The sequence below is a fragment of the Paramacrobiotus metropolitanus genome, unplaced genomic scaffold (genome assembly GCF_019649055.1).
Source record: "Paramacrobiotus metropolitanus isolate TYO unplaced genomic scaffold, Prichtersi_v1.0 Parri_scaffold0000166, whole genome shotgun sequence".
In the NCBI taxonomy this organism is placed as follows: Eukaryota; Metazoa; Tardigrada; class Eutardigrada; order Parachela; family Macrobiotidae; genus Paramacrobiotus; species Paramacrobiotus metropolitanus.
Genome location: NW_026570386.1, coordinates 1 through 62990, shown reverse-complemented (window position 1 = coordinate 62990; position 62990 = coordinate 1). Strand labels below are relative to the sequence as shown.

The following is a 62990-nucleotide window of genomic DNA, read 5'->3' as shown; positions in this document are numbered from 1 at the left end:
TACACAACAGTTACCAAGTTTGCCCGGGCTGCTAATGATACAAATGGTCCGGGAAACGATACAATATACTGCTGGAATCCCGAATGCGTAATCATTCTGACCATTCGGCGACTAGTCGCCAGATAGCACAAATTCCCTCCCAGCGCAATTCCCCGAATCCATTCATCATCGTTCAGCGGTAGCGTCCACTGTTTCCCGTCTCCAATCATGACCAGTCTAACCATACTGCTCTTGCGGCGCACATCAGTCTCTTCCTGCCTATCAGGTTCTTCCGTAGCCAGGAGATATGCCGTATCATTAAGCGTTCCCAAAGTGAAGTTCTCCATATTGGTCACATGTATTGGACGATGTTGAGATGAATTATGGAAAATAATATCAATGGCTGGAAAAGAATCTGAGTCTTCACCAACATAGGTTTTCATATACCCGATATCATTCCACACTAAAAAGCGATGCCGATGTCCATAGGTCGTTCCCGGCTGAAAATGTTTTTGCATTTTTGTCCGTGGAATGAAGGGAACTGCCGGTTTCGTCTTTTTTGCAGCAAAATCAGAGACTGATACGATATCAATCTGATCATCATCGAACTCGAAATTATCGTTAAAGTGTCCACTTCCCTTGTTGGAATTTTCGTCAATATCCAGTTTGCCAGTAGGTGACTTAGGGGCTTTCGCTTCTGGTGTGACACCATCCGAAAAATTGTTGGTACTGTTCTCTCTGTTCTCCGACGGCAGAAAAGCTTCCTTTACCAAAGAAATATATCCTTCCCGGTCGCAGAAGACAAATTCAGCCACATTTCGAGCCGGATTCCAGGCTATCCTCCACACCGACTTCAATTTTCCGCTGCGGAAGGATTTAACCATCTGGCGGGAACCAGTATTGTACAGCAAAATCGTGCCGTCGTTGTGGCCCACCGCAACATGTGTCCCACAGGGAGAAAATGACGCCACTGACGGCGGAGCGTGACAGGATGAATCGTTTAGAACACCCACAACTTCCCATTTATCGCGAATAAATAATTTCACGTCCCTGACCGAGGGAACAGCGAGAATATTCCCTGTTTTGGGTTCAAATGACATTCGTCCCAGCTGCCTGGCGGCTGCATAATCATTGATCTTGGGAATAAAATTATCCAGAGTTTTCACGCATGCGTTATCGGAAATATTCCACATCTTCACGGTACCGTCGCCACCTGTAAGTTGTAATAAACAAACGATTTAACCCAGCCAGGTTTTCTGACACAGAATACTTCGGCTGAACAATACCACTTACTGGAAGATGCCAAATATTTGCCGACGGGATCCAAAGCGACACTCAAGATAGGCGCCGCATGTCCCACGAAACTCGCTCGAGTGGTTACAATCCCGGTTTCCACGTCGTAATTTGCTACAATGATTTTGAAATCCCCTGCACCAGCGGCTATTAGTGTTGCTGAAACAATAAAAATCTTAGTCAGAAAACTGGTGAAAATTACCGCAACTCTGCGCAAACGATACAAAATATTTTCAAATACCTCTGCATTTGAAAAACGCTTTGTGTCGTTTGCGCTTTAACAAGGCTATGGTAAAATAATATATTTTCTGCAAATAAAAACTTACTCTGAGGAAGCGAAACAGATGCCAGACACGTTACAGCGGCCGTAAACTGCATAATTGACGATTCAAATTCGCCGTTTTCCAGTGTATAGACATCCACAGTGTTCGCATCCGACCCGATGAAATATCGCGAGCCCTAAGACCAACACCATAATTTATTATTATTACATTCCTTATTGTTAATGTTAGCCCAGTTCCCTTAACTCAGCAGTATACGAACCTTGGAGATGATAGCGAAGCCATGATTGCGGCCTCTTTCCAGCAAATGACTGGTGGGGGCCATATCCTCGATCCCCTTGAAAACTCTCGTATCCTGGTCATCTCCACAGGCAATGATCTGACTACAAAATGCGCAAGTTAAACATCAACAGTACTTCGACGAAAATCATCCGTCAGCCGCAACCACCCTTAAACAGCGCATAACTGAGCGTCATGTTGCCTTTGCAACATTTCTAATTCCTTTAAAGAGCTCTCCAACTCTTCTAACAACCTGTACGACCGTAACACACTTAAACTGGCCTAAAAAGAGTTTTCGCTATTCACGGTGAAAGGAAACACTAACCTGCCAGTTTCATCGAAACAAACATCAGCTGGTCCACCAGAAACTGCGATTCTGTCGACTGGTGCCATCCTCGGAAACCTGAAGTGACTACTGTGGCGTGCCCAGACAGCACTTCATGGACTGCCAATAATTGATGAGACAGACTGCAGCTTCAAGCTTTTATTCCCCAAAGTTAACTCAAAATACTTGTCCAAATCGGCACTCCAAAGCACTATCAAAAGTGTAAATGCAGAGATCGCAATTCCGCATTCATCATCGCAGTCTCACGGTCCTTCAGGACTTTTCTGCTAGTGAAGCTGGAAGCAAAACAATAGATCTGAGTAGCGTTTAAAAGGTTCCACGAGAAGCAGATATCAGACGTAAGCTATTTGTACAATCTTTTAACAGCAGCCGACACAGGCTTCGATTTGTTTTTAAATTCTTAAAAAGGAACATTAGTGTAAAAGAGCATTAAAAATGATGAAATAATTTGTAAAAGACTAAAAGTCAAGCTGTTCTTACTGGATTTTGGCTTTTACAGTATTTTTAAAAACGAAGCTCTTGTATATCGTGCCTTTTGGCGGCTAATCGTCACTTAGCTGGCAGCCGCCCTGGTAAGTGCATGACTTATTCATGAAAAACCACCCAAACAGTCGCAGGCTCACAGCTGACAGATCTGTAAGTACATTCTACACACGAACAACACGTATTTCCATCTTTCCCTGATTTTTTTGGTTACTTCGTGGCATCTGTTGTTGTTCTTCTTGTTGTTATGTGCAATTTACACTGAGCTGTTTCTTCTAGTTTTGGCTGCCCGTGGTTGGTTATTAAGAATTCCTCGCAGATCAAATTATCGCAGCATGGGGATGGCAGATCCGTGGGGGACTGGGGAAGGAGCTTCTATCGAAAGCAGCTGCAGTGCTGCGCAGGTGGAAACAAATCAGCTCTCGTTTGACGACAATTTTTCTTCCAAAGCTTTTCAGAAACTTCCAGACTCTTCGGAATATGTTTCCGTTCTTGGTAAGCGTGATGTGTTTGTTCATACCACAGTATGTGTACTGTATAAACTATAAAGGAATGAATTAATAATTATCGAACAGACGAACACGACATCGTAAAGTAACAAAAATTAATAGTACGCTGTACGCATTACGTGTTATAATACGAATTGTATGAGTAGTAACAAGAGTTCTACTGCACTTCAGTTTTACTATTTTTGAGTTTCACTTCCGAGTTTTAAATTTTTATTATGCATTCTAAATTCCTCCATTAACAGTAAAGTGGAAGTCTGCGTGTAAAGATGTATCTAGTATGATGATTGTAGTATCCATTATTCCCCCTTTTTTCAGAGCGCAAATTAGCCCGAATCCAGTGTCGATCGAGCGGAGCAGCATCTAATCCTAACCGGGAGATTGTGCGTGGACTCAGCGCGCTTCGCGCTGACCGAATGAGGGATTTTCTCGGTCCAGCACCAGTGTCCTTGTCACCGATAGTCACCAGCAGTGATGCTATCAGTGGTGGCGAATCGGGCGATAATGAAATACCTGATAATAACGATCCTGTTTATGCCTCTTGGATGATGCAGCGTCTTTTTCCCGATCGGCAGGCCCTATCTGCGGAAGAACTCGCAGAGTTACTGCGTTTCGACACACTAGCCCTGCAGCATGAACGAAGCGTTCAAGAAGTAGAGAATACCACAACTACAGCCGCTGACCAGTCGACGTTGGAGGACACCGATAATCCCCACAATGTTTCCTAGTGGTATCGTAACTCAGTTACGCCTGTTACGGTAACGGCATAACAATCGTAAACGTGTAATGTGGTCGCCTTTGCTGGTCATTATTTCAGAGTTCATCGAATAAACTTTATTTGTACAACTCTCTCAATGTGATTTGTTTCTGTTCTTCGTTCTGATTTCCGCAATATGGTGAAATGTTCTCAGGATGTTAATTTTGCCGCGTGGATAGAAGCAAGTATTTAATTGTTCTTTTTGTGTCAGTTAATGTACTTGTAGAAGTGGCGATAAATAGGGTTGTTCTATGCACTTATTCAATTCTGATGTTTCAAATTTTGATTTAGCGTTTCTTGCGATGTGAGCAAATCATCCAATCGGTTTTTTCTGAAGGACACTGTTCCAGCAAAATTACAGTCTAAAACTGTGCTGTGTAGCGATTCCCATGCCAAGTTATGAACAAAGAACAGAAGCGTTTAAAAAAAATTCAATCTGCCGCCTTTCTGACAGCCATGAATAAGTTACAGTAGCTATGTCAAGACTACCAAGTAATTTCTACTATTTTGCTTTATAGTTTCAAGTTTTCCAACACCATAAAAATAAGCATCCAAAGCAAAATAGTATTGTCAGCTACGCGCCAAAAGGCACAATTCTAAACGCTTCTTACAGCTGCGAAAAATGGACATCACTATCATGGCATGGTCATGTTGATCCATTTACCAAAACCTTTTCTGTTTGGTTCAACTTCGATGCTTCAGCTCCTTTCGCAGACCACAAACATTCGGGATTGACGGTCCAGGACCGAGAGCCATCGATATATACTTCCTGTACAAACCGAGAAACATTACTTGCAAGATCGTCGCGATGCGACACTCCACAGGATTTAAAATAAAAAAATTTAGTACAAAAGCTTACTATTAATATTACTCGCAGTGAAATGCCCTACCTGCTTCCAAACGGGTAACTTTGCTTTTATTTCCGTGATAGCGGCATCCATACACTCAATTGCCGCCTGCCGATGTGGGGCGGATATACCAACAAACAGACCCGCTTCGCCAACAGGAGCATAACTAAAACAAATGCAATCAGTTCTGGATTTCCGGCAAGCGTTAACAAGACGTACCCAATGCGATGCACCAGTACAATGGAGCCAATCGAAATAAACTGTTGTCGTAATTGAGAGCAGATTTCTTTCAGTTTCTTCTCAGCCATAGGAACGTATGCTTGATAATCCAGCGCAATTACCTCTTTATCAGATATCTTGGAAGAACTTCTAGATGTACCTAGTACAAAAGGGCTGTTAATTACGGGGACGAAATAAAGATTCAACAGAGCACGTTTGCATGATACAACTGAATAACAAAAGGGAACTGATTAATTACGGGAGAACTGTTAAATAATATGTCAATATATACGAGTACCAATAAAGATTGCAGTGCCTCCGCATCCGGCACTCGCAGGTGCATTAGTTAATTTGGCGATATATTCATCAATGCACAGAGGATTTTCTGACATAATGAGGACATCGATTCCAGTGATCGGCATGGTGCCAGCGGAATGTGATTCTCCGATACGGTAATTATCCTCCACTAACAGGTGGCAAAAAGGCGATTTCGTCACCTGACCGGATATTAAAAGGGGAAGTGGGATTCAACTCCACAAATTCCAAGTTGTGCGCCAAAATTACTTCGTTGTTTAGTTCACGGAGCCTAAAAAAAAGCACTGCATACAGCATATCGCGCACAAGCAACAGTTTACGTAAAACGTAGAAGTTAACTGTTAGAACAGGAAATTAATTTTCAATGTAGCAGTTGTAGCTGACTACAAATTACTACAAGTCACAATGCTGAATAGCAAAACAACTATCGTTCTTCTTCTACCTCTTTAGAAATTACTGCTCCAGCTCACCTTGGAAATTTTGAGTGCACTTGTTGCAAAAAGGATCCAACAGTAAGGCTATTTGACTGTTTTACGTGGAACTTCGTTTCAGCAGTCCCTGTAAGATCTTTCGCCTTGGCAAAGAATTTCAGAGTGATTTCCATAGGATCAGGATATTCTTGCTGCGGCTCGCATGAACTTAGTTAACGGTTTTAAGGTGGTTGACTGCCTGGAAGCATAAGTACGCAAAACTATTACACTATAGAAATTTATGATAAAAGGGCAATTTGAATGATAGGTATTCTTTTTCCATAATAATTTTTACTTCTAATCGATGAGCTTTAGTTCTGCCTGTTTTTTATTACCCAGGGCCCAGTCTGCCCCGTAAAGCCAGTTGATGCCACTAACAGGCTAGGCTGTCTTTACTTTTTTTGCCGTTGTTACCACCCTCCGAACTGGTGGTCAACTTCAGTCTATTCTGCGCAAATGAAAGCCGCCATGGGGGTTCGATGCTTCTCAGTTGCCGAAGTTTTTTCTCACTCTCAAATTAATGTTAAAAACTTCTTTATTACTTCTAGTTTACCAGTACGAAATTCGTACTACGAATACATTTTCATTTTTTGGTTGTTTTGCTTTGTTTGTGCGTATTTGAACGTTTTAATCTTTTGCAGTCTCAGCTTAACCTTGCCATTTGAAGCTTGCAGTTTGATCAGCAGTTCGCAGTTTTTGCATCCAGGGGCAGGTATTGAGTCGCGGACTACAGAACACTACGCCAGTGACTACGGTACTCTACGTCGGGTCCATACTGTGGAAGTTTTGATTGTCGACTCTCCAGTGGAGAGTCTTCACCTAAATAATCTTTCTTGCCAGTTTCTTTGTACAGAATGGCAAAAGTCAGGCGTTTGAGGCAGCGGTATCATAATCTGACAAAAGGGAGTTCCAGTGGCAGTAAGTGACAAGTCGAGTGGCTTACGTGACGATTAAGTTTTATTTGCTCATGGATCGTGATTGAGAATTGAGATTATTTATGTGTAGATATTATTCATGTTTCGTTTTGTTTGATCGGTTATATTAGATGAGAAACGCGGTACCGGCGCAAAGCTTAACGAAGGAATCGGGAACGTTACTGCATCCAGCTCATGTGAACAGCCGCTGTCAACAGTACGCAGTGCTCAGTTTTTGCCTAAAACTGTAGTCAATAACAAAAACAGTAAAATGTCGACATTGCGAGTGATTGTGTCGCTGAAGTCTAAAAAACTACACACACATTTCTTATAGTCTGTGATCGACCAGCTGTTCCCTACGGATGTTTTGTCAACTGCGAAAGTGACATCTCAGCTCCTAAAAAATCAGTTCGCCGATTTTGAAGAGCGTAACACCATTATGTCCACTCTGTCCGCCAAATCGTCAGTTTATGCCGGAATGAAGAAAAAGACAAAAAAGAACTCCGACATCAGCTCTGGCTAAAAAGTAAGTAAGAGCTAGTGTGTATTCACAAGTTACATCACAACGTAATTTTATACAGCTTTTGTGAACACGTCTGCATTTTGGTGAGATATGTAGTACATGCCGCATGGAAACTGGATCATAAATTACAGGAGGATAAAACAATCAATACTGTATCTTCTCTATCCAACCGTTAACTTTATCGCTGATAAATTGCCTAAAGCAGCCGCCACATTACCCTTGATAATATTTACTCAGTAGGCTGAACCCGTTGTTTCAAAACGGTCGTGGAATTAAGGATTTGGTATCATGACTACGGTGATCTATGTATAAAAGCTTTTTTGTTAATTGCAGAAGTTAATGGATTAGAGCAGGCTGTGGCGGAAGCTAGAGAGCGTAAAAATCGGCAGAAAACCGCCGTGGTGGGAGACGTAAGGACGATGGTGGACGCTCTTCCTGATTTGACGTCTTTCCTAAATGCTACCTCTAGACGGGCAGCTGGAGACTCTAAAAGGTTGGTGTTTTAAGAGCACAACACGCGGACAGACCGTCTATTTTACTCTACTGATTTTATGGTTTACTCCTACTGGATTCCGAAATTAAATTTCTTTTGTTTCCTTAAGGGTCGATTTATTTGGTATTTTTGGTTTTCGTAGAATGTCGGGGAAATACAAACCCATGAAAAAAGAATCCGTGCGAGCGCTGCAAGTGTAAGAAATTAGCTGATATTTACATTGCTTCCAAACTTCATTAAAAATATCCTTGGGTTGACAAAATATCCATTGCATTGTCAGGGCGCAAAATGCTGCTATTATGACGGCTGTCATGAATGATCCTGATTACCAAGCTAATCCTTTCCAAGCCATACAAACGCATCTGAAACTCAAATTCGGCCAGCCGGAACCAGAAGCAGCGCCATCGCTGTAGTCTTTGAAACAGATTTAGTTTAAATGTCATCGCCATAGTTGTAGTCTTTGAAACAGATTTACTGTATTAGATAAAATATCATCTTATGATCTTTTTTGGAATTCGGATGGGAATAAATGCTTATAGCCCTGTTACCTGTATACAGTTTGTTCAACAGTCGGATTCTGAAATCGTACACGAATTTGAAAAAACTGTATTTCAAGGATTCCATGTATTTTGTTTTCCCACAGGTGACGCAATAACTATCAGACCGAACCTGATAGTTACGGAATCATTGGAAATAACTAAAAAGATAAACTCGATACCTGAAAACAACAAAGTGGCTAAACAGTAAACAGTTATCGAGTCGGTAATCTGTAACGCTGTTACTAATAAAATTTTCTTTTTATGTAACGTATAAATATCGTTTTAAAAAAGAGATCTTAGCTTGCGCATTTATCAGCTCACACCAGCGTATTCTGCGTATTCACAGAAAAACCAAAGTTTAAGTAAACACATTTTAACCATCAATCGAATTCATTAAAAAATGGAATCTGTCGAATTTAGACAAAAACCGTGAAAAACGTGCTCAGTCCTGAAACAAAATAAAATACAAGCGGATGTTACGTCAACGAATATCGGGAGAAACGACTAGCGTGTACCGCTATCAAGATATTAATCAAAAGAAAGCAAAGAAAGAGAACACTCAAGCTAACACTCACTAGTGTGGCGACTGGAGCACCCGCTGCAATTCCTCCATATCGTTCAAACTTTTCAGTTCCTCCGCATCGAAAGGATTGGCAGCGTTGGGTTCGAAATCTTCAACACGGAACGAGTGATTAGTTGCTCCGTTAGGTCGCGGAATCTGTGGTTGTGGGCTGACTTTTTGTGGTTGGAGGGGAACCGACTGTTGATACGTGACGGACGCTGACGTGGGACTTAATCTGACCGCGGCCGTTCCTTCAGCAGAAGCGCTACTGTGAGCGTGGGGCTGGGGAGGAGGAGGGCGAGCTGGTTTATTGCTGCTAGGGGACGGCCCTCTGTGCTGCGAAGACGAAGGGGCTAGCGAATTCTCCTGGCTGGCACTGTCCTTCATCTGAGCATCCTCTTCTTTGAACAACGACAACCAGTTTCCATTGGAGTTCTGATTGGATAACACTGATGTTTCTAATCTGAAATTATAATCCAAGTCCAGTATCGCTGCCATGTCCTCCTGGGTGCGGTGGACATAGTCTGGAGCTAGAACGATTCGTTTAGCAGGTCGATATTTATCGCTGAAGCGAATCTGCAGACCATCGAGGAGGGAATGGGCTCCGTGAATATGGTTGCTTGCGGATGCCATCGCCTTTTTGATCAGCTACCGAAACAACTTCGAAACATCAAATAAAAAACAACAATTAATAACAGGATGAGGAAAAATCGAAAAAATTGGAAGTCAATGTGTTGTAGTTAAAGTATAAGCAGGCTGTAGGAGAGTCAGCTGAGCAATATCGAAATTTTCCGATGTCTTAAAGTTGGAGTATACATATCTCATGCTTAATGCGTTTCTTACTTGTATGTGTACAAATCACGCATACATCTATCAAGTAGGCAAAAGTAGGCCGGGCCAGCCAATGGTAATTGCGAAAACGTCTTAGTTGTATGTATATATGCGTGATTTGTACACGTACAAGTTGCAGCGCTAATGCAAGTTGCAGCGCTAATGCATATGAGTTATCAGTTATCGTTCATGGCTTCGTTTTTAGTTCCCACGTGCTTGCCTTTTAGTCCAGTTCCGCTGAACTACTTACTGTAGCTGCAATTTCGTACAGTACGTTAAGGCACCCTATCTCCGGGTTGCTGTCTTGAGTACTGCAAATGACATTGCAGAATTCCAGCCGAAGCCTTCTTTTTCGTCGCCAAAAGTTTGAAGTTTTCGAACTACTCTAGTCTAAAAACCCAGGTTTGTTATCATTTTTCTGTGTTGCAAGTTAGGCTTTGAAGTCGTTACAGGATTTGTTTGCGCTGGATATTGGCCAGAACAACCTTTATCGTGTGGAAGGGTATGCAACTTGTTATGGATTCGAATGACTCTGCGACACAGTCGTCTTCCCGATTCGGAAATACGACTTCCGATGTTCTGCTCTCTGCATTATTCAGCAAAATTTGTGACATTTTCGCAAAGGCCCACACCGCAGCGGATCTGCAGAATCTTCGAAAGCTCTTGAGCGACATCACTTATGAGATAACCAAATACGGGACCTTGTCGTTACTGGCGGACATATGGAAGCCCAAATTGCACAGATTCTCAAACGAAATCCTTCCTCGCGTACAGGTTGCCCCAACTGTTGCCATCCATATTCAGGATGTGGAGAATGATGTTGCTAACTTGATCGATGTGCTGACAGAGTCGTTAACGGATGCTAACGGCGTGAAAGACGTTCAGATCAACCTGCCGTGGCATTTGGAGTTCGCCGTGTTGTGTACCAAAGTGCCAGCACTGCCGCGAGTGCGTGCGTTTGGCTACAGGAAAATAGGACGGCTGCGGAATGGCTTAGAAATTTCTCCGGAAAATTTATCGCTGTTTTTGCCGATTACCAGTACATCAGCGGAAGGGTTTCGGGAAGATGAGTCGTATGTCGCCGTCGCTGCGGAGACGTCCATCTTGCAGATCTGCCAGCATTTTCATATTACGAATATTCTTCGGCCAAATTTTCACTTTGCTGCCAGAATTGTTGATATCGTCGATAAACCTACCCGCGGTGGCAGCAGAGATGTTGTGAATTTTCGAATTTTTGATTTCTTGGACAAACTATTGATACAAAGCGCTGACAATTTGCCATATGTTGTTCAACTCGGTTTGATGGAACATTTATACAAAACATTCCGTAATATGGATTTGTTGGTATTGGCCAACGCATCTGAAATAATGTGCCAGTTTGCTCAGCATTCAACCGGCCTGCAGTTACTGGAAGAATCTGGGGGCATGGACTTAGCGGAAAACACGATAATGTCGAAGAAGAACGAGAGGGAATTTGAGTATTTTGGTCCGTATCTCATGCGCATGTACATTACGTTGGCTCGAAAGTTTCCCGAGTACTGCATTTTGAAATGCGAGAAGGTTATCCTTTTGGCTGGACAATTGGTGTTTGACAGGACTGATCATTCCGCTGCAGCTGCACTTGAATTTTTTGGTCAGCTGGCAAGCTGCAGTGTGGCGGGAAAACGGTATCTGCACAATCTGATACTTTCGACAGGCGAACGCCTGATAGACAAATTGTTAAAACTGTTGGGAAGACGTGTCACAAGTACATCCGGGAAAGATTCTGTGACGGATAACAGTATTCATGTTCTGGAATTATTCGTGAAACGAATCGAGGTGGGTTTAGTACACGTTTTAGAACTTTGGTCAGCAGATACCTACACAAGTACCGAAAACGAATACTTCTTGCCGTAGTAATTGAGTAGGAATTTACAGAGTCACAAGGAGCAAAGTTGTCTTTTTTATTAACCGCGTTTTGACCTTTTGCGGTTGCACCTGGTGCATTTATGCCGCCTTTTTATTTTACAGAGTGTTATGCGCTTAAAGCAACTAAAAAAGCGCTTTTTGCGAAAAAAATAATATGCGAATTTGCATCTTACCATAAGCATTACATTTTTGCGTTTGTTGCAGGGTTTAGAACCACCGACAGATTCGGAGCTCCAGGTTATCAGTTCGCTGTGGTTCGAGTCCATGGGTGACAAAGTTCTGATGGCGCTTTTCCAGAAAGCCTGTAATCCGTTCAAGGATGTAAAATTGCCCGTGTTGATGGTGTTCCGTGCGATGGCTGATCAAAAATGGGCACAAATAAAATTTCGAGAGGAACCTGGTTTAATTGAATACTTACTGAACCGGCAAGCAGAAGTGGACACCGATATCAAACAGTTGAAGTTTGACGTTATTGAGTCGATGGTGAAATCGAACAGTCTGACGGAAGTTTTCGACAGTGTTACTGTAGTTCGTTTGAAAGAATACGTGAGGGATGGACCGTTTTATATGCAAGGGCAGTATCAGGTCGCATTTGAAGGTGGCGCTTGAAGAAGAAATGTCTGTGCTTTTACTGATCCGAATTCCGAACTGTCCCGGGCTTTTGGTTTTGATATTTCGTGCGAGTTACAAGAAACAAGAGTTTTGAAATAAACCGATGCTGTGCTGTTATTTACTGATCTGCTGGTGATATTTTGTTTATAAACCGGCACAGCGATTCTCGAATAGATCCATGGGCGCGTGTACTCGTATAAATACATATAACGTACAGAAAACGCATAAATACGGATAATGTTATGTAAAGGTGTCCCTAGAATATACATAGATATTAGTTTCCGGCTATTGAAAAACGAACAGTGAAAATTTTGAGGAACTTTTAACTTCAGAGCAAACTTCGTCGCTTTCAGAAGCCACATACTCCGTATATGGTGCCCATTTTTGCACATGCCGGTACTATTTGGTTGGAAATTTCATGACTTCCTTTTCACTCATTGTCCCACTGCAAACTGCTTTGTTTATCAGGATGTTAAATCGGCATTTTTTGATATCGTTTGCTAGAATTTTATTACTAGGTATCTACTATCTGCCATAACAAGCGCACATGCCAAAAGCACACTGTAACAAACGTTTCCCAAGAACATATACGTAGCTATAATTATTTCAGTGGGTTACTAGTAGTATCTCCTTTCCGTCGTACGCTAGTTGCAGAAGCAACGAATCAAATGCCTAGAATTTGTTTTCCCACACTGCTTATAATTAAAAAATTTGACTTTCAGCAAAGTTCAGCAAACATGCATAACAATATACGAAATGGCCGGTTCCGGTTAATTAGGTAACAAGGAAAGTGCAGATAAAAATGTTTTCCACTTGCCGAACGTGGCCTATACGGATACCGGTACCTTAATTACAAAGAAATTTAATTTTTACCGGTAACAGTTCGTAAACGTACAATGCAAGTATTAACAGTCCTAAATATTTCTCATATAAATTCCTAAAAACAACAAGCGGGCAATTACTGAAATTTCTAAGGTCACCTTTAGCCCTTAAAGTAATGGAAGCTACATCGTAATACACGACACACCAGAGACCTACGGAAATGTCTGTGTCTATAATTAGACGGATGTACGTTTCTTTGTCAATAGAGTCTCTTCCCAAATAAGCTCCTTCAAACGCTCCTTGGGTAAATCATCCAGCTCCATTTCGTAAGAAAAAGGCTCCTCAGCCAATGGCTAAAGAAAAAAGGTCACACTTATACCATTATTTTACACATCTTTAGTTAAGACTGACTCGGATCGAAGACTGCATACTGTATCTATTTGTCCATCTGCCCAAAACAAAGTCTGAATACTCCTACGGTCGTACCTCATCTGCTGGATCGTAAAACGAACCCACAAAAGGATGCGCCAGAGCTTCTTCCACTGCAATCCGGTTTTCTGGATTAAATGCCAGCATTTTATCCAGGAGATCAAGCGCTAGAAATTATAAACCAACAAGGAAGCAATATGGTTCGCGCCTCATGATAGAATTTACTTTCGCTCCATCTTATTAATTCTGTAAACGGAAACATCATGTTCTGAAATAGTTACCTTGAGCATCGGCGTTAGGATAAAGCTTAGTCCAAGCCTGCCGACTTTTAGTTGGCAGAGATATAAGGTAAGATCTGGCCTACCATAACAATTAAATTTTGATATTATGATTTCAGGCTGGCACACGGTCTATGCAACAATGATAGCAAAACTTGCTTTATCGTTATGGATAGCATCGAGATCTGTTGAGGATGGCGAACCGATCGTACTCAGAATGTGATTGAGTTGGTCGAGATCTAGTATAAAGCCGACAACGTTGTGACGTCCTCCCACAACACATTTGCTCACGTAATATCACTTACAGTGTTTTCCTGGGAAAATTGGTCGATTCGACAGCATTTCCGCTAAAATGCACCCCACTGACCAGATGTCAACTACAAAGTAGGAAACTCACTGCATTATTTGACCAAATCACTTATTCATTCGCCTTTAATACAGATTATGATATGATACCGACAACCAATTAACTGGAATTTACATACTTGCTTTCGTGTAACCTCGAGAATTCAACATGATTTCCGGAGCTCTGTACCACCTGGTTGCAACATATTCTGTCAGAACGCCCTTATGATCCTGTACGGGATCTGCGACTCGTGCCAAGCCAAAGTCACATATCTGAGGAAAACAGTTATATCAGAAATTTACCTTAGTTAATGCATTAAATTAACAGACAAGAACTGCCGAACGGCAAGCATTATTTTAAGATACTTCCCGCACTTAAAATAAGATAATGGTTCTATTACAACAGAAATACGCAGCCACCGGAAACGATAACCTTTGATCTTATACTTCCTAATTAACGGCACTTTTGTTAGTTCAGCGGGCAATTACTCACATAAATCCATTAAGTGCCATAAAATAGAGCTTTTAAAAGGCAATAGGCAATTTTCACCGCTGCTAGAAATTCCTTAAATTATCGATAAACCGCATCGATCTGGACTGTAAGAGCCAAAAACGCTACGCAAACGGTTAGGACAATAACAGCTGGTAAGTCTGTTTAAAAGCCGCTTCCAGTTGTGAAAACACTCGCACGCAAGACCTCCCAGTAATACGGGAATGAAATGCTTAAAAATCAATTCCATCTTTGCCACACTATGCGCAGTTTAAACTGATCTGAAAAGTTGATCATGATCGACCGACACCATCTATCGGGACTCCTATTTGCACAAGTCCTTGTATTCTCAACGAATACAAATGCAAATACATGCAACTGTCTCTGCTAACAATCGACGCAACATCTCTACGCAAACTTTTAAAATTCTCACGCTCAGAAAAAGGTATCATGTAAAATTTTTGCCATCATTGCAACCTAAAACAAAAGCTGCGAATACTTATCAACTAGCAATTTCGTACGAAAATTTGTCGCCCTGGCAAAATAAAATCATACGATAAATGAATTTTGTGCGTGCAGTTACTGTAAGTACGTAATGTGACGCACCTTCAGATCGCAAGTCGTATTTAACAACAGATTGCTCGGCTTTAAATCGCGGTGCAGTACATTCGCCGAATGAATATATTTCAGTCCGCGGAGGATTTGATACAGAAAATAGCAAATATGATCCTGCCCAAGACGTTGTGTTTTCAATAGTTTGTGCAGGTCGGTTTCCATTAGTGTCTGAACAATGTACACATCCCGCATCTGGTCAATCGTGGGAGCGCGTAAAATGTCCTTGATGTCGATGATGTTCTCATGTTTGAGACGGTTGAGAATTTTAATTTCCCGTAATGTACGCTGGCAGTAGGTTTGGTGTTCGAATGGAGAAATCTTTTTGATTGCCACTTTAGCCTTGTCCCGATCGCGGCTTAGGCTGTCGACAGCGGAAACAACCATACCATATGCTCCTTCGCCGATGTAACGTAAATTCGTATAACGCGGTCCCACTGCGGCAGATCGATAACCGACAATTGTAACAATCGCAGTTCGCAACAATGAACACCATATGTCTTTTGCTCGTTAATGATACTGTGACTTACCGTTAAAGATTTGTCCTTTCACCTGCACCATAAAAGATGCAAGTTTAACCATCACAACACCTAACTTCAAAATCTACCTTTGCCGACACAGACATCATGCGAGACTGTGAGTACATATTCCGTAATTCGTACTATTTCATCAGCTTGCTGCAGTATTAAAGTTAAAATAATGATAATTGATATCGAATGCTGATAAATAAACCTGCGATATTTCCAGTAGGTGTTACTTATTAGTTATAAATTGTTTTGGATCATGATCATACAGATTTATATATTATATGCTGCAAAGCCACCAGACTACGAAACTTCGTAACCATTGACCACAGACCATGAAATGAAAAGTAAAGCTGTAATTATAGAATTTTTGTTTTTGCGCATTAGTAGAAAACGTACTGTAGCATGAATGCGAGTCCGCGACTACTACCCTACTATGTGTTGCCCGTCTTACTCTGTCTACGCTACGTACCTGCACTAGCCCTGGTCCTGTCGTGCTTTCGCCAGATACCGAAGGTTTACTTTGGTTTGGCATTACATGATCGGACTTCCCTGGTTTCGTAGATAACGCAGCTTTAGATTCCGGCTGATCCATGATTCTGTTTTCAGGAGCAAATCCACTCTGTTCCTCTGGCGGTTGCACACCTTTCTTAACTCACAATCACCATTAAAAGAAAAACCATAAAAAATGAAACTGACGTAAAATAAACGCACACAGCTGTGGAGGTTGACTACGGTTGAGATGTGTGCGTCTGGCATTCACGGAGTGTATGATCCAATACCAAATCAGCTCCATGCGGTAGCATTCATGCGTGCATGTGCATATCGTATACACTGTGCGCACTTACAGATATACGGAAACGAACTCGGCCAATGTCCAGTTTACTGTTTACAACTGTAGCAACTAACAAGGTACGTGCACTTCTGCATGGCCGTCGAAATTGACTACTTCGTACAGCAATTGTAGCTTTGCAAGTAATCCGCAGTTATCTATACAAGTACTGTAATACTATATCTATATTAGTTGCTGTCAAATATTACCACGTATTGGGACTCTGATGCGAATTGTATCAAGGCAAAACTCTCGAGTGCGCAACAACTCACGCACTGATTTGTGAGTCAGACAGATTCACTGATAACGCCGCGCGCATTGGTCAGATGGAGAATCAGTTGCTGAATTAGAAAACCGAGCTGTTGAGCTCGGTTTTATAATTCGCGCTTACATTCATGACCGCTTGTCAACTCTTTAAAATTATCCTGCGCTGCTAATAAACGTTCGTAATGATCCAGGCTGCATTAAACTGTATGTAATTACGCTGTACTTACTGTACTTCGTCATTAAGTTTTAAGATAATAAGGTTTAATTAATTAACTTAATAATTAGTTATTGAGCGAAAGTTTGATGAACTAACTAGTCAGTCACGCCTAATTAGGACATTTAGCACCTAATTAATTAGCGAATCTGCCACTAATGAGTAATTGCGCACCTGGTTTTTTTAGCACCTAATTAGCAAATTTATTACACATGAAGAAAATATTAATATTACATGTCATTAAGCTATGTCCTGTAAGAAAGCTATGTCATGTCATTAAGCGATGTCATGTCATGTCATTAAGCTATGTCATGTAAGAAATTATTTTTCTTAATAAGTTTGCCCTTGTTATGTTGCGTTGTCCATGGTAGTGAATGGCACTGAAGGCCGATTTATTGCAGAATTCACGGTGCTGTCAGATTTGGTGTTTATTTGTACGAGTGTATCCGTTATCACTGGTGGGAAAATTGTTCAATTTTTTTCTCTTAGTCATAGCGGAAAGATGAGTAGCCGATACGTGCGCAGCAGTCGTGCCGCAGATACAAACGGGCTGCTGATATTTGACAGTCCTAATTGTGTTTTAGAAACATTTTGATGTACGTCCCATCGTTTATGATCGTCCCGTACTGAGTTCGATCTTCCCGCGAGCAAACAATAGGTCATATTAAATTTTATCTCCGGACAACAGGTCAGACGTGCCGTTAAATTCGGTCACATCGACACCAGAGTTGGGGCGTAAATATGGCGATACTGCATGGTAATCGAAAAACACCAACTAGAATCTTTGAAACAGTGAAATATTCACATTTGCACCTTGTGTTAATTGCCTAATAAAGGATGACATTTATGTTTAGTTTGGTTGTCTTCATTGGTATTGGTTCGTCACAATCTCAACAAATGCATGGATGCCGTATTATAAATACTTACTTTATTCTGCCCGCATGTCAAACAGTTGTGAAGCCCTTGAAAAAAGATCAGTATACAAAAAAGAATACAACAACATAAAGAAAGAAGGAATATTTAAAGGTACTGCATGGTTTACGATAGCTGGATTTTTCAGTTATACATTGAATTTCTGAATACACAGTCACCGTATTCATTGTCAGTAACGTCCAAGAAAACCGACCCATAAAACGCAGCATTCTGGACAATAAAATGTAAAAGATACTTACAGGAGTTACAGCCAAATTAAATACAATATTCAAAAATATGTTGACCGTATCAACTAATTTAATATCTACACATCTTTAATCGAAATATTATTTCCCCTGAGTGCCCTCACCCGATAATCACACAAAAATGTGAACCACCTAGAAAACTGAGAAAACCCTGCAGTTCTGCGATTTAAAGAGACTGCAGTCTGAGGATAAATTCCATTACGTTACACCAAACACATTTTTCGTTTCAAGGTGACCATTTCATCCCAAATCATTTCCTTGAGTCGCTCTTTTGGCAGGTCATCCAGTTCCATTTCAATGGTAAATGGTTCTTCCGCCACCGGTTCACCCCTTGGATCACAAATAGTTCCATCAGTTGTAACTTACAACTTGTAAATATGGACTAGGGATGCGTTAGAGGAATTCCAGGATGACACCTTTATCGAGATTTGACAATAAGAATAAGATGGGACGACCAATACAGGTACCTCATCTGGGCTCTCCACGGACCCACAAAGGGATGCGCCAGAGCTTCTTCCGCCGGAATCCTGTTTGCCGGACTGAAAGTCAGCATTTTATCCAACAGGTCAAGCGCTGGAAATTATAAGATAACAGGTAATTGGGTAATCTGTTTCGCGCCAAGATATTACAGTTCCATTGATTCCTTCCTTATTCAGGGAAAGCTGTCAAGTGATGTGCCAAAAAAGGCCTACTCTAGCTCAGAATACCTGTAGAGGCGACGTTAGGATAAAGCTTGGTCCACGCTTGTCGCCTTCTTGGTGGCAGACTCCTGATATACGATCGAGCCTGAAATTTCAGTAAGTACTGATGGTATGGTTCAAGATTCAAGTACCCAGTAGCAAATTACAATAAATTCAATAGTAGTCAATTACAACAGATTCAAGCTTAAATTACGATAGCACTAACTCGATCGTTATGGATAGTCTCCAGATCTTCTGCGGAAGGAGAACCGATTGTGTTCAGTATGTGGTTGAGCTGGTCCAGATCTGTACAAGGCAGTCATGCTTCCAATGTGAAATGAATATGTGTATAATACGAGATAAATACAGATTGTAGATTTTTACTGATACAATCTTAAAGATTTTCTCTACTGAATATCATTTACAATGCTTTCCAGGAAAAATTGGGCGACTGGATATCATTTCCGCAAAAATGCATCCCATTGACCAGATGTCAACTAAAAAGCAAAATGACCGGCGCATTAACTAATGTAACGAAATAAGCCATTCGTATCGGAAACAGAATTGGATGCCGACAAGTTGGGACAACCACATTAATTAATTTACGTACTCGCTTTGGTGTAACCTCGAGAATTCAACATCGTTTCCGGCGCTCTGTACCATCTGGCCCCAACATATTCTGTCAAAACGCCGCCACGCTCGAGTGTGGGATCCACCCGAGCCCAACCAAAATCACAAATCTGGGAAAAACACTCACAGTTAGCTGCAGTTGTTTACTGCGAGTTTGTTGCAGCCTGCAAATGTGTGTTGTAACTTGTAAGTTTTGCAGGAAAAATATATTGGTATTTACGATTAATTCCAGCTACACAGAAGCCAGTCAAACACAATATATATGCATATACTTTTTTAAAAATTAGATGATTACCATATATATATTACAGTTAGTAATTTTGCGCAAGTATTTACCTTCAGATCGCACGCTTCTACATTCAACAGAAGATTGCTCGGCTTCAAATCGCGATGCAATACATTAGCCGAATGAATATATTTCAGTCCGCGCAGGGTTTGATATAAAAGAGCGGAAATGTAATCCTGCCGAAGACGGTCTCTTTTCAGTAATTTTTCCAGATCGGTCTCCATCAGTGTCTGAACAATGTACACTTCCTGCATCTGGTCCATCGTGGGAGGGGGTATAATGTCTTTAATGTCGATGATGTTCTCATGTTTGAGACGGTTAAGAATTTTAATTTCCCGCAGTGTCCGCTGGCACTTGATCGGGTGTTCCAAGGTAGAAATCTTTTTTATTGCCACTCTGGCATTGTCCCGATCACGACTTAGGGTGTCGACAGCGGATACAACCATACCGTATGATCCTTCGCCGATGCACTGCAAATTCGTGTAACGCGGTCCCACTGCGGCAAAGCGATAACCGAGTAAACCGACAAATGTAACAATCGCAGAAGTGGGGCATCATAGTTATAATAAATGCTTATTTTTCGTTTATGATCACTTGACTCACCGTTAAAGGTTTGTCCGGCTGTAACCTGCCCAACAACACACACATTTATGAGGTAACCCACCAACTGATCAACTTAGAACTTCCCGCTGTAGAAGACCAGAGAGCATTTTTGTTTGCTACAGAAACATTGTACAATATCGACAAAGTATTATTCCCTACTCTATACAATAATAAACGTTAATGAACAGCGATAAGATCATGAGTTTACATTTCACAGTGTTTTCATAATTAAACTTCTCGTCGATTCCAGGCTGAAGCATTGCGCGCATGTACAATCGGACATTGCGCACAACTGCCATCACCTACCGCGCAATCGAAAGTAAAAGTGAGTCAGCTTTAAGGTTTTTCCAAGCGAAGTATCAAACTATATGTATATGCAAAAAACTTCAGAAATACTGTGAAAGCGTTTAATAACACGTGATCTTTTGTATATACAGTATATATATAATCAGCATGCGTCTGACTGATCCCTGGTTCCAAAAATCTCGATTTTTCAACACCAGATCGCATGCAAAACGAATACCGCTCATTCGGGTCTGTGCACGGTATCGGATCACAAATTGGAACCCCGCATGCGAATTGTATCAGAATTTGGAACCCTTTTTTGTTGTGAAAACAGCCGCTTTCTAATCGCGACTAACAGCTGCTTTAATATCAGCTCGCTGCAGTTTCAGTAACGACTGAGACGAAAAAATTTTTGGTATCCTTTTCGGGTAATAAATTATCCGGTTTGTATTACAAATGACGCCGGCGCAAATCCGCTTAACTCAGCCCTGAGAATTAAGTAAGAGGCACAGCACAGCCTTATTCAGTTTTGGTCTCAAACGATCATTCTGAAAAAGGCTTTTGGACCCACATCATGATGCCGGTCCATCTGTAATATTAATTTATGTACCTGTCGTAGTGACGATCCTGCCGTTATTTGTGCGTCACAAAGCGGAAGTCCACCTCGGCTTGACATGTACATCGCACCGTAATTAGATTTTCCAGGTTTAGAATATGAAAATGTTTTAGGCTCGAGTGGATCCATGACGGCGCTCCCAATGACCACTCCGTTCTTTCTGTAAAGAGGTGTACATGTTGAATTATTTAGAACTTATTTGTAATCAATGGTTTTAACTTAATCACTATAAACGAAGACGGTTAAGATCGAATTTTCAGTTTACAACACACCTCTCTGCATACAAAAAAACACCAGTAATGAATTTTTTTCATGCATTACCAACCTAAAAATTAGCCAAACATTTTGTTTATCGGGAAGAACACGCTCCTTATTAACTGAAAAGATAGAGGAAGTTGATCACTAAAAAACATCTGATCAGCGTTTACAGACATACAGATATCAGAATGAAGCTTCAGTTCTGCTGTAACGGTACGTATCCCTTGTAACCTTGTTATACGAGTACAGAAAAGATAACAACCCGTTTCCAACTGTCGCCGGCACGTCCAGCTTTCGCCGGACTGCTCAGGTAGTCATCGATGCGAACGGATAACTTGTCCGACGGCCGCTTTTGCCGTTAAATCGTCAAAACTGTCTGTCGTTGGTTTTTTTGCCCGCCCAGCATTTTTCATATTGTGAAATGTGAGGTCCGTGCTCGAATCAGGATTTTTATCTGGACGGTTATACTGCCGCCTACAACCGTTTCAGACATGCCGTACATTGTTGACAGTACGTCGGGTACGAGGACGACCAGTAGTTGTAAGCTACTAATATCTCTTTCATTTTGATATTTCTAGGAAATCAGAATCCATTACTCCAAAACACAGAGCCTTCTTAGCCGATTGTGTCATTTGTGTGTTACAGTCCATTGCGCCGCAGGTGCACACACATACTGTACATTACTTCCTGGAATTTGCATGCAGTTTCAGAAACGATCGATGACAAGACGTTAAATAGATGAGAAAATTCAGAGGCTTTAAGGAGAAGTTTTTCTCAACTGTTCCCCAAGTTAATCAACTAACAATAGGTACTAAGCGCGAGCAACCGTTATTAAAAATAAAAACTATACAAAGTGACAACCGCTCAAAATTGTAAATTCAGTATTAATATTAGTTTTCGTTTGATTCGCCGCAATCATAAAAATGATAGCCATTTGCAAGGCATTAGTACTGAGTGCATCCAGATGAATGTATATGCTGCAGATTTAATTGGACGACTTTCTGTGGATGCGCCTCCTAAGGCTCATAAAGGCGGCTGGAAAATTGCCTTATTATTATACACCGGCCCCGTAGTCCTTGCTTAAACAACCCCGTCGCCTCACAGAAGAAGGGGGGGGGGCGTGAGGGAAGAGCGACTTGTTACATCCAAATCAACTTAACTTTAGCACAACAGCAACTGAAATGTACTAAACACAAACGTGCAATCCCTATGCCACATCGTCAATCAGAGATGTTTTAGTTCTCCAATATCTGGACATATATCCAATAACACACCCTAATGGCATTTCTCGGCTGGACACTGGTCAAACAAAGTCGTCCAGCCGTCTCCAGCCTTTCAACCACCTCCGCTGCGCTAACCGGAATTGCCTTTGCTATTTCTAATTTTGGGCGTAATTCATTAATTTAAGAAGCGACATACATTCGGCCCTCAGGAGAGCAGATCGACGCAACCATGTATACTTTTGTCATCCGTAGCAATGTATGTGGTTGGCTGTACGGGGTGTGCAGAAAAGGGGGACCAGTTATTTCCTTCAACTTTTAGCACTGGCAGAAACTGCAGCCCCTCGACTATGCAAAAGAACGACAGAAAAGTTACCATACCCGAATCTTCCACTTTTACTACAGTAGAAATCGTTGAAACTACCGTAGTTAGCAACGATCTCAGCGCAAAGCAACGTATTTAGCAACACCAAAAAGCCGATCCACAAAAAACAACATTTGGACCACAAAATGTATAAAAGCTTAAAAGTTGAATAAAATAATGATATATTAACGTCAACAGCACGTTCACGTTGATCGTAAAAAATTACCGCGATTAAGCATCGGTATAAAAAATTAAACATATGCCCCTGTAACCGATACTCTTACACAAAACTGATCAAACCAAAAAACTTTTTTTAAAAAACCATGCACTACTCTTCGATGAGAACCTGAATAAAACGAAACACTCCAATCTGTTATAACAACCCCATTCTTCTTTTCAACGTGATCGTTTCATCCCAAATCATTTCCTTGAGCCGTTCTTTTGGCAGGTCATCCAGTTCCATTTCAAAGGTAAACGGCTCTTCCGCCACCGGTTCATCCATTGGATCATAATACAGTTCCAAGTACGGATGCTTCAGTGCGTCTTCCACGGTGACACGCTTGCTGGGATTGAAAGCCAGCATCTGCTCTAAAAGATCCAATGCTTTGGCATCCGCAGCGGGAAACAATCGCGCCCAGGCCTGCTTTGTTTTAATCGGAAGAGACTCCAGGTATCCTCGAGCCTTTACACAAAAAAATGGTATAGACTCAATTATTTTTATGGAATGACTCTATTTTCTACCTTAGCTTTCTACCAGGGAAGGGCACCGCAGCTGAGAGCACTAAAAGGCCGAAGCGGGAAACTCAAGTTCCAAAGTTTCGAGTGTTAAAAGGTTTTCACTAGTTTGTTTTTTATTTATTGTTCTGTTTTGTTTCACTGTTTAGTTTTTTATATATTTTACATTTCTAAAAACTACTTTCATTATTTTTAAACTTCTGAGTGCATGAACGACAAAAGTGTCGTTTTCTTGAACACAGAATAGAGTGCCTTCCCTTCGCTTCGGTCAAAACTATGATGATCTGTTATAACAGCAAAAAATAATTCAAATTTCTTCGCGTCAGAATTCGGTATAATACAGTAATATAACAACAGGCTAATAACACAGCGCTCACAATACTCAAACTATTATTACCATATGATATTATCAACATAAATGAATACGTAGAATACCGTGCAATATTCCAAAAGAAGCATTTCGTACTGGACGCTTGCCATTTTGCCAGTCTCATGTTCAATAACCATACCTTTTCATTGTAAATACTATGCAGGTCATCCTGGGAGGGTGATCCAAGAATATTCAATATGTGATTTAATTGATCCAGATCTGAAAACATAATAAAAATTAATGTGCATTCGTAGATTTAATGGATATTTGATAACCTACTACTTATTAAAAATGTATGCACATGCAATACTCTACCCTAGTACATTCTGACACAGACTCTTGTGGAATTTCTGTTAAATGTATCCGAAAGAAAAATCAACAATCGTGATCTAAATGTCAATTCAGTTACACTTGACTGACTTGAGTGATTTTACTGCAGGCTATGCAGCAGATCTTTAAAGGTAGATATTACACCATTGACACCAGTTGTAAATAGCTGTTGCACCCAAGATTCGTCATAATTCAAACAACTCACAATGTTTGCCAGGAAAAATTGGACGATTTGATAGCATCTCTGCCAAGATACACCCCACAGACCAGACATCGATGGACTTCGTATAACCTCGAGAATTCAACATTATTTCCGGCGCTCTATACCAGCGCGTGGCAACATATTCGGTAAGAAATCCTCGATGATCATGATCCGGATCAGCAACTCTCGCCAGACCAAAATCGCAAATCTGAAAGGATAAAAATTCATTAAATTTAAAAATTCATTTACAACACACACAGAGTGACCGAAAGTATGGAGTGCGCTTAATGTACAATGATCGTTCTTTCAAAAGCCATGGCGTATTGCAATGGGTGAAACCGTCAAACAATAAATTTCCGTATTGCAAAAGACCCATAATAATATTATGGTAAAACTGCAAACGCGGTAAATGTACTAGTATACTATTATTTGCAACTTGTTTGAGGAAACTGACAACACTCGTCTCTCTGATATTCACGGATTTCCTCACCTTGAGATCACAATTGGTGTTAAGCAGCAAATTACTCGGTTTCAAATCACGATGAAGGACATTGGCGGAATGGATATATTTTAACCCTCTTAATATTTGATACAAGAAATAGCAGATGTGATCATTGCTCAGGCGCTGCGTCTTCAGCAACTTATACATGTCGGTTTCCATCAGACACTGTACGATGTAAACATCCTTCATCTGCTCAATGGTGCTAGCTCGTAGCACATCCCGAATGTCAATTATATTTTCATGGCGAAAACGGCTCAAAATTTTTATTTCGCGCAGCGTTCGTTGGCAGTACGTCTGATGTTCAAAGGGGGAAATCTTCTTAATGGCCACCTTAGCATGCGTCTCCTTGTCGAACGCGGATACCACCATTCCATATGCCCCCTCTCCTATGTACTGCAAATTAGAATAACGAGGACCCACATCAAACTTCTGTCCGCGTACTTCTTCCACTTTAGATTCACCCGCTGCATCGGAAACAAGCTGGGGTTCCACATCCATCTTATTATCAACTGGGGCCGACTCTGTGTCCATGTCAGAATAATGCCTTCAAACAGAGCTTATATAGAATTTCCGATTCCGGCAGCGTATAGCCCGAGTGAGAAGCCTAGTGTACGAAATTTCCGATAAACCCAATGACAGTCTGAACGAATTTGCAAATGTTGCAGATAAGGCTGCAGAGCTCATACAAGAAGAACGCTGTCGTACACAGTCGAAGTGCAGTTACGTCCACAATATTATTAAACGGATCGGATAGAAAGAACACTCTGCGTTTCGGTTTATCGCATCAAACTTCCGATAATGCAGCCTGATAAATTCTGTTCATGAACGTACGACGCGGTATACGTATGTTATCAAAGCGGTTCAAATTCGACGCTATGATTCCACAAATATGTATATATAGAGTGGCGACGAGAAAGACCACAACTAAAAACAACTAACTGTTGTCCTCTGATTAATCTTTAAAAATGCATGATCCAGATCCACCATTCCAACGCGCTGTTCCAGGTTTTACGTTGAATAACTTATGATGACATTCACAACAAGCTCTAGATGGCTGCAATTTAGTCTGACCAAATGTCGATTATCGCCAGAGAATCTCGACGAAACAGTTTCTCACTTCTTCCAAGAACAAGTTACAATGGGCAACAGTGTGTCACCTACCAAAGCTACGAACAGCCGCAAGTAGAACGTACATAATACACAACGCAACTGCATGCGACATTGAAAAAACATAAGTCTGCGGTTTGTTGAAAAAACTTATCCAAGAATACTGTATAAATACGATATTAAACCAACTTTACACTTCAAAATTCCATACACAAGTGTTTCCCAACAAGTATTATCAACAAAAATTGCAAAAAATGGATCAATGCAGAGTCCAGGAGGTAGAGTGTGTGCGATCACAGTAAAATGGTAAAAATTTAAAATTGCTTAATTACTTACAAATAAACCATAACAGAATTTACTGTACTGTCACTATGGTACTGAACTACTACCGATATCCGTTTTATCCTTGGACCCTGGATAACCCATCGGAGAAGTGGCAGGTGAGGATTTTGTCGTATGTGTGCGTTCTCGGGAATGGTACGCAGAACTGGACAAAAATAGGCTGAGAAATTCAATTCATTTCATTTTAAGCACATCCATATTTAAACGGACGTAAAACACCTACCTGAATTTACCTACATTTGAATAATTGAATTCAGTTTTAAAAAAATTATACCGTGTCACCTTTATTAATCGCATACTTGAGCAAATTAATTAAAATATTTCTTGTGGAGTGCAGAAGCGAAATTGGGGTAGAGAATGAGCGCAGTGCGACGCACACATTATTACGACTAATGGCTACGAAGTTACGAAGTAGTACGTACGAACTATATATAACGTCGTATTATATGCATAAAATACGTAACAAAATGCCAATTAAAAATTAAATTAATTGTAACTGCAAGTGCCGGTACTTACTGTACTTGTTAATTACAGAATTTTTAGATAAGCCTGCTCTGTACCTGAGGTACTGCTTACTTGTTAGTGCTTATGGTTAGTAACTTACAATAATATAGATAGTACTGCCTAGTGTCTACACATGTAAACGTTTTTTAAAAGCGGCACGCTCCAATTTTGTCGCACTCGGCCTTCCAATGCCATATAAGATCGTATAACCAGATACGAAAACACCGATCAGTTTGGATTCTTTGGAACGCGGGATTAGACTTTCCAGCATACCGTAATTGTTTTTAATTGATAGAATGATAGGTGTAGAACGATTGCGATTAAATTTGTGCAAAATTTTATGAAATTTTGTTTGAAAATACCTACTATGCCAGTGTTTCGACATTAAGGTAAGTTTCTTTTGGTGCTGTGGTTAGTATATTCTAGGTGAAACACGTATTCATCGAAAATTTCCGTTCAGCGAGACGGCGAGTAATACAGATAGATCTTTGGTTGAGTTACGCTTTCGCGCTTTTCGGCTTTAGGTACTTAATGCTATAGGTTAATTCAACTTGCTGTACTTTTTTTTTACTTTTCTTTAAAGAAAACTTCGCAGACACGCAGTCAAAGCTGTCAAACCTTGCACATTGAAAGTTATTGAATGAGGGCATCACAGAGACTGAAATTAGCAATAATCGAAGATCACTAAATATAGCCTTACGATTAAGTAAGTCTTACAGTACTTCTAGTTCTACAAATACTGTAGTTTGAATGGCGAATGCGTTGCGGATGCGTTGTTGTTGTGACCGCTGATGGAAAGGAATAGAATGCAGTACGGTACTTATCTAAAGAAGCAAAAGTTCTACGAGTACCTTTAATTCAAGTAAATGTATAAGGATATTCAGTTGGTAGTACTGGGTACATAACTAATCAAGAACAAAAAATTTATAACCGTTACTAACATTTTAAGTTCTAATCGTAACAATAAGTAAATGCTGATTGAGCACCAAGCAAGCTGAAGCCACAGTCTTATGATCTTACTTCGTGCTGCCCGTTTTATGTTTTTTTTACGTATGGTGTACGTAAAGATTTCAATCACTTAAGTATTAATAATGGAATAATTATTGATCTTATCCGATGGTGTTTGAGTCAGTATTACATCGTGCCGGTTAACTTCTCTTTCCTTTAAAGCTAAATCTAAGAAATCGTCTATATAGTCTAGAAAATCATATAAGATTGGAAATCTTCAATCTTGTACAACACGTATTCGTGTAGTTTTGTGGGTTTGTTTAAGCTTATTCGGTAGCTTGCAAGTGCAGCCGATTCTGGTAAACACAAACACGCGTAATTCTCATGGATAACAATAATTTGTTAATAATAATATAATAAGAATACATCTATATTTGTTATACATCTAATAAAAATACAATAATAATGAAATAATAATAATAAAAACTTACACAGCGACAGTAATCGTACATCCTTTCGGTTTCTATCAATAAATTACTTACGTTATTATTCTGTGTATTGTAACTATTGTTTTATATATTGTACATTTGTGCTGTACTTGTATAGAGAAATGACATGTGCAGTAGATATAATTAAGGTGTGACATTGTGAACGGTATGTTTGCGTTAATTCCAGAATGTCTAAAGTAAGTGCTTCTTCTGCGGATACAAGTGGATCGGAAGAAAACGGAAGTCGCGGCACGGAGACTCGCAGTCCAGAATTGACGAGCGGCGGAGCTATGAAGCAAGCGAATACTGCCGAATTTCGAGGATTTTCGTATCGTTCGCGTGGTCATCCGCAACGTAAACGCGCCAAGAAGGATCCTAATGCTCCAGTCAAGCCTCTCTCGGCCTATTTGTTGTTCCTACTGGATAAGCAAGAAGAAATACGCCGGAATTCAAGAGATGTGCTGTCGGTAGCGGAAACCACTAAACGTGTTGGTCAGGCGTGGCGGACATTGTCGAGCGAGGACAGAAAGGTACAACATACAGTACATATGCATTTGTTAGAAGCATGCGTTAAAAGTACGCCTCGGAAGGATATATTTTTCCGATATTTTTTTTTCGGATATATTTTTCCGGGAAAGTAAAGTTTCAGGTTGCGTAAAAGTGTTGGTTTCCTAATTTCTGCGTTCCTATCTCCCACGAAGATTTTGTTAAAGAAGCCACCCTTGGGCCACAGAGTTTGAAAAACTTTGCAAATCCGAAGATTTGCTGGAAAGTGTACACTGTTTGTAATTTATAGAAATATAGTACTGCTGAAGTAGTAAGAAATTGTGTTTGCGCATTCTTCAATGCTGCACTTGAATTTTCGCTTATAGACTGCAAAATCGGGGTTTGTAATTTTGCAGATATACGAGGAACAAGCTGACAAGGCGAAGCTGCAACATGCCGCAGAAATGGAGGAGTACAAAAAGACGGATGATTACCGAAATTTTTTAGCTCTCGCCGCCGACAGTAACTCTGAAACGGATGTTGCTCCACGAAAATCGGACAAGCGCAGCCGAGTGCAGCGTGATCGCGATACTCCGTCGACTGTGAATTCCTCCACCAGCAACCGTCGAGGGAAGAAACATGCCAGCGGTGATTCCGAATCGGTCATAATCAGCCGTAAACGCAAGACCGAAGAGGTGGACACCGGCGTGGAAGATCTCTTGGGCATGCCGCCGGCTAAAGTGCATTCCGTTGCCGCGGGCTCTCTTCAGGAATTTCACATTCCAGTTTGGACAGATGAGTTCATGCAGTGGAATACTAAACGCGAACGTGAACTGAAACATGTCAAGAAAGCCGCAGACGAACTGGACATTGACATTTCTGGGCTGATCTCACAGAGCGAACAGACACAGCGTAATGCAGATAGTGTTAATGCTTTGAAATCGAAAGTCGAAGATACGAAGAAAGCCAAGCGAGAAGCACTGAAGATCATTTTGGAGGGAATGAGCGGGATCGCTTTACCCAGTGGCCTGGAAATGGACAACACTAATGCCGAGGAATACATGACGGAGCTGGAGACTGTGGTTCGTAAATCACCCGCTCGCCACTCTTCGCTGCTGATGAAGGTGATGGAATTGGCGAAGAAGCTGCAGCCGCTGGCCGTGTATGTCTAAACTCTAATGCGATTTATGTCGCTGTGAATAGATTTCTCAACTGTTGATAAGCCAAATTTGCGTAAAGTGATTTGAATATTGGATTGAGGTATAAGTGCAGATCTGTAGAATGTAAATTTTTGCTAGTTTCATGTTGCCTTGACAGGTTTCATACTCGTCGCGATATTTACAGATGGTGGAATTACTTCGGTTAAATCCATTTCTTGACTCATGTTGCTTACATATCTTTATTTTGTTTGCTTCGTTTACTTTACATGTTCATTTTGTATTCTTACATTTTCTGTATACCTGAACTTACTACGGAAAATCAGAAGGAAAATTCGTGCTTCAGTAGTTCCTTCCGCGGCTGAGTTCCGCCAGTGCCAGCACCAGCACAAAATGCATAACTCAAAACTTTAATGAAATGAATCGCCAGAACATTTACCGGACAACAGGCGTGCTTGTCGACTTTCGCCGTATCTGATGAAATTGCACTCATCTGACAGTTGTAAGGTTGCTTGCCAGTGATCACAATAAATAATGATAACTATTACTTACTTTTTTTTATTAAATTTTAAAAAGTACTATTATAGTTACAGATTATGATCAGTAAATTTGCGGCGGCCTCATCACCGGTAAATTCCAGGATAACAATTTTAATTTATTTAATTCTACCAGACTCAGTTGAGTCAGTTCTAACTTCTGACAGTCCATTCCACTCCTTCACTTCCGGTCGACGATTCGGCGGTATTGCGCAATATGACGGCAGATGTTAAAACAGATGTCCTGCCAACTACGCACTTATTCCGACTCCTGCGTGAGTCGTGGGCAGGCAGTGGCCCCGTTGGGTGGCTGTGCACTATTTCCAGCTATGCTGTTAAAAATTTAAAGAGACTACTCGGGTAGCGTTACAACTTTTTTCGATTTCAGATGAAAATATAATAAGAACTAAATTATTTTATAAACGTATTTATTTAAAGCATCTCACATAAGGTATGTCGCTAACGGTAAGTCTGGCAATTTGTTCCTTGTCAGCTGTTATACACAGTGCCAGTGATATTTTAGGTCTTGGACCGCCTCGGTTTGGCTTGAAACTTGAACCGCAAACAGCAAATCATTTCCTGCAAATGCTCACAAGTCCTGAACAGAGCTACGAGTGTTGATATAAGACTATAAGTTGATACAGGAGGGAGAGCTTACCGCGTCCGTCACGGTCCGTGCATACAGAAGTCATTGCTGTTCGTGCTTTAGAAGTAGTTATCCTTACGACCCTACAAAATGTCATTATTGGCGGGAACAAGGAAGAAACAAGTCATATCGCTCAACCCACAGGGAAAAAGTTCTTCATCTGGTATGTGACCGTATGTCTCCTTTCGTTGTAATTACTTAGTTGGTTCTCGAACGGCTGCGGATGAAAGATTTGACGATATTCTATCACAGACTGGCAGCAGTTTGGCTCAAAACTTATGCAGAAATATGGCTGGCAACCTGGCGATGGACTGGGTAGTGAACGGCAGGGCGATACCGACTATCTTCAACCCAAATTCAAAGATGATCAGAGAGGTACGCAAGTTTAGGGGGTCCCAAGTAGCCTTTCTTGTTTATTGAGGTTTGGTTAGAAGCAGGCTCCAGCATCTCACATGAAGCGAGGAAATTCTTAACCATATTCGTACTTGAGCGATATTTGTTTCTTTTTTCTAATTCACATATTCTCTCCAGATATTATTGAGACTAAGTACTGTTCATGCATGAATTATCCTGGAATATAGAAATTAATAACCTGATTCTGATGTTACAGGTTTGGGCTGCAGCATTCAGCATGAAAACAACTGGCTGGCACACAATGACGATTTTAATGCAATTTTGGCCACTCTCAACAAGAAACCTGAAAACTCAGCGATAGGAATGACAGTCGGGGACGCTAAATTACCGGCCACAATGCCTTTAGAAGAAAAATCAAAATCGACGAAAGGCCGCATTCAGTAAACGGATACTTTTGTAGTCACGTGTTATTTGCATTCCGCAAGATTTGATTTTTCAGTTATCACAAGTTTGCAAGGGGAAAGGATTTGAGTTGCCGTTCCAAAGAAGATATCTCTTCCATTTTCGGTGGACGAATTCCTTCAACTGCTCCAACTCTGCAGCAAAAGAACGACGACATAAGCAGCAGCGCAATTGAAGTAATTTGTAACCGCATGGGTTATAGTTTGTAATTACGAATTTTCATAATTTGCTTTATTTGGCAATCATCCATCTTTAGGTTTCGTCACCGGAGGTTTCGTTTGTTACCGGATTGCATACCACAACGAGCTCGGATAACATTCAGGATTATTTCCAGAAGAAATTGAAACAAAAGAAGGAAAAGATGTCATCTCCGCCTGAGCCAGTGCAAAAAGAGCTTAATAACGATATTCAAGCTAGGGTAAGTTCTGAACGAGTGCCGAAATTTTTTATCGCTTACAGAGTACAGTTAGTGGGATTTTTTGCTACAAAATGGTGTCGATTTTCTATGGAACGCAAAATAAGTCCTTGACAACGCCTTTATTTGCTAGGATGTTTTGCACCATCAGAAAGAATATGACTATAATGGTAACGAAAGCATACCTGCTGAACCTCCAGTATCCGTTGAGTCCTGTCGAACGAAGAAGAAGCGAAAGCGTGTTGAAACGGTAGTTGAATTGGTCCCACCGGAAATCGCGTGCGCAGACGACCAGGAGTTGGATGACGTCTCCCATGTTGAAGAATCCCAAAATTCTCCGGAAATGACAACGGTAGTATGTCTTTGTAAACATGGCCTTATTTTTAATTATTTGAATTCTCGATACTCTTTAGGCTGAGAGCGGTATCGATCGGTGTAGCTCAGTTAAGCTTACGGAGACTGAAGTGATTACACAAACAGAGAAGATGATCAAAAAGAAACGAAAAAGAGTGGAGCAAAATTCTGTTGTCACCACCGAGAAGAGCTCTGATTTTGCAGTCGTGGAGAGTAAACTGCCTGAAATGCACTTTAGCAAGTCTGTGGAAGAACAAAATCCGGTAATCAGAAGCGAAAAGATCTCGCATGACGTTGAAGCAACTAATGAAGAAAAGAAAGAAACTACAACAGTCACTAGATCGTTTGTGAAAACATTTTATGGTTTATCGATGGAGAGTGTGCGCAATCATTTTCGACGTTTATCCGATGAACAAAAGGGTAACATTTTTCCCGGCTCGAATATATTTGAAATCGTGGGTTATGGCGATGAATTGCTGCATTAGAGTTTATCACTTCTACTTGCAGACAGTTTTGAGATCAAATAAAATCGCGTGGTCGTTACCGATCTCGACAAACCGCCGAGTAACAACTAACAAGCGTGTAGACTGTACCGGCACATGGTACAGTCTATGGTACAGTCTATTTATTTCAAACCAAAAGAAATAGTCATTAAAAGAACATGACTATCTGGTACTCTGGTCCCAAATAGCATGATATTAGAAAACCTCAACGACAGTATGATACTATCACAGACACCATGCTCCAACATTCACGGATCGGCGGCATTTCATATTTCTAGGGCGGAATGTCTCATTAATTTTATTTCACAGTATTTTTTAAGTACTCAATAAAAACCAGCGGAATTCTATCTAAATTTTCCACGGGTCTTGTTCTCGAATGCGAGATAAACTGTCTCCTCAGACGACTCAACTCCGGAGCGGATACCTTTTGGCCAAATGCAACTGGTTCAACGATGCCCGGTACAATAATTTTGTCTCCCGGTTGTCCATTAAGCTGAGAAGATAAAATGGCAGCCGTTATGCTCTGCGTAACCTTGTCGAGTTCGTGCAGGTAATTAACGGGTGCGAGTGGCTGTGATTGCGTGGACTGGTTTGGAGGGGGAGGTTGCCGGTTCAGAAGAGAGGCAAGGATATCGTTAAAAGGCAAAACGTCCTCCGGAAGAACGGTAAACAATGGATTTTCCCAACGATTCTGACTATCAGGAGGTTCAAAGCGCATAACGAGTGCGTCATACCTGAAATGAACAGTTCGCCGGCATTAGACATCCTCCACAAACTGCTAATCATCTGCCATACAATCGCAGCAAATTAAATACTGTAATAATAAATCTTCACACTCAAGGAAGCCGAAGTGTTAGCCAGATAACACAGAACTGTATTTCCCAAATTCCCGTAACTTACACTTCGGGCGAATACTGCTGGGCTATCGGCATACTAGAATTCCAACTTTTGGCTGTTTCAATGGGAGTATTGCACCAAATCTGCAAATAAAATACTGATCACGCAGACGCTTCAATTTATTCCAGGTACCACTGTAGTTACTGTACCATGCATTGAGGAGTTTTGGACGATTTGGCAATGCACCAAATTTCGTAGCGGTATCCTTTAATATAGTTGAGAGTATCAACAATGACAACGGTTTCTTTAGAAATTGAACGCTGAATATCTGATTTTACAGCAGCTCGAAGATTCTTTTCTGCAGCAGAACCTGTTCAAAACGGACAATGATCATAGCTGCAAGTTCTTAAAAAATAAATAAGCCTTCAGTCACGCTAAAACACTCACTGCTATACAACTCAGTCTTGGACAATCCTCCAAAATGAACACAATCCGATAAAACAATTACGGGAATTTTCGCAGTCTCCTCCAAATACCGCTGTAGCTCCCTCTGCCTGCTACTTTTTCCGGAAGCGGGAAGGCCGCACAAGATCACAAGAGGCATTATAGGGGCAAGTCAAATGAAGCTTATGAAGCTTTCGGTCACTCAGAGTTCAGAAAGCGCACGAAGATTGCTCTGGACTCTCGATTCCAATGTGCACGAAAGCGAACCTGATGTCTGCGATCGCAATATGAAGGGTTCCGAGCTGTAGCGGCTGTCTGTAGATGTCCTAGCGAAAGATCCGTCAACCGTGAAAAGTTCGATAATGCACGAGGGACAGGTGTAGAAATCAACAGAATAACGCTACCACTAGTTACTGTATAATAAGATCATAAGAAATTTATGAAATTTATGAATTATCTCTGTTCTCCTCCGAAAACTTCCGGTGCTTATCCAGTACCCTTAATAATAAGCGACCGCTCGCCCGCGGTGGTCACCACTACAGCACACTTTATGTATAATATTCTGAATATTATATTCACTTTCAGAATAAATCAATACATGTACCTGTATATTGTAAAGATATTTCTGATTATTTCACTGTACTCTGTAGTTTTCAGTTTTAATTGTAAGTTCTTAGTTCTGAAACGACAAACGTGTCTGGGCTTTCAGTTACTTCGACATAATGTACAGAGATATATAGATATAATACGACATGTATAGTTCTGCATAAAATGTTTCTAACGTGAGATACCGCTTGTTGGACGTATTGTCGGTATTGATGTTTGATAGCTTCGCCTTCTTCCAGTAAGATTTCATTGGTTTATATAGATATTTTATAACCTATTCACGGTCCAGATTGCTTTTAGAGTTTGCTTCTCATCGTGCGAACTGTTCCGCGAGTCGCCATAAATTCCGCAATGCGTACAGTGCCATTTCTGAGAAGTAGCAGATTCTTTTCGACGACAATTTATCCTTCGAAGGCGCCACGAATCGCAGTGGTAGGCAGTGGACCAGCAGGATTTTATAGCGCACAGTATGTTTTAAAGGTTGGTACCAAATGCGCGACAGCAGTATCTATGCAGTATGCGCCGTAGCGTCCCGAGAGCCGAAAAAATGAGGAGATAAAATCATAAAGACTGCAAATTTAGCAAGTGATAACAGTAGGAAAAGAGTCGAACAACTGACAGCTATAAATTTATTTTAAAATTTGATGAATTCAAAATTTTTGTACTTTGCTGTCTTTGCAGCACATTAATGGATCTTGTGTGGATATGTTTGAAAAATATCCAGTCCCATTTGGACTGGTACGCTTTGGTGTCGCTCCTGATCATCGGGAAGTGAAAGTAAGTTGTGCAAGCCTTTCAACAGGAACGTTCTTCTAACCTTTTAAGTTGTCGTTATTGCACGAGCAGATAAAAATTTTCGCGAAATTCTAAGCTGGTTTTTTGTCTTGTGTGGAATTTATATTTTTATTGATAAAAACACAATAAGGCCCACAAGGGCTTTACAGTGTTTTTATGTTTGATTAATAGTCAATCATGAATTTTACTGATTTATTTGCATTTTTACAAGAGTGGATGCTACGTTGTTTACGTGTTCATGTACGGTAATTTTGTTTTCATGTTATGGAAATTTGTAGAATGTGATACACTCGTTTTCCGCGACAGCCAAATGTCCAGAATTTCGTTTTTTCGGCGGTGTAACCATTGGGTCAACGCTAACGGTGGCGGAACTCCTCCAGCAATACCATGCTGTTATTTTAGCCAGTGGTGCTTCCCGCGATCGTTTATTGGATATTCCCGGTGAGGATGGATTTGGTGTTTACTCGGCTCGGAATATTGTTGGCTGGTATAATGGCCTTCCAGACGATGCATCTTTTCAGCCCGATTTCTCCCATTCCTCAGCGGTCATCGTTGGTCAAGGAAACGTAGCGGTTGACGTTGCAAGAATATTACTCACATCGCCGGATGCGCTGAGCAAAACTGACATTACGGAGTATGCACTGGAAGCGCTGCGTAGAAGTCGAGTCCGGAATATTTTTTTGGTAAAGCAGTAATAAATAAATAGTTACGTAGGTAAGGTAAATTTGAATAGTTTTCGAAATAGATAAGTTTTTTGCGAGATTTGCGAGCTCGAAGCAAGTGATGTGTGCCCCTAAGTTTTTAAAAATCTCGACTGAAGTACAGCAGAGATATAAAGTTTTACCTCGAATACTTCTGCGGATGGAGTGTTTGCTTTAAAAATCGCGATATAAAGTTTGTTTGAATCAATTGAATGTACTCTGGCCTCTGCTACTCTGCACTGCACGGTAAATCGACGCTATTTTGAGACATGCATTCCGGTAAGTATGGAAAAAGCTAATACAAAAAATAAAAAAAACAATAAAAATGCCATAGAAGTATGCAGTAATGTTTTATATAAGAAATTGTCCTAAAATTAAAATAAAGTAGTCTATTAGAACTGTGAAGAAATCGAGTTGAGTTGGAATTTACGTGAGTAATTGTCACCTTTTTTTCCAGGTTGGACGTAGGGGACCAGCACAGGTTGCGTTTACGATTAAGGAATTTCGTGAATTGACTAAACTACCGGATGTTAATATAATTCTGAATGAAGTTGACGTCGCTTTGATAAGAAATCATTTAAAAGAGTTTCCCAGACAGCGGAAGAGGTTAATGGAGTTGATGGTGAGCTGTGCCGGAAATGTTCCTTCAGACACTGGCAAAATTGCTATCTGAAATTTCTTGCTAGTCCGAGAAAGATTGTTCGGAGTGATGACAGAATCGAAGCTGTGAATTTTTCTGTCAATCGACTAAGGGTGGGTAATTTTTGAACTTTCTGACTTCTGAGATCGGTTCTTAGAATTGTCAGCTGTTTTTGTCAGTTTTACAAAAGAGCCAGGAAAGGCGGTAACTCAATGTTTTTGATAGTCGGCTGCCAGGTTTCAGTTGCGGGTTAAGTTGTTTTCTGTTTTGCTTTGTCATTAGGATCCCATGGATATTTCTTCCGGTGTGGTTTCCACAGATGAAGTTGACATCATAAAATGTGGCCTTGTAATTCGGAGTATCGGATACGAAGCAGTTCCGCTGTGCAGCAGTATTCCCTTCGACTCTGCAAAGTGCATCGTTCCTAACGATATGGGCAGAGTCGATCAGATGCCGGGGCTGTACTGTAGTGGATGGATTAAACGTGGCCCTGTTGGTGTTATCTTAACGACCATGAACGATGCATACGAGACTGTTGATACCTTGATGGAGGATATACAGTCTGGTCGCTTGAATTTGAGCGATAAGATCCGCGATCCCACTCAGATTTTGGAACTACTTCGTTCACGGCAGTGTGATCCAGTATCGTTTGAAGAATGGGAGAAAATTGATAGAGAGGAGGAAAGAATCGGTAAACTTAGCGGGAAACCAAGGGAGAAAATTGTGTCAGTACGAGCCATGCTGGGCGTTGCAAAGGATATCAGGTTTGTGGAGAATGATGCCGCAAAAGGTAACAACAGCCATTGTGGAGTGCGATGCTGTCTTGAATATTACTGTATTTGTAGATACCGTTGCTCTTTGAAGAGTGATACTTATTAAATCATCAACTTCAAAGCTAAAGCGGTTTTTTGATGATTCCATCGATGGACACTGCAAAAATGCTGGACCCCGGGTTTTAATTTTGTTGTTGGATTTTGGCTGTAGTTTGTTTATCCATGCATCTCTTATGTGTGATGTATCGGCTGGCCGTGAGCCTGACATCCGTTTTTGGTATCTTTCGCTGTAGCGGAATGAAGAAATACTCTGTACATGGTTCCGCGGAATAAAAGAAAATGCGATCGCAGTACTTACTTATATATTTCTGTGACCCATCTTTCGTAATGTATCATTTATGAGAGCACTGGATTGGGGATAACTGTATGCACATTATTCAAAAAGATCAATGTTTTTAAATTAATGTGTGTTCCACCCAGCGTACAATATCTCACGCCTACCATAGATCTTTTATCGAATACATTTGATATAATTAGTCAATCAAAAATGTTTCATTCGCATAACGTAGCCGTATATTTTGTTGTTTTATAATTAGATACATGCAACATAGTAACACTTACTCTAGTGCAGTTGTATTGTGAACTCATAATTCAAGTTGAGTAATTTGTGAAGGTCTTTGAACAATAACATAGTAAAGTTTTGCACAGTATAGTACCGTACTTATCTGGCACGTTAAAGTATTCCACACGAACAAACTGCCGTTGATTATTTTTGTACTTTTTTGGTAATTTGTCTAATAGCATCTTTTGCATGGTCAACGTAATGTGCAATTGTACACATGTTCAAGAGTCAAGACTATACAATGTTATGATTACGAGCAATAAGCATTAAGTATTGGTAACAATGGTAAGTGACTCTGGATATGCATATGCACATATGCACGTAATATCAAATCTGGCTCTAAAATCTGTAATATCAAAGCTGGCTCTAAAATCTTAATAATACAATTATTATAACTATGAAACTGTTTTTGATGCAGCGTTGCAGTTTAGAAATACAACGGGGCAATGCTGCCTGTGTTCTTGGTACAGTTGAGTGCAGTCGCAATCTTGATGAACTGTTTTTGGTTTTCTAATTGTTAGATATATACTGTATAAGTTTTTAGCATTTCAAAATTTAGTGACCTCATATACTGTAATTATGATGTTACTATGACTCTATGAGGGATTCCGTTTTTAATTTAACAGTAACTCAGCCATACGATAAAGTCGGCACTTTAGAATTTAAATCATCAGCGCATTTTGCGCTTACGAAGTTTTCACATGTGTGGTTGTTAATTTAAAGGTCACGCTATTGGCTAACAATAAGAAAGATTTCACTGTAATTGTAGTACAAGTAAGTAAATTTTTTGTGCTAACTTTATTGTAAATAAATGCTGAAGGAACGGGTTTCCTTGGAATGAGTCGCAGGTCCTGTCTAACATTTGAAGTTTTGCAGTATCAGGTTTCATGGTTACAATAAGTTGATTGGTAAAGAATGGATACTATCGAGCCATATTATCATTTTTTAGCATTAATTGTCAAATTGTTCGAAAGATATGAGCCGATGCTGTGTACTTACGAGTATGGGCTACAAAAATTTGCTGCGCTTATACTACCTGTAGTACTACCCTAATCATTTTTGCAGTTGAACTTGCAAGCTGCAACCATAAGTATAATAATACGGTGTGTATTCATTTTTTTAATAAAATTATTAATTATACAGCAATGACAAGTGTGCATTAGTGCATTATCATAGCAAAAAAGTCTAAAGAGGCTACAGTTTACAACTACTAAGGAAGTCTTTTTATTGTCAAAATATTATATGTGACTGCAAGAGAAGTGCTTAATATGTACCTTTCTGATTTTAATTTATCGACTTATGATTGAGCAGATTCACCGATGCATATCCGAAAAACTTCAAAATCGACAGCTATATAAGTACGTATTTTTAATAAGTAGATACAGCGCTTTTCACTGGTCTTATCGGCACGTCCCACAGTTAACGATTATTTTGCAGTTCGATTGTTGATTTCATACTTCAGACTCCGATTCGCTGCTGAGAGATCTGACTATAGTGCGTGACAGCCCAGGTCTAAAACACCATTTAAAAGTTCACGCCCAAACTTTTTCAAGCGTCTCACCAGACTTTAGATCGATATGTTTGACAGTTGTCTTTCCGGCGTCACTCAGGGACTTCCCTGTTGAAAAATCCGAAAACGTTGTTATTTTGTCTACAGAGATTCAGCCTAAAACCTTATGTACTGCTCTTTGTTCGTGTTTTTACTGAAATCGATTAAGTTTGTTTTATGCGACGTCGGCTCTTGCGCTCTCAACGATGAGAGCGCAGTGTTTCATGCTGAAGCGAGCATTTGCCACATCGAACCTCCATCGTTCTGATCGTGCCATAATCCTGGTTTATTGCACATTTGGCCTGCGAGCTTCTTGATTCTCTTTCCGCCTTGCTAGATTGCATTTTCTCTTTCCTGCAGCCTATCGCAGATTTTGAAACCATATTGCAGAGCGTTTATGCAGCCTTTTAGCAATTTATTGCCTCCTGCTCATGCAAGGTACATCAAGGATAAATTTATTTAAGTATTTTAATTTACTAATTTAAATTACTAGCTAAGTATTTACTAAGTACTTTAGTAAGTATTTACTAATTTAAATTATTTTGTTTTATCTGTTTTGCTTTGGATTTGGATAGTCTTGGTTGTTCATTTTAAAATGGAGTACAGCGTTCATCAATCATTACTTATAACTTACTTACATGAATAACTAGCATGCAATGAGATTATAATTTATTACGCTAAGCTGGTAACATATACAGATTTATTTTATTTTGCTTCTAAAATTGGCATTTTGTCATTTGGCATATTGGCATTCTGTCAGGTTGTTCTATTTTAAGCTAGAATATGACAGATATAATATTTTTAAAATGTTACAGATAACTTAGTCACTCAAGGATTACTAATTTACTACTAGTACTACTACTGTGTGTGCTTGCTCAGCGCGCGTGATTGTTTACCATTTAAAAAAAATTATTGAAGAAATTTTATAAAGCGGAATTATCAATATTTATTAAACTTATAAAGCACGTTTTAAGGACGTTGATCAAAATATCTTAAAATTAATGATGTTACTACTGTTATTATTGGCGTCAGGATTCAAAAGCTTTACGTTTTAGAATTGTTACTACTTACAATTAGGCTGAATTAGCTGCTGTATCGCATTATGCAATATGCAGCACTTTTTTTGGGTTTACGTAGATTCGTTGCCTGCTTTAAACGCATTAAATATGAAGTCTTCATATTTTCAAGGTCGTCCATCTACAGATTGCATACTTGTTCTTGGACGCATGAATTCAGACGCCTTGCTCATGCAGTCCTAACAATACTGCATTCTCTGTATTGGTTTTATGCTATTGTAATAAAAGCGGTGGCATTAATTGTGAATCTCATGTATTTCCAACGAGAGTATTTTTACTGCTTGATAATTACTGATGATTAGATATTATGAGTAGACTTTTCATACTTTTAAGCATAAGAAATAGATAAATAATAATAGTAAATTATATAGTTGTACGTGGGGAAAACTTCCAGTTTTTTAACTTTATTTGCAATAAGTACAAAGCGAGCTTCGCTCAGCAGATACAATCAGAATACTTCAGATTTGTTCCACAATTAATGTTTGCGCAAATACTGTTCGTACGAGTAATATCTAACTTGTAAGTGCGTATGGGATTTCATATTTTATAGGTTACCAGCTGACGCATGCGATGTGAATAAAAGAAAAGATTAGTTCGGACTCTCGATATGGCTGCGCATTTTCTGAAACGTCAAGTTACCCATTTGGGATATTCCGGAAGTGCTATAATTTACTGGCATGAAGCACAAGGATGTCCTCCATCGGTTAAAGGTATGGATTCGTGTTCGCATTACGACTTATAAATTTATTAATTAATATCTCAATTACAAAGGTGTTGTTTCTGTTATACTATAACCTGCAAAATTATTCATTTAAAATTTCGTTAACGCTTATGAGCTCGCTCACGACCGAAAGTTGCCGCCTGAGGATGCCGGGGCAAGTGATCAGCCTGAGCGATGTCCAGACGACACGCTGAAGGGTGCCGTCGGTCACCCAGGTTATGATACAAGCCGCGCCGGACACCTTTATTGAAATCGAATTGGTACAAGCAGTATGAGAAAGAAAACACGAGATAAAACACCGAACAACGTTGAGATACAATAAATGCGCATAAACGGGCGGGCGGGAGGTTGCGAATTTTCTGGCCGTGAAACTGCGTGTACGTGGCAAAGTGGCCCTGGAAGAATTCTGAAGGATGCAACCATGGTTGCCAAGACACGTGAGCTCGCTCTGCGTTAACGTCATTTAACGCTTGGGCGTTAAATGGCTTTTAATTGCTTATGAGCTCGCTCACGACCGAAAGTTGCCGCCTGAGGATGCCGGGGCAAGTGATCAGCCTGAGCGATGTCCAGACGACACGCTGAAGGGTGCCGTCGTCACCAGGTTATGATACAAGCCGCGCCGGACACCCCAAACCGACAGGCAACCCCAACCGCGCGGAGGCACACAGGAGGACTGCAAAGAAAAAATTGGGTTAATAATTAAATTTAGCAAAAAAAAAAATTTGAGAAATAATTGCAAACTCGATAAAGAAAGCGCAACGAACAAGAATCTAGACAGAATTCATTTGATGAAAACCACGAATGTGTGTTGTATCGTAACACTGCTCGCAGACGTGTATCCGGTGGTGCGGGCAGGGCGTTGCACAACGGCCATTATTATAGTCTCGACAGATAACAGGGCGAGGACTGCGCGAACTTGCTGCGGAGTTGCGAGGCTTTGTGTAGAAGAAGTGCTCAGGCTGGGAATGGTAGGGCTGCCGGAACCAGTAGGGCTCACCCCGGCGCGCTGTGGGCAAAGGTTGGCGTAGTGAAAAGGATCCTTGCATATAAAGCAACCGAAGAATTCCGGAAGTTGCAGGAGTTGTGGATGCATGAACAGCGGTGGCTAACAACTGGCTAAGTTATCGCTTAAAGGTACAGAGCGCACCACATCAGCCATAATTGCAGAATCTTCAGAAAACCAGGCCAACTCAGCTACATCTGGGAAGGTCATTTTCTCCCGGAAACGGCGATCGTATTCAAGCCAGATAAACAATGGGCGCGATACGGACAAACCACGGATTATCTCAATATATGCGAAAAAACATCCGGCTAAATCAGAATGATAAAACGTTCTGAAACGAGCGAAGAGCAGAAACGCCTCCAACCACGACAGGAAACTTTCAATTTTTCGACGAGCGGGTGGAGCAACAGAGGAACCAACTTTCCTCAGCGTCAACACAAATACCGTCCGTTCATTAGATGTGTCAAAATCGCGATTGTTTGGCTGCAGTTTGTTAAGATGAACGAATGCTCGCCGATCTGAGAGCGTCTTCAGGATCGAATTCTCCATTGCAGGTAGAGCCATGTATGCTGGTGGACGGGCGGGTGAGTTCACGGGTATTAGTGCCCACAGATCAACTAAAGGAGGAAAAAACTGTTGAACATGGGGCATGGGGCCACCACCCGTTGCTTGTCCATTAATGCGGTCATCTGGCTTTGTAGATTCGAGATGGATTCGGTCAGTGAATCAAGCTGGGTTGGGCGTTTCCCTCTATTGATTTACGTGCTGGAGATGCCATTTCTACTGGTTCCGACACTGAACTTCTAAGACGTTGCGCCTTTTACGCGGCATGATAAATAAGGTCCTTTAAGGTTTGCGATTTAAAATTTGCGAATTTTTCTGGCAAACTGCGTGTACGTGGCAAAGTGCCCTGGCATTCTGAAGGATGCAACCATGGTTGCTAAGACACGTGAGCTCGCTCTGCGTTAACGTCATTTAACGCTTGGGCGTTAAATGGCTATAATTTTTTCTGTACACCACCACATTTCTCTTGCATATGAATGTAATACAACTGTTCATTGTGTTTTAAATTACTTTTAGAAATAGGATGCCAGAAAATGCCGAAAGCGTGTGCTAAGTTTTCCTGAAATGTTTTCAGTGCCAACAGTTCTTACTATCTGTTTTCTTGAATTGTTGCGTATAATTGTTAGAAAAGCAGTCACGATAACCCGGCTTGCAGCTGCATGATATAATACTGGTGTTAGAAACGGGATTCAAAGTTTTGAACAGATACCATAGACTGTACGAGAGGTTAGATCGTTAAATATGGGCAGTCTGTAAAACTGCGAGTGTATCTTTTCAGAGTTACCTTTGCGTTCTGTCAAAACACTGCTCGACTACGGAAATAAATCTATCGCCTTTGGGCATTTTTTGTTAATGCAAAAAGTTGTGCAGATTCTAATCGCGTGATATATCGCATATCATTGATAAAATGGTAGATTTACGTCTTTAATTTGTGGCTCTGAATTTTTAATGAATTTGTACTTTTTATGAATAAATTTTTTTTTTGAAAAATTGTCTTTCTGTGCAACAAATTTTACCGTAGCTCGGCGATATATTAGTAATGTTTTTTTGGTAGCTTCGACCAGAATGCTTCCATGAGAGAAGGCTCTGCATAACTGGATACAATCAAGTAACGGCATTTAACTTTACATTTTTTGTAGGACTTCAGATCTAAAGTCATCACCGACTTATCTAATTATTTCACTAATTTTGCATTACTTTATGAATTTATAGCGTGGTTTCTTTGCTTTTAGCCTTGCCACTTCATGACATTGAATCCTTGGAGCCCGGAAATAGGATTTCAGAAAAAACGTTATGCAATGCGCGATACAAAGACCAAATATATAAATGTGTGGTGCTCTGGATCGAAGAAGGTGTGAGCGGCCGGATTGGTCGTTTGTCTAAATTGAAGTGTCATACCTTAACGCTTACTGAAAACGGCCAGTATTTTACGAGTAAACTGTTGTAGTACTGGGTACTGCATATTGTAGTTAAGAAAATGTTTATATGTTGACGCTATATTTGTAAACGAACACGACCAAGGGTTTCCAGCAGAAAGTCTGCGGTTTTTATCGGTACATATTATGCGTAGATAGTCCTTTCGTGTAATTTTCGCTGATTTGCAAATTTATCGATTTATTGGAAGTATTTTGTCGGAACAGAGCTTTTTTCGCTGATATGAGCAAATTTGGAAGCTGAATTGTTTAATGCACGCTGCTGATAAAATGCTTGATTTTACTTCTCAGATAAAAGCCCGGACGAATTGACCGTGGCGCGCTTGCTACCGTCATCGAATGAGCGGATTTTTGAGGAGAAGGGAATGCGATGGGCTCGAGAATTGCAGTATAATGGATTAGCAAAAGGAGTAGGTTGATATATTGAGTCTATTTGACCTTTAAAAATAGGTCAATAATTTTTAAAAATGTTTGTTCACATTCTGTGTTTTGCACCAGAATGTGAAATAAATGGTTTGGCCTGAAACAGGTAGTAATAATTAAGTAAAATACTGTTTAGCGATCGTGTGAAATAACGCATTTGCCAATTAAGTCAGTCTACACTCTACATTTTTTATATTTTCTTTTCTGTAAATTCTGTTAATCGAGCCGAGTTTTCTGCATGTGGCTGCTGATGGACAAATGAGACATGTTAGCGGACGCTGATCACCACTGAATTGTTTGTCTGAAACATGAGACTGGCTAGTAAATTTGTTTGATTTCTTCTCTGGTGTGGTTGAGAATTAATCACCATCCCTACTGGGCCAGCATGTAACAGATTTATTGATCCGTTGATTTGAATATTAGGTATTAGGCTTCACGTAGTCAGCTTTACGCAAGCTTTAAATAGCAGCTATTTTCATACTGGTAGACGACTTTTTAAAACTACTTTGTCAACATGTTACTGTGCCGTTACCGTTTTGATTTGAATGATTCTTTCGTAGCGATCGGAATTGATTGGGGTGAAAGCGGAGCTGGTGGAAGGACCGGATGCGCGGGAGCAGGTTAGAATTGAGCTTGTTGACTTGTACTTGCGTATGCAGAGATAGATTGAGTTTTTTTCACACAGTCGATCTCTCAAAATCAAGCAGAAAGAAACATGAGAAATGGGGATGAAATCGAGTGCGAAGACGATCCAGTAAGATACTGTATGATAAAGAATACACGAAAAAATTTTCTTGTAACTTTAGTCGATTTTGTAATCATCGAATTTGTTTTTGTTTGTGTCAGCAGAGGAATATAACGAGGTATTTACTACGCCTTCAACTGTGGTCTTTCTGGCTGTTTTAAAAATGAAAAGTGAAATCGAAGTAGTGCACAAAAATTTGATAGAGGGCTTGTATTTGTAGAAAAGGTACAGTGGCGAGCTGGAATTGAATTTTAATGGAATCGACCACGATGAACCGGTTGATCATGATGCCAACAGCCCGGCATATGAATCCTCCGCCGCTTCTGCTTCCAGCAGCACATACACGCCGCATGCACGAGGTCACATTCCGAATTCCATCAATGATATGGGGATAAAAATGCAGAAGCAGGGGCGAAAGCAGAAGATTCCCACGAAAGCCTGTTCTATGGTGCAAATGATGCCCTCTGTTCCCCGTATGAACATTCCTTCTTCCATTCGAAGCCAGAGCCCGATGATGGTAACCTTTTCTTTGCTTAGCACTTAGCAGTGTTTTTTTTTATTTTGGGTTATGCGTGTGGATGCTTCGAAATTTTTCTCCACTGACTTGCACTGTTGCGGAACCACTATTTTGCACTGTTGTAGGCTTATACTGACTATTTTACTTTAATCCTTTAGCTTTCCTTAATACCTGAGTAATTTTTAATGAGTGTTAATATGGTGTTGAACAGGATGATCTCGATGATGACATGGACGACTTTGATGATATGCCGTCGCTGACGGCAGCTGATACAACTTCTCTGGCTCTCTCAAGCGACGGTCTCGTGGTAAATACGGTGAATATGCTGCAAAACGTTTTTTTGTAGATTATGAAAGTTTCAGAAACGAATGTTACTGGAGACTACTTGGACGAAAGCACTACGATGCGCTATGCGTGAACTTTTCACGGAAGATGAGCTGGCCACTTCATTGCCACACCAGTCAAAAAGCGGCATGAATGTTCTTGATCCGCATCGTTTAGCTGTTGCGAAAGGTGATTCCACCTCAGTTTATATAAATCCTGTTTTAAAATCCTGACAACCGGTTATTGGAGACTTGTAATAATGGATTAAAATCTTGAGTACTAATTCGATGCCTTTTAAAATATTGCTTCTTATATTAGCACTGTCCGCTTCTGTTTTTTTGTGCTGAAAGAGTTAATAATGTCGTCACTTGAATAGTAGCAGTATGGTGCTGTTCTGGGTATAAATGTTGTAGCTTTGTTCGGAAAAGTTGTAGATGGACTTGCTACTGTTTTAGATTTGTTAGCCAAATATTGCTCTTCCAAAGACGTTCCACAGCCTTCGCGACGGCACGTTTCTCAAGCGCTTCACAAGTGCCTGATTAGCAGCAGGACAAGTAAATTCCGGATGAAGAAGTTCTCCCATGGACCTAAATTCAACTTTAACCATTCCGGTATGCCGCAGAAAGTTGCCAAGTTCCGCGATATGGATTTGCCGCGGCAGCTAAATTAATGGATCTGATTGTGAAACTGCATGCCGGTTTCACGATTTGAATGTATGCCGGTTTCACTGCCGGTGGTTGCAAATACATATTTAATTTTTTCTCATAAGAGGGAATCTCTTTTTTGTTTGTGTGCACTTTTTTAAGATCTTAAGTCTGAAGTGTGATCTGTTTTCGTCACTTCGATTCCTCGACGGTGTTGATCTAGAATTTTAAATTCCATAGTCGGTTAGCCTATGCATAGTACTAAAGTTCCTGAGCTGGTGCCAGGTGGCATTGATTATTGTATTTAGTTTTTCGTCCCGCCGTGCTGTGCCTGGTGGACTTGGTACGCGTCAGTATCCCGTTCTACCAGGAATTTTCAAAGAATAAATCCACTTGCGAACAAGAATTCTCCAAATTAAAAAAAAAATTATTTCAAAATAAATATGACAGTATTGCCGTATTGGTCGTTAAAGATGGAAGATTGGGGGTACAAATAGGTCTTAATACAGTGTGAGGAGCGAAGCGGCTCACGTAAAGCGACAAAATCTCACAAATGATTTCAAATCTACGACGTAGCCGGGGTTCGATTCCCCCGTCGGCGCCTTTTTCAGACGTATCTCGGTTTCCAGTGGATAGCGCCCTGGTTTTAACAGTAAGAACTTAATACAAAATCGCATGGTTGGCCGAAATGCTTTGAGCACAAAGAGATCTTCCGCCGCTAACTTCATTTGCCTACAAATCCACCAATTCCACTCACAGTATTTTGAAAGCAGTTTACAGTTTACACCCACTTACAACTTCAGTTACAAGTTAGTTATTTTCAACAACAGTTGATAATTGGGCAAGATACTCAAGACGACAAAGCACTTAGCATACAGATACAAGTAATCGTGCTTTTATTAAAGCAAACTTTTGTATGATATCAATGTTCATTTCTGTGCTAACACTAACAGTACTGAAAATGTGAAATACAAAGTACATAAAAGTTCAGTAATACTGATTCAGCAATTAAAAAATTTTGTCTTTAAATTTTACCCTTGACCAGTGAGCGAATTATCACGCCCATTGCGTAAAGTTAAACATCCGCCTCGGCCGGCCTGACGAGGCACCCCAACTTTACAAAGCACTAACAACTCGCAATAGATTGATTTCATCCTGCCTCCGGAGTATTGATTGGGCGACTTGAACCAATCAAATCATTCGCGGACTTTGCAATTGGTTGAAAACAGCCAGTTAAATTTGAGACGTTGAGCGGAAGTTCTGTTCAAATTCAGCTTCGGTGTCGTACCGTCCACCCGTGGGCCCGTATAAATAATGGAGCTTAAAAGAGGAATAACTAACGCCTCATCGTCTAAGAAACCAAAATACTCCAGAAATAGAGCAACTTCTAATTAATGAACGGTTTGGGTGCTGCCAACTCGTCCAAGCCGACTGGCTGATAAAACGCTGTAAAACCTCTTCGGCGCATGTAAATTCGCGGTACATCTCACCCATCTACGTCACAGGGGCGGGCACTACGCCACCGTGAAATCAATCTATTGACTGTGATTTGTGACGGTAGTGGGCTAGTTGCATTTTCAATTAGAAAAAAATTCGAATCTCGGATGAGCGAATCTGACCGTACAATTTTTGCACTCCCTCTTCTGTCTTCACATCTCCGTTTTATTTCGCGTCGCTCTTCTAATAATTTCAAAGTTAATCAAAATGCTAGCACGGCCGCCACCCACTACGATTAGGACTGTAATTTGCTTTTTTGTTTGATGTGGAGTTTGAACTGCGTTTCAGCATTCTGGTTCTCACAAATCCGACTTATGAGTATTGAACGCGTCACCGTGTTAATGAACGTTTTTCTGATTCGTTTATCTTACAAAACTTACTGGCTATCTGGCAGTTTGCGCATCAGCAGTTAAGTTCTTGGCTGCAACATGAGGTAAGGGCAAAGAGGGTAAGACTTACGGGCTTACTGCAGTGCTGCCAGCGAGTTCGAAGTGCTTTGTTCCGCATGGTCTGACTGACTCTGACAGGATGTATTCCAGTGTGACCACGGTAAACAGCTCTGGTAATGGTTCCCCCGCGGATACCACCTTCCCCCTGTCCGGCCTGCTTAATAAAATACTGCGATGATCGTAAGGCGGGAACTCGTGCCGGTGTTGAGTTGATCGAGTGTGTCCATCTCATTACCACTCGTCACACTCCGCAGGCGAAGGTGGACTGGCGCTGGACGCAGGACGATCTGGATAACAGCACGTTTTCTGCGCGGCTGTATTTCGTGGGAGCCTGCGCCGGCTGTTTGGAGGATTATGTGAAACTGAAGGAATTTATGAACAAATTGTCGGATCGCATGCTGGAGTTCTTCCATACGTTGCCCTCCATTTACGGGCATTTCGCTGCCGCGGTCAACGGACAGCCGCCCGAACCCACACACGGGCCACACCGCACAGCGCTGTGCCATCACGTAATGGATTTGCGAATCACGTCCCCGAAACTCACAACGATCCATCGGTAACCGTACATGTGATTCTGCGAATGTTTCCGATTTGCTGTAACTGAAGTAATTCTACTTGTCTGCCTGTTTTATTTTATCAAGTAATGATTAGGCAATCATTATAGTTTTTTGATTATTGGTAAACAAGGCACAGTCTAACGGTGTGTGCACTTATCTTTGATTGATAAAGTAAAAATTAAAGCAGGCGAATGCTGCACCGTTTGCGCCAACCATTGTCCAGCCGCATTCCACCGGTACTGTGCCTGCGCATATTCCATCCAGCAGTAGCAGCCGGACCATGGAGCCGATTGCGCCGAGCAAGAGCAACATAAAAAATTCTAACAGCATTTCGGGAATGCACAGCAGGAACACTGTTTTACGTCCGGTAAGAAGTGAAGTACTGTCCACTACTGCGCTACAAGTTCAGTGTTGAATAATGGAATATACCTTGACTTGCCGGTTTTGTAGCAGTCAACTGGAACTGTGGCAACGATGTCTTCTCATGATTTTGGTCGGATTTGCAGTGAGCGTGCTTCTGAGTTGCCAATCAAAACGGAGAATATTGAGGATTATGGATCCACTTCCCCGACCACATCGCATAAGCGCAAAACGACCACGCAAAACGGCACTAGTATTATGAGTGCGAAACGGTGCGATTTTGAAATTCTGCTTTTGTAGAGCTGCTAGGCTAGATCATGATTCTTTTTAGTGTTTGCCAGAAAGCGACAGATCCAAATAGGGGTACGAAGCGGCCTACGACCAGATCTCAATCGGTTGCTCCGGCGAGCGCACCAGAGCCGGCAAAACAAAAGGTACCGCCGATTGATATAGGTCGCGTGTTATTTGTAACTCGAAATGCTCCATAAAAATTTAAATTCTGACGCTATAGTTAGAGCTGCATACGATCTGAAGCGGTACTGGTGATCGATATGCACAAAAGTTTCAATGCTCTTTAAAGGTATGATACGAGTACATGTAGAATGATTACCGTTTCGTTAAATGGATTTACGGTTAATACTTGGTGAGATTTCGATTTTTTTTCGAAGGCGGTAGAATAGTCACATTAATAAATTGCTTGTCCATGACATTTGTCTTTTCTCATTTGAATTTTTGCTCATGGTTTCATTGTTATTGTCATGTGTTGTACGTGAGGCAATATTAATTATAAATGTAAAATGGCATTGTATGATGTATTCTGCAGCAGGTGGCTCCTCGGCGATCAAAACCCACAGCCACTCGTACTTCCGGTTCGGGTAATTCTGCTCATGAGGAAACCTGGCGACGCAAGGACGTAGAGGTACAGGTGGTGCCTATCACAACTCAGAAAAATTTTTGTTATCGTACGCATCGGACACAATCGCTACTTGTGGTCCCCTCGACCCATTTTCGCCTGTTTATGGCTTAATAACTTGCCGCAGTAATACAGTTATGTAGCATGTGCTAAGGAATAGACTTTTTGTTTGTACATAAAATGTTTGTTTTTAGACTCTCATAGTCTGTGAACCGACAGCAGACGCGGTGGTGCGAAAAGGACTGGAAGAAATGTTTTTCAAGGAAGAACTTCAGTCAGCATCCCAGAAACTGCGCGCCTGTTCGACAGCACCCAACAGCAGCAGCTGTAACGGAATTCTCGATGAAATCAAGTTGCATCATTTAATAGGTTCGGGTGGTCTTGTTGTTAAGTGCGCAAAAATTTAGTGTTGAATAAGATCGAATTCTTTCAGGATTAATAATGAAAGCATTCAACGGAGATTTTTTTCCAAAGCAGAACAGTACCGAAATACGCTCAGCAATCATGTCTCAGTTGTCAACCTTTCCACCTGAAATCTGATGTTAAAGATCCCACATGCATCCGTATATCCTCTGTTCGATTTATGAGCCTTTTTGTACGATAAGTTACAGTTTTAACTTGGAATCTGTAAATAGCTTGGCTAGAAAGATACCTGCAAATGTTGAAGTACGGTATATTGTTCGACGGATTTGGTTTGACACCTTCATACTTTCAAATTTTACGTAGCAGTAATGGCGCAATGTGGTACGTGGCCGTACATGTAGTTATGCATGCACTTTTGCATGTATTTTTTCTTTATATTGTCATGTTTTTCTGTAGTGTATTAGTTTGCAATTTGCTCGCTGTATGTCACTGTTGACCTCGGATTAGATTTTAGAGCTACCCTGAAATTTATATGAAAGAGCAAGAGGTTTGGCTGCAGGACGCATATACTGCACAGTATGCACTCAGACTTTGTTACTTATGTTTTCAGATAACGTAATCATAATTTCCTTGAAGACTTACAATTGATGTAACGTAATACTCATTTTGATATGCTGGAACTGCATTAAAGTCCGCGCTCCCAGCCAAATGCAATAGTCGTTTCTGTCTTCATTTGAGGGTCTGCATGTACACCGGCTCGAATTCTATATTAACGTGACTACGAGTAGAACGATCTGCAATCAGAATATTTGCGGTCCTTTCTATCGTGCAGTAAGTACTTGTAGGTGTAGGCTATGTGGTGGCAACAGTAGCATTGCTGGTACGTTACAAATTGTGCACAGATTGTACATTGGGACTCTGGTATATTTTGTTAAGCGTTTTAAAATGCAGTTCGAGATAGAACCTGCGTACTATACCCAGTGTATTGTATTGTACTTACCTATAGCTACGTACTGCACCTGTTTTCCGGCAGCGTCTTTTCTTATGCCGTAATGGTGAAGGTTTCAATGATTTTTACACTTAAGAGTTTGATGTACTTCACTTACTTCGATTCTGTACAAGCGAATAGCGTAACTTACCCGTATAGTACACAAAATGCTGGTGAAGACACACACCGAACAGCTGCTGGCATTTAAAATCTATATCAGTGCGGTTTTGGTTATATTCACTTGAAGTAGATATGTACTGCGGAAAAGGCGAAAGCGAACCAAAACCCAAATTTGAAAGCATATGGTCTTATTGGTTAAAGGCTCAAACGTTGCCTGCGCAACACTCATTATTTCAGATTCATTTCTGGTACTCGATGTTGTACTCGTTTTCGATCAACGGTTACGTTAGATAGTCATTTGTTGTAATGCGATCAAGTTTCCATCTTACACATTAAATGGCACAGCTCGATAGGGTTTTAGTCTGAATTTAACGATTTTATACTTACCTTTGCTCTATGCTAGGGCAGCTTCTAACCAAAGTGCTCGCAAAATCAGCGGTATATCTATATACTAGAGTAGATATGCAATAACCCGTTATGCGCCGCATGTTTTAAAGCTTATTACACGGTGTTTTGACTACATTGAAATTTCCCTTTCACAAGCCAATTATCTGTGCGTATGCTACCCGAAACTCCTGCGACTTTTACCGTAAGTTTCTATTTTGATTAAATTTTTTGTCAACAAAATTTATTTCGCTACAGTTATAGTCCGCTATGGGTATGCACTATATCCACCTGTAATTAAGTATTCGATCGGCATAATTATGCAAAACCAATCAGTATTACTTGATTATAAACTTAAGAGGACATTGTGCTGCTACCGTAAAAGCTGCTTGTATTGTACTGCCGCATGAAGCTGTTGTTTTGTCTGGTATCGGTAGAGGTATTGTATTCTGCGTACATAATTATGTTCTTCCAAAGAATTTTTTTTACTGCAAACCGACACCCGAAGATTATAATAAGCATGAAAAACGCCGGTTTCCACGCTTTTATATACATAGATATGAAGTGTCTTCGGTCCCATAGCGTTATCGCTTACGCTTTTACTGTCGAGTGTCGACAAAATTTTGGATATATTAACCGCGAACACGCTGAAACAGACCTTGTATTACAAAAAATATTTATTTTGCACTTTCAACTGTTTGGATCGAGCATTCTAAACGTGTGTATGTGCGTTTAATTTTAGGCCACTACCGTATGTACATTTTAAATCCTGTAGTAAATAGTAAATACGTATATTTACACGTTATGCTACAGTATAATACTTACAGTACCCTCGTTGGTATTGTACTCGTACCACCGGTACATTATAAACTGTGTCTATAGTGTACAATAATGCAGATAAGACGCTTATTAAATGGTCCGAAACCTAACAGCAAAAGTCTTGTACTACTGTATTATTGACATGTTGCTGTTTTTAATTTTAATTCAGAAGATATTGATTAAACTTTCTCGGTAGTTTACTTATATATACGAGGTACGAAACCGAAATAAATGTTGTAAAAAACACAATTCAATTAAAAGGTAGTAAATTATAAAATTGTATTAATTCTACGCAGTTTAATTTTTTTTTTGTTTGTGCAAATCATAATCAAACGATTGAAATCTAATTATTCCCGACAAATTACGTTGTAGAATGCAACAACCCAACGGTGGCCAAAATTTATTAAAGTAAACAATAGTAGCCATGGGTTCCGATGGAATTATGCACAGCGATGCACGAGATGTTATTAATGTTATGCGTTTAATTAGCTATCAGACAGGTATAAACTGTCCTTCAAGAAAATTAAATGGTATTAATAATAAGCGCATTCGTCGTACGTCAATATCGTACTTTGATGGGTCGTTTGGCTTTTTGTGCTTTTGATGACAAATACCTACAGAGTACAGACAGGAAATCAAATCTGATTGCGAAGCTACGAACCTATGTTCTTAACCAATGCAAGAAAATGTCCGCACCTCGATAAACTCGTTTTCTAAAAAAGTGTAACGTTTCGACTTTTATTGCAATCGATTTGCGTTGCGATATCAGCACAAAAAATTGAACGATGCTTTACTGACTGATTTCACAATGAGGAAAAATAAGTACTGATTGAAAACAACAGTTGTGATAGTTACTGGCCGTACTGAACTAACTGGTCATAATACGAGTAATACAGAATTTCACGTAATAACCCAAGACGATTACCGGTAACTTCGTAGGTTGCACTCTTTTGAGTCTTCTCTTGAATCACTTTTTTAACCTGCAGCATTGTATTCGTTGCATTGTACGTAATGTACTTATTAATAATCAAAATCTGTTGGCCTTGGTGTGTCTGTGTGTATATAATAAGTAATTCATCTTTCCTCAATTTTTCGGTGCACATTTCTCTGATAGCCAGTTTTCTTGTTTTTTGCCGTACTCGTAATTATTAAAATCGCTTCAAATTCAGGATTTGATCATTAAATTACAAATATTTACAGACCTGTGTGCAAGCCTTTCTTTAGCTGATAGTCTGTTAGCTTCTGCATCGTTTATTTTGAAACTAACGATAAGTAAATCCTTACTACTGACCAGTGATTAAGTCTTTTTTGCTCTGTGGAAGGATTTAGATGTGTTATCCGCAATTCCGCACCACAACGTCGGCATAAGTGTAGATTTTATACTCAATATTTGCATCTTTTTTTAAAAATCATTCACCCATACTTTTATTATGTTTTTCTACTATTACTAATTAGCCTCGTACAATACATTTCTTACATTACATTTCTATCAGTATACCAGTATAATCATCGTGTATGGAAATCATTTTACATGTTCAATCTTTATTAGCAGCGCACAATCATAATAAATACGGTACTCGTAGTTCGAATTTTGTTCAGATATGTTCAACAAAACAGTTTATTGTTTAAATACTATTTTTTTGCCGGAAGTGGCAGCCGTTGAGATTAACTGAATAAGCTAACAGCCGTTCAATTTTAAGTTTACTAATTTTATATAAGCCCGTCATACGCATTAAGGCACAATTACAGTATATCGTATAGATATTTTCATATACCAGTACAAGCCATGTACAAGTACAATGATGTACAAGGACGGATACAATTACAATAATAATTATTAAAATGCATACTTCCCAATTTTGTGTCTTGTACATGCATTGCACTGTAATAATTTAAACATATCGCCAACTGTCAAGTCGCAAGTCCTAGCTATGTGTTCTGTTTACAACTTTTATGCATACCTGACTGAATTGTAAAATCGAAAATTCGAAACATGTCACCTGACCTTTTCACTCCACGAAGTCGGTAACCTTACTTACCGATCTGCCTGTCCTAAGTGGCCTTACAGAAGTCAAAGTGAACCCGGACGCAGTTCCAATTGTTATGAGCTGATGTGTAGTTTTGACTTCTGAGCATACAGTTTTCGATTACAGTAGTTTCTGTTTATCAAACTATTCTCGTTTTTCGAAAGTATTTAATGTTATCACAAAACATTGCTCCAGTGTTCCAGTTCTAAGATTTCGACTGTCATTGTTTACTATTCGATTCCGCATTATCAAATATCCAGTTTACTGCTCGTTGTAGGCAGTGTTTGTTTGTAGACTTTGTAAACAATGCCCGAACCGCCGCACAAGAAAGCCAGATCGGCTCCTTTAGGAAGTGCCATCATTTTCTTCCACGAATCTCAGGGCTGTCCATCCATGGTCAAAGGTGACAGATCTGTCTCATTTTCCCTGTGAAATCGTAACAGCAATACGAAATCGTATTCCTACTTGAACAGCTCTGCCTCTGAATGCCCTGGAACCAGTGGAAGCTGGCACAGCACTGACGAGAAGATAGTGTGTCGCGCACGCTATCGCGACGGCTTGTACAACTGTATTGTTATCTGGATCGAAGAAGGTCAGTCCCGGATACACATCTCAGGGGACAAACGACCGATCTGTCCATTCTACGGGTTTGTCATTTTGTATGTAGAAAAAACGGCAAATGAATTGGCCGCGGCGCGACTGTTCCCGTCATCCAATGAGAAAACATACGAGGATAAGGGCTATCGTTGGGCAGTGGAACTAGGCTTGATGCGCGCGGTGGGTTGTGGATTTCTTATTCAGTCGTGCAGCGAGCTGATGTCTTGATTCCTCTGCAGAAGCATGGAGACGAAACAGCACACAACGAGACCAAGGAGATGTGGTTCGCCGAGGTCAGTCATACGATGTCGGAAATGCATTATTCTTGACATGCTAAAACGAACTGAACGGTCTGCAAAGCAGTTGGCATCCTTTTGTGACAAACTTGAAAATGGTAGTTAATTAGTTATTTATTGCCATAAGCGTCAAAAATTGAATTGTACGATTCCTACTTAATTCTCGTTTCGTTTTGTTTCAATTTTAAATTAACTTGAATTCTTGCATTTAATATAATATGTTGTTCATTATGCGACTCCTTTTTTTACCTCAATTTTTCCGTGTATGTAATTTTTTTGAATTTAGTGGTAGTTTGGGCATCGTTGTAGAGTGTGGTGGAGCCCCGTTCCGCGTCGTGGATTCGGCCAGTGAGGCACGCGAAGGATCCCCGAGTACTGTGGATCTGGTCAGCAGTGCGCCCTTCCTCAATGGAGCTCCGTCAGTATGGCGCCAGGTGCATCGCGGGTAAACATGCATCCGGCTGCAAACGACAGGCTGCTTGCTTGGTGGATGGTTCGTTCTGTGTTTGTGATTGTTGATTTCTGCCGGCTTCTCTCCTTTTGCGGCCTGTTTTTAGCAGTTGTTTGTGTGTTATAGTATCGAGAAAACATGTTGGCTTACCAGAATGGAACGGTGCTCAAAAGTGCTCGAGGAAAGCGCAGCGTAAGTTGACCCTCCAGTTTGACTGTCCGCATTAATGTTGTGCTGGGAAGTGGTCAGTTTTTGAAAGTCTGCTTTGAACAGTCTAATGTTTTTCGATTTTAAATTATCAGACTCTCATTTCGGATAGGCTCCTGAAGGTGAAGGTTATGCGTTAGAAGGCACACCGCCGTTTTCGTCCAGCACGTCACTTTCTTCGCCGATGGGTATGGATCCAGTGCCCCAAGTGAGATTTTGGTAAGACCATTTTCTGGTTTACTTGAGGAAACAAAATAACTGTTTTCTATTTCTTTTCTTTTGTTGCTTTATTTTCATGATCTTCATGGGTTTCACTGTTCCTTTTCGAAGTACTTGAAATTATTATATTTAGGATTGGTTTTCATATCTTCTTTTTGTATTTTGATATTCGTTATTAATTTTGTGATGATAGTTATCCATTTCCGTATTTCCGACTGTTAATATTGCTGCAGTACATATGGAATTAAATTTTCATGATTTTGCTTGCTCATCGTGGCGTTTTTCCCACCTTTTATTATAAATACGAATAAATGCTTACAAAAAAGTTGAAGAGTTGCTTCCTTGTAGGATGCGGTTTTAACTCAATCTACATGGAAAAAAGCCTTGAAACTGACAATGAAAAAGTTATTTACTACGGACGAGCTCATCAATTCGGTACCTACAGAGCGGGGCGCGCGGATGTCGAAAAACGGAAAAAGGCGTTGGATCAAGACAGACTGAACGTTGTTAAAAGTAAGTCGCAAGGTTTTGTTACGTGCGTAAACCGCTCCAGAAATAAAGTATCGACTACGCGTACTCGAAAACAATATGCTACCCAATGCAAGCTAGAATCGCATTGACTCAGGATTTGCATACTAATTAGATATACGTTGCAGGTGTTGTGGATAGCTACTGTGAATTTAAAGATGTTCCCAATCCGCCGACAAAGGAGATGATCCACCAAGAATTGGGTGGAATCCTGTTTAGCATCCGCGAATCCCACAAGAAGCACAGCGGGGTTAAACCGAAAAAGGTAACCGGCTCAGTGTCGCATACGGCCACCAATGAGGAAAAGCCGCGCGAAGTCAAGGGTCATATTGGTAAACGCAAGAACGGAGTGCCGGCTCGGGCCATCAACTACAAGGCGCCGTCTTTTGTCGCTCCTCTTGATTTGTCGGATGGACGTTCTCCAGTGTCACTGTCACCCAGCTAAGGCTAAACAGTTGTAGTACAGAGAACGATATCGTTCTCTGTGTTTGTAGTAACTCTGGGTTTGGTAGCTTTTTTGGAGACCCTTGTGCATAAATTGCCTGTACTACAAAGTCTTGATTATGCACCGGCCAGTTAGGATTTTGAATTGCTTTTGTTGTGCAAAAAATTTACACACAGAACTCGTTTGTACTTCTATTGATATTCGATTATTTCTCGATTACATTCAAGAAAGTTATGTTGTTTTCTTACTTTGTTAATTTGTATGGTTGATGTAGAAAGGAGAAAAAATAAATGTTAAAATATGAGATAGTATTGTCAGCGGCGTGTAATTTAACGATTTATGTGATGAGTTCCAAATAGTGGTGTTTTTAATTGTGCAATAGCGGTGTTAATTATTAGCTAGAACGTAGTACCAGATGCTACTTTATCCGGTTAGCATGAATCGTTCGACTTACGGACTGCGGTCCTGGAATTTTTTGCAACGGACCTTTGGTTTACTTTGCCACTCTTGAGCCGAGCACTTCAGTTTTGCTGAGGTATTCATTTGCAGTAATGGTGCAGACTGCGAAAGGGTAGGTGAACATACTGTTGTAAAATTATGTTAAGCGAAAATGTCTGTGTTACGGTGCTTACGTTGCTGGATATTGTTCCGTTAGTTCCACCATTTCGTTTCACACTAGATTTTCTGTTATTCCACACTCTCTCCACAGCTGTTATTCAAGGCTTGAAAAGTTAAAACGTGACTTCAATTAATTTTTATCGGTTGGTTTTTTTTAAATTTTTATTTAATCGGTTGACCATAGAAATTTATCCATTATCGTTGACACGTTGGCCCATGCTGCATATTTCATGACCTTTTTCGTTGGCGATAAGAATGCAGAAATACAAGTGGTGATGCTGTAATTCCAGTTTTGTTTGCGCCACGAATATAGATAGCTACGAATTTAGTATTGCCATTAGCCCGATTTTTTTGGACTGGACGGCACCAAATCGCGTTGCTTCTTGTATCGACTATTACCAACATCGGATTATTATCGTTAATAATTTCCCATATAACAGGACCTATTAAGATTTTCGACAAAGATTATAAAGCACCGAAAAATGCTGAACTGTATCGTACGGAACACTCCACTTCGTGCCTGTCTTTCCTTGTGATTATCAGTGCGCTTTTCGGTAAATTACACAGAATACAGATTTTGATACTGTAACAGGTAACTATAGCTATATATGACTAGCAGCAATCAGTGAAAATAGTGAATGACAGCAATCTGATATACTTGGAGGCTAGGGAAGAAGAAAAATAATGAATAGATAAGTTATCACACTTTTCCAGCTACCACACGAGGAAACAATATTACCTCCTCTAGTTTATTCGAGAGCGTTTCCAATTCAACTTCAACTGCTACGTCAAACGTTATAAAACCACTTGAACCGCTGCTGACTTCGAATGCCGTAATACTGGCCTCTCCACCGGAAGTGACCACGCCAGCTTCCGCAGAATCATCTGCTAGTCCTTCGGATGTGAGTACCGAGAGTACAACATCCCCGTCCAGCCATCTCGTTCACCTTCCGGTTTCGCCACCACCGGCGGTGTTTCCGGTAAGGAAACAATTCAGTGTAACCGGCAGAAATTCGTAATTGTTTAGTAAGTCACTTGTGGTTCTTTCCAGGATGCTCCTCAAATGATCGACCAAAGACAAACGCAATTCGGTGAAGGTTATCTACCCGGTCAAAAGCCCTATCAATTAATTGCACACTCGTGAACCACAGCCCACAATCGATCCCCAGCCAGGTGGACCGCAGAATTCCGAAGAAAATACCACCAATTATTTTTCAAAACTATACTGTGAATGGCTTTACTGAAACAGTGAAACGGAACCCCCTCGATTTCTAAAGACAGTAATATTCGATTTCGGATTTGGCTCACACACGAGATAGGTATTCACGGAAGAATCACCATGAAATACGACAAATTCACTCGTACAACTCCCCTGTCACTCACTATTGTCAGTCAAAAAATCGTCTACAGATACGGTGAAATTTATCCAAGGTCTGGGCGTTTAAATCGCTATGCGAATCATATATTACAGATCAGAACACATCTGGAAGAATTTCAGAATTTCTTGTAAGTTCAATCAGCAGTTTCTTTTATCGTCGACGGTTTCCACCACCCATCATTACAGCCAAACGAATAAAGATGTTGATAATGTCCATGTAAATCGACATCATCCTGAAAAATACAACACATTCCAGACCAAAAACATAATAATTCACAGCCTTTCCCGTTAATCCCGTATATACTTTGTTTTTTTTTAAATAAATCAGTTTAACCGTTTGAATTTTATTCTTCAACAATTTGCAAACTTCGAAATGTGTGCTTAAACTGAACAGCGGTAGCCAGTTTAATGAATAAACTGAACAGCGGTAGCCAGTTTAATGAACCACTTACTAAATCAAAACGCTAATTTTCATTGTAAACTCTGAACAATCAAGTGCCAAAACTCACGCGTTGATGGGATCGTACTGCTTGATCATGCCCGGAACTCCAGGTGGATGCGTTTCGGCTTTTCGGACCACTCGTTGGGTATCGTAGAGCAAGAAAGCCGAAAATAGCAAAAGTCCTCCGTACATCGAGATCGAATACAAACCAGCCCCAATTGCTAAAACCACGACAAAGACGCTTTTGCTGTTTTGAATATTACGTACAATATCACACAAGTATTGCCGAAACATCTACGCTCTTTGTACCGGTTGTCGGAGGCAGAACATCGAGCCCAGGGATGCGGCAAATACCACAAGCCGATGGTCCACCGCCCATGTAGAGAAACTTATCGGATGGCGCACAAGCGGCCACGGTGCTCAGTCCACCGACAATCCCAGCTGTGTACATGGCCGCGCGCATCATAATTGGGCCACCCAACAATGTCAATGGTGCAATTACCGCTCCGATCGTCGCTAAAGAATTACCGAAAAACACTTATTAAAGTACAGCAGACAACAGTTACTGTACAACACAATAAAACGCCGAATGTACCGGCATGCAAAAGCCACGCCAGATGCTTGGGACCGGTATTCTCGTAAGCAATTGAGCGGGCTAGCATTCCGGTGCCGATCATGGCGCCAAAGTCAGCAGAATGGACATCCATCCAGTTCGTGTCATCATACTCATCAGCTGAGGACTGCGCGACACTAGGGTAGTAGAGATGGCTGTGACTCCCAGCGATCCACCCAAATAAGCATATGTTTCGTGAACGCGCGTCCGGACATATTCTGGCCACATACTAAACATTGTTCCATTATTAAACTGGCATACCGACACCAATGCTGGCGATTCCACTCACTATGATTTTCCCATAAACCAGTCTGTTTGGAAAGTCAAGCCCATAGTAACATAATGCGCCAATTCCAAACGCTGCACCGCCAGCTAAAGCTGCCTGTCCGATGCCGAAAGCTGAAAAGAAAGTATTGAACTGTAACAACACAACATCACTACAGAGTTTTTCAATATTTGTGACTCCACAGTTTCCAGAATGTCCGAAACGTTTAATAACAATTTGAAACTTACGATATTTAACCATAAGCAAGCCGCAGCGCCATGTATTGTTCGTGTGTATTGTAAGTGCTTACTGATAAATCATGATTTTAATGATGAAAATTACGTACGCATAGTAAAAAATGAAGTATTCACTCATTAGTTGTTGAGAGGTTTAGAACTGCTCATATTCCTTAACCAGCATACTGGCACAATAGTATGACCATATTATCTATCGGCCACCAAACTAAAATGAAACAGATCCTTAATCCTACACTCTTAAACGTCAA

At 40.6% G+C, this 62990-nt stretch overlaps 19 protein-coding genes across 24 annotated transcripts in view; 10 read left to right on the top strand and 9 right to left on the bottom strand.

Moving 5' to 3' along the window:
- LOC129600175 (WD repeat and HMG-box DNA-binding protein 1-like) overlaps window positions 1-2652 on the bottom strand; it is a 4697-nt gene extending 2045 nt beyond the window's left edge. The window contains exons 1-5 of the mRNA XM_055498601.1: window positions 2158-2652; window positions 1816-1936; window positions 1599-1731; window positions 1273-1431; window positions 1-1192 (exon numbers count right to left, since the gene is read on the bottom strand). The exon at window positions 1-1192 is cut by the window's left edge and continues 23 nt beyond it. Coding sequence (XP_055354576.1) covers window positions 1-1192; window positions 1273-1431; window positions 1599-1731; window positions 1816-1936; window positions 2158-2225 — 1673 coding nt within the window. The 5' untranslated portion in view covers window positions 2226-2652. The remainder of the gene's footprint in view (window positions 1193-1272; window positions 1432-1598; window positions 1732-1815; window positions 1937-2157) is intronic.
- Window positions 2653-2838: 186 nt separating this feature from the next.
- Window positions 2839-4353, top strand: LOC129600171 (uncharacterized). The gene is made up of 2 exons (XM_055498597.1): window positions 2839-3156; window positions 3486-4353. Exons 1-2 carry the CDS (start codon window positions 2997-2999, stop codon window positions 3893-3895), a joined length of 570 nt encoding a protein of 189 aa, XP_055354572.1. The 5' UTR covers window positions 2839-2996; the 3' UTR covers window positions 3896-4353.
- On the bottom strand, window positions 4202-5421 carry LOC129600172 (molybdopterin synthase catalytic subunit-like). Its single transcript, XM_055498598.1, has 4 exons — window positions 5290-5421; window positions 4992-5151; window positions 4815-4938; window positions 4202-4693 (listed from the first exon to the last, which is right to left on the bottom strand). The coding sequence occupies exons 1-4, from the start codon at window positions 5411-5413 to the stop codon at window positions 4571-4573; spliced, it is 531 nt and encodes a 176-aa protein (XP_055354573.1). The 5' UTR covers window positions 5414-5421; the 3' UTR covers window positions 4202-4570.
- An 18-nt stretch (window positions 5422-5439) lies between these two features.
- On the bottom strand, window positions 5440-6116 carry LOC129600173 (uncharacterized). The gene is made up of 2 exons (XM_055498599.1): window positions 5777-6116; window positions 5440-5577 (listed from the first exon to the last, which is right to left on the bottom strand). The coding sequence occupies exons 1-2, from the start codon at window positions 5908-5910 to the stop codon at window positions 5448-5450; spliced, it is 264 nt and encodes an 87-aa protein (XP_055354574.1). The 5' UTR covers window positions 5911-6116; the 3' UTR covers window positions 5440-5447.
- A 184-nt stretch (window positions 6117-6300) lies between these two features.
- LOC129600169 (ribosome biogenesis protein SLX9 homolog) lies at window positions 6301-8333 on the top strand. The gene is given in 7 exon segments (XM_055498594.1): window positions 6301-6694; window positions 6822-6907; window positions 7025-7184; window positions 7187-7216; window positions 7547-7706; window positions 7849-7902; window positions 7987-8333. Coding segments are annotated over 7 exon segments (687 nt in total). The 5' UTR covers window positions 6301-6630; the 3' UTR covers window positions 8120-8333.
- A 206-nt stretch (window positions 8334-8539) lies between these two features.
- On the bottom strand, window positions 8540-9594 carry LOC129600170 (ubiquitin-associated protein 1-like). The gene has a single exon (XM_055498595.1). It carries the CDS (start codon window positions 9438-9440, stop codon window positions 8820-8822), a length of 621 nt encoding a protein of 206 aa, XP_055354570.1. The 5' UTR covers window positions 9441-9594; the 3' UTR covers window positions 8540-8819.
- Window positions 9595-9860: 266 nt separating this feature from the next.
- On the top strand, window positions 9861-12258 carry LOC129600174 (26S proteasome non-ATPase regulatory subunit 5-like). The gene is made up of 2 exons (XM_055498600.1): window positions 9861-11456; window positions 11751-12258. The coding sequence occupies exons 1-2, from the start codon at window positions 10143-10145 to the stop codon at window positions 12153-12155; spliced, it is 1719 nt and encodes a 572-aa protein (XP_055354575.1). The 5' UTR covers window positions 9861-10142; the 3' UTR covers window positions 12156-12258.
- A 452-nt stretch (window positions 12259-12710) lies between these two features.
- On the bottom strand, window positions 12711-16546 carry LOC129600203 (mitogen-activated protein kinase 1-like). The gene is made up of 9 exons (XM_055498646.1): window positions 16131-16546; window positions 15665-15686; window positions 15129-15571; window positions 14173-14305; window positions 13993-14064; window positions 13847-13926; window positions 13691-13769; window positions 13467-13576; window positions 12711-13333 (listed from the first exon to the last, which is right to left on the bottom strand). The coding sequence occupies exons 1-9, from the start codon at window positions 16251-16253 to the stop codon at window positions 13217-13219; spliced, it is 1179 nt and encodes a 392-aa protein (XP_055354621.1). The 5' UTR covers window positions 16254-16546; the 3' UTR covers window positions 12711-13216.
- A 1460-nt stretch (window positions 16547-18006) lies between these two features.
- On the bottom strand, window positions 18007-21894 carry LOC129600205 (mitogen-activated protein kinase mpk-1-like). 2 transcript variants are annotated; one of them, XM_055498648.1, is made up of 11 exons: window positions 21686-21894; window positions 21575-21626; window positions 21244-21409; window positions 20349-20373; window positions 19796-20241; window positions 19440-19569; window positions 19255-19326; window positions 19056-19135; window positions 18857-18935; window positions 18617-18722; window positions 18007-18479 (listed from the first exon to the last, which is right to left on the bottom strand). In XM_055498648.1, the coding sequence occupies exons 3-11, from the start codon at window positions 21376-21378 to the stop codon at window positions 18353-18355; spliced, it is 1200 nt and encodes a 399-aa protein (XP_055354623.1). In that variant the 5' UTR covers window positions 21379-21409; window positions 21575-21626; window positions 21686-21894; the 3' UTR covers window positions 18007-18352. The 2 variants fall into 2 exon arrangements, with proteins under 2 accessions (XP_055354623.1, XP_055354624.1); XM_055498649.1 differs by lacking the exons at window positions 21244-21409; window positions 21575-21626; window positions 21686-21894 and adding an exon at window positions 20655-20729.
- A 1219-nt stretch (window positions 21895-23113) lies between these two features.
- LOC129600149 (mitogen-activated protein kinase 1-like) lies at window positions 23114-26739 on the bottom strand. The gene is made up of 4 exons (XM_055498560.1): window positions 25219-26739; window positions 24732-24936; window positions 24336-24415; window positions 23114-23773 (listed from the first exon to the last, which is right to left on the bottom strand). Exons 1-4 carry the CDS (start codon window positions 25759-25761, stop codon window positions 23465-23467), a joined length of 1137 nt encoding a protein of 378 aa, XP_055354535.1. The 5' UTR covers window positions 25762-26739; the 3' UTR covers window positions 23114-23464.
- Window positions 26740-27429: 690 nt separating this feature from the next.
- On the top strand, window positions 27430-30602 carry LOC129600150 (high mobility group protein 20A-like). The gene is made up of 3 exons (XM_055498561.1): window positions 27430-27572; window positions 28807-29149; window positions 29522-30602. The coding sequence occupies exons 2-3, from the start codon at window positions 28808-28810 to the stop codon at window positions 30275-30277; spliced, it is 1098 nt and encodes a 365-aa protein (XP_055354536.1). The 5' UTR covers window positions 27430-27572; window position 28807; the 3' UTR covers window positions 30278-30602.
- A 501-nt stretch (window positions 30603-31103) lies between these two features.
- Window positions 31104-33588, top strand: LOC129600179 (PIN2/TERF1-interacting telomerase inhibitor 1-like). Of its 2 annotated transcripts, none has more exons than XM_055498605.1 (8): window positions 31104-31263; window positions 31322-31607; window positions 31697-31819; window positions 32055-32238; window positions 32298-32436; window positions 32517-32678; window positions 32809-33027; window positions 33089-33588. In XM_055498605.1, exons 2-8 carry the CDS (start codon window positions 31535-31537, stop codon window positions 33512-33514), a joined length of 1326 nt encoding a protein of 441 aa, XP_055354580.1. In that variant the 5' UTR covers window positions 31104-31263; window positions 31322-31534; the 3' UTR covers window positions 33515-33588. The 2 variants fall into 2 exon arrangements, with proteins under 2 accessions (XP_055354580.1, XP_055354581.1); XM_055498606.1 differs by having other exon boundaries at window positions 31113-31249.
- LOC129600180 (protein KTI12 homolog) lies at window positions 33519-35256 on the bottom strand. Its single transcript, XM_055498607.1, has 4 exons — window positions 34817-35256; window positions 34579-34739; window positions 34433-34512; window positions 33519-34266 (listed from the first exon to the last, which is right to left on the bottom strand). Exons 1-4 carry the CDS (start codon window positions 34971-34973, stop codon window positions 33831-33833), a joined length of 834 nt encoding a protein of 277 aa, XP_055354582.1. The 5' UTR covers window positions 34974-35256; the 3' UTR covers window positions 33519-33830.
- A 164-nt stretch (window positions 35257-35420) lies between these two features.
- LOC129600182 (NADPH:adrenodoxin oxidoreductase, mitochondrial-like) lies at window positions 35421-38668 on the top strand. The gene is given in 8 exon segments (XM_055498611.1): window positions 35421-35657; window positions 35720-35899; window positions 36101-36196; window positions 36493-36897; window positions 37373-37568; window positions 37571-37668; window positions 37838-38345; window positions 38401-38668. Coding segments are annotated over 7 exon segments (1449 nt in total). The 5' UTR covers window positions 35421-35657; window positions 35720-35770; the 3' UTR covers window positions 38418-38668.
- Window positions 38669-40298: 1630 nt separating this feature from the next.
- On the top strand, window positions 40299-48355 carry LOC129600168 (uncharacterized). The gene is made up of 10 exons (XM_055498593.1): window positions 40299-40937; window positions 42126-42285; window positions 45096-45215; window positions 45588-45706; window positions 46280-46339; window positions 46405-46473; window positions 46685-46981; window positions 47193-47288; window positions 47344-47494; window positions 47761-48355. The coding sequence occupies exons 2-10, from the start codon at window positions 42183-42185 to the stop codon at window positions 47973-47975; spliced, it is 1230 nt and encodes a 409-aa protein (XP_055354568.1). The 5' UTR covers window positions 40299-40937; window positions 42126-42182; the 3' UTR covers window positions 47976-48355.
- A 961-nt stretch (window positions 48356-49316) lies between these two features.
- On the top strand, window positions 49317-52669 carry LOC129600186 (uncharacterized). Of its 4 annotated transcripts, none has more exons than XM_055498623.1 (8): window positions 49317-49879; window positions 49986-50451; window positions 50640-50819; window positions 50903-51084; window positions 51144-51246; window positions 51639-51731; window positions 51920-52094; window positions 52159-52669. In XM_055498623.1, the coding sequence occupies exons 3-8, from the start codon at window positions 50733-50735 to the stop codon at window positions 52263-52265; spliced, it is 747 nt and encodes a 248-aa protein (XP_055354598.1). In that variant the 5' UTR covers window positions 49317-49879; window positions 49986-50451; window positions 50640-50732; the 3' UTR covers window positions 52266-52669. The 4 variants fall into 4 exon arrangements, with proteins under 4 accessions (XP_055354598.1, XP_055354595.1, XP_055354596.1 ...); XM_055498620.1 differs by having other exon boundaries at window positions 49321-49879; window positions 51636-51731; XM_055498621.1 differs by having other exon boundaries at window positions 49321-49879; window positions 50637-50819; window positions 51636-51731.
- A 5898-nt stretch (window positions 52670-58567) lies between these two features.
- Window positions 58568-59445, top strand: LOC129600192 (uncharacterized). The gene is made up of 2 exons (XM_055498629.1): window positions 58568-58709; window positions 58853-59445. Exons 1-2 carry the CDS (start codon window positions 58568-58570, stop codon window positions 59167-59169), a joined length of 459 nt encoding a protein of 152 aa, XP_055354604.1. The 3' UTR covers window positions 59170-59445.
- A 334-nt stretch (window positions 59446-59779) lies between these two features.
- On the top strand, window positions 59780-60931 carry LOC129600162 (uncharacterized). The gene is made up of 4 exons (XM_055498580.1): window positions 59780-59819; window positions 60228-60341; window positions 60502-60767; window positions 60839-60931. The coding sequence occupies exons 1-4, from the start codon at window positions 59780-59782 to the stop codon at window positions 60929-60931; spliced, it is 513 nt and encodes a 170-aa protein (XP_055354555.1).
- An 87-nt stretch (window positions 60932-61018) lies between these two features.
- LOC129600190 (growth hormone-inducible transmembrane protein-like) lies at window positions 61019-62303 on the bottom strand. Its single transcript, XM_055498627.1, has 4 exons — window positions 62203-62303; window positions 61917-62123; window positions 61675-61828; window positions 61019-61398 (listed from the first exon to the last, which is right to left on the bottom strand). The coding sequence occupies exons 1-4, from the start codon at window positions 62282-62284 to the stop codon at window positions 61317-61319; spliced, it is 525 nt and encodes a 174-aa protein (XP_055354602.1). The 5' UTR covers window positions 62285-62303; the 3' UTR covers window positions 61019-61316.
- Window positions 62304-62990: the final 687 nt, after the last annotated feature.

Excerpts from the sequence above, each read along its gene's own strand:
- LOC129600171 (XM_055498597.1), top strand. The coding sequence starts at position 2,997 with ATGGGGATGGCAGATCCGTGGGGGACTGGGGAAGGAGCTTCTATCGAA. Across the intron at positions 3,157-3,485 it reads GGAATATGTTTCCGTTCTTG|AGCGCAAATTAGCCCGAATC; the intron begins GTAAGCGTGATG and ends CCCTTTTTTCAG.
- LOC129600172 (XM_055498598.1), bottom strand. The coding sequence starts at position 5,413 with ATGCCGATCACTGGAATCGATGTCCTCATTATGTCAGAAAATCCTCTG. Across the intron at positions 5,152-5,289 it reads AGGCACTGCAATCTTTATTG|GTACATCTAGAAGTTCTTCC; the intron begins GTACTCGTATAT and ends CTTTTGTACTAG. Across the intron at positions 4,939-4,991 it reads GTACTGGTGCATCGCATTGG|TTATGCTCCTGTTGGCGAAG; the intron begins GTACGTCTTGTT and ends CATTTGTTTTAG.
- LOC129600173 (XM_055498599.1), bottom strand. The coding sequence starts at position 5,910 with ATGGAAATCACTCTGAAATTCTTTGCCAAGGCGAAAGATCTTACAGGG. Across the intron at positions 5,578-5,776 it reads GTGCACTCAAAATTTCCAAG|GCTCCGTGAACTAAACAACG; the intron begins GTGAGCTGGAGC and ends GCTTTTTTTTAG.
- LOC129600170 (XM_055498595.1), bottom strand. The coding sequence starts at position 9,440 with ATGGCATCCGCAAGCAACCATATTCACGGAGCCCATTCCCTCCTCGAT.
- LOC129600174 (XM_055498600.1), top strand. The coding sequence starts at position 10,143 with ATGCAACTTGTTATGGATTCGAATGACTCTGCGACACAGTCGTCTTCC. Across the intron at positions 11,457-11,750 it reads TATTCGTGAAACGAATCGAG|GGTTTAGAACCACCGACAGA; the intron begins GTGGGTTTAGTA and ends CGTTTGTTGCAG.
- LOC129600203 (XM_055498646.1), bottom strand. The coding sequence starts at position 16,253 with ATGGATCAGCCGGAATCTAAAGCTGCGTTATCTACGAAACCAGGGAAG. Across the intron at positions 14,306-15,128 it reads ATACGACTTGCGATCTGAAG|ATATGTGACTTTGGCTTGGC; the intron begins GTGCGTCACATT and ends TGTTTTCCTCAG. Across the intron at positions 14,065-14,172 it reads TCGAGGTTACACGAAAGCAA|TTGACATCTGGTCAGTGGGG; the intron begins GTATGTAAATTC and ends CCTACTTTGTAG.
- LOC129600205 (XM_055498648.1), bottom strand. The coding sequence starts at position 21,378 with ATGGATCCACTCGAGCCTAAAACATTTTCATATTCTAAACCTGGAAAA. Across the intron at positions 20,374-21,243 it reads CAGGATCGTCACTACGACAG|GTTACAGCCGGACAAACCTT; the intron begins GTACATAAATTA and ends GTTGTTGGGCAG. Across the intron at positions 18,936-19,055 it reads AGACTATCCATAACGATCGA|GCTCGATCGTATATCAGGAG; the intron begins GTTAGTGCTATC and ends CTGAAATTTCAG.
- LOC129600149 (XM_055498560.1), bottom strand. The coding sequence starts at position 25,761 with ATGGACACAGAGTCGGCCCCAGTTGATAATAAGATGGATGTGGAACCC. Across the intron at positions 24,937-25,218 it reads ACACCAATTGTGATCTCAAG|ATTTGCGATTTTGGTCTGGC; the intron begins GTGAGGAAATCC and ends TTATCCTTTCAG. Across the intron at positions 23,774-24,335 it reads ATAGTATTTACAATGAAAAG|GCTCGAGGATACCTGGAGTC; the intron begins GTATGGTTATTG and ends TTTTGTGTAAAG.
- LOC129600150 (XM_055498561.1), top strand. The coding sequence starts at position 28,808 with ATGTCTAAAGTAAGTGCTTCTTCTGCGGATACAAGTGGATCGGAAGAA. Across the intron at positions 29,150-29,521 it reads TGTCGAGCGAGGACAGAAAG|ATATACGAGGAACAAGCTGA; the intron begins GTACAACATACA and ends GTAATTTTGCAG.
- LOC129600179 (XM_055498605.1), top strand. The coding sequence starts at position 31,535 with ATGTCATTATTGGCGGGAACAAGGAAGAAACAAGTCATATCGCTCAAC. Across the intron at positions 32,679-32,808 it reads ATAACGATATTCAAGCTAGG|GATGTTTTGCACCATCAGAA; the intron begins GTAAGTTCTGAA and ends TTTATTTGCTAG. Across the intron at positions 33,028-33,088 it reads ATTCTCCGGAAATGACAACG|GCTGAGAGCGGTATCGATCG; the intron begins GTAGTATGTCTT and ends GATACTCTTTAG.
- LOC129600180 (XM_055498607.1), bottom strand. The coding sequence starts at position 34,973 with ATGCCTCTTGTGATCTTGTGCGGCCTTCCCGCTTCCGGAAAAAGTAGC. Across the intron at positions 34,740-34,816 it reads CAAGACTGAGTTGTATAGCA|GTTCTGCTGCAGAAAAGAAT; the intron begins GTGAGTGTTTTA and ends CGTTTTGAACAG. Across the intron at positions 34,513-34,578 it reads CCAAAACTCCTCAATGCATG|ATTTGGTGCAATACTCCCAT; the intron begins GTACAGTAACTA and ends TTTTATTTGCAG.
- LOC129600168 (XM_055498593.1), top strand. The coding sequence starts at position 42,183 with ATGGCTGCGCATTTTCTGAAACGTCAAGTTACCCATTTGGGATATTCC. Across the intron at positions 46,340-46,404 it reads GACCGGATGCGCGGGAGCAG|TCGATCTCTCAAAATCAAGC; the intron begins GTTAGAATTGAG and ends TTTTTCACACAG. Across the intron at positions 46,982-47,192 it reads GAAGCCAGAGCCCGATGATG|GATGATCTCGATGATGACAT; the intron begins GTAACCTTTTCT and ends GGTGTTGAACAG.
- LOC129600186 (XM_055498620.1), top strand. The coding sequence starts at position 50,733 with ATGGAGCCGATTGCGCCGAGCAAGAGCAACATAAAAAATTCTAACAGC. Across the intron at positions 51,732-51,919 it reads GGCGACGCAAGGACGTAGAG|ACTCTCATAGTCTGTGAACC; the intron begins GTACAGGTGGTG and ends GTTTGTTTTTAG. Across the intron at positions 52,095-52,158 it reads CAAGTTGCATCATTTAATAG|GATTAATAATGAAAGCATTC; the intron begins GTTCGGGTGGTC and ends GAATTCTTTCAG.
- LOC129600192 (XM_055498629.1), top strand. The coding sequence starts at position 58,568 with ATGGAAAAAAGCCTTGAAACTGACAATGAAAAAGTTATTTACTACGGA. Across the intron at positions 58,710-58,852 it reads CAGACTGAACGTTGTTAAAA|GTGTTGTGGATAGCTACTGT; the intron begins GTAAGTCGCAAG and ends TATACGTTGCAG.
- LOC129600162 (XM_055498580.1), top strand. The coding sequence starts at position 59,780 with ATGTCTGTGTTACGGTGCTTACGTTGCTGGATATTGTTCC. Across the intron at positions 60,342-60,501 it reads GATTATCAGTGCGCTTTTCG|CTACCACACGAGGAAACAAT; the intron begins GTAAATTACACA and ends ACACTTTTCCAG. Across the intron at positions 60,768-60,838 it reads CACCACCGGCGGTGTTTCCG|GATGCTCCTCAAATGATCGA; the intron begins GTAAGGAAACAA and ends GGTTCTTTCCAG.
- LOC129600190 (XM_055498627.1), bottom strand. The coding sequence starts at position 62,284 with ATGATCGGCACCGGAATGCTAGCCCGCTCAATTGCTTACGAGAATACC. Across the intron at positions 62,124-62,202 it reads GGCGTGGCTTTTGCATGCCG|CGACGATCGGAGCGGTAATT; the intron begins GTACATTCGGCG and ends GTAATTCTTTAG. Across the intron at positions 61,399-61,674 it reads CAGTACGATCCCATCAACGC|GATGATGTCGATTTACATGG; the intron begins GTGAGTTTTGGC and ends TGTATTTTTCAG.